This window comes from Nerophis lumbriciformis, linkage group LG02 (assembly GCF_033978685.3).
Source record: "Nerophis lumbriciformis linkage group LG02, RoL_Nlum_v2.1, whole genome shotgun sequence".
Lineage (NCBI taxonomy): Eukaryota > Metazoa > Chordata > Actinopteri > Syngnathiformes > Syngnathidae > Nerophis > Nerophis lumbriciformis.
The window spans coordinates 46305899-46377987 of NC_084549.2; the positions used below are offsets into that span (position 1 = coordinate 46305899).

The 72089-nt window shown below is 40.8% G+C and overlaps 1 long non-coding RNA gene across 1 annotated transcript; it reads right to left on the bottom strand.

Annotated features, from left to right (window-relative positions):
* Window positions 1-28481: 28481 nt before the first annotated feature.
* LOC133608442 (uncharacterized) lies at window positions 28482-38818 on the bottom strand. The gene is made up of 3 exons (XR_009815593.1): window positions 38779-38818; window positions 35829-35910; window positions 28482-29178 (listed from the first exon to the last, which is right to left on the bottom strand). It is a non-coding gene; the product is annotated as an uncharacterized lncRNA (long non-coding RNA).
* Between the last annotated feature and the right edge of the window lie 33271 nt (window positions 38819-72089).

A 72089-nucleotide genomic window follows, 5' to 3' on the forward strand; every position in this document is an offset into this window, starting at 1 on the left:
AGTTGGGGGTAATAGAAGAATCCCACAGTGCGGGGTATAGCCCCATCGTTCTGGTAGGGAAGAAGGATGGGTCTGTGCGGTTCTGTGTGGATTACCGCAAGGTAACTGAAGTGTCACGTTTTGACGCCTACCCAATGCCCCGGGTCGACGAGCTCCTAGATCGGCTGGGCACGGCATTTTCCACTCCGGTAGGTTTATACCAATTTGTAACACTTCCGTTTGGCTTGTTCGGTGCGCCCGCCACGTTTCAGCGCCTCATGGACCGGGTACTGCGCCCTCAGGCTGCATATGGATGACGTCATCATCCAGAGAAGCAGCTGTGAAGAACACATGCGGCGAGGGGGGGGGCAGTGCTCGAGTCCCTAAGGACTCGGGAGGGGGAGGGGGGGGAGGCGCGGCCGGACGGCTTCCCGGCCTGCGTCTGGCGGTGGAGATATGTGGAGGGGGGCGTGGCCTGCGGGCCTGCAGCGAGGCGGGGTGTGCCACGACCGGCCTCGAAGTCAGCGACAGGTGCGTAGATGGCCCACCTGGGCCTTGTTATCTAATCACCTGTCGCTCTGTATAAGCAGCAAACCGGGAGGAGAGACATTGTTGGAGCTTGGGGAGAGCGAGAGCACGACGAACATTCACGGAAAAGACGAATGCTGAAAAGATAAAAATGCAGACACGCAGATTTGATTACACACACACACACACACACACACACACACACACACACACACACACACACACACACACACACACACACACATTCAGACAGTAAGATACGCATTTGCAAATTATTTTGCTTCAATAATACTTCCATAAACACTGCCTTAGAGAGTGTCACCCTATGTCACCATGTGGTCCATCGCTAAAACCACTGCTGGATGCTTTAGCTACATAAATTAGGAGACAATCATCTTACTGTTGTAGCGTTGCTTTCGGGACATTAGTCACCGCACCTGTTTACTTGACGTCGTCATCATTATTCACTGCCATTGTTCTTTTGTGCACATAACAATGTTGTTCTTGTTTACCATTCATATATGCAGTTAAGAGTGAGTAATTTCGTGCGGCCCCTTTAAGTGACCGTCAAGAGCTTTACACAAAGGTAGGTGTTTGTTTGAGTCGCTTTATGCAAAAATATACTTCTGCTCTTTGTTTGAATAAACGGCGCACACGTTTGTGTGTCAAAGATATTTCAAGTTGTCTTGCTTTCGCGTTACAAGCGCAACACTGTACACAATTGTTTACCCTGAATCGTACATTTCCAGTGAACCCAGAAAAATTTTGGTAGGGATATTTTCTGTCACAGCATGCCTGTGCCCCAGTGACCAAAAGCAAGGTTCGAAGAGAAATGGTTGGATGGATGTGTAATAACTTGACCCCAACCCATCTAACACTGTTTGGATGAACTAAAACAGAGAATGTGAAGCACACCCTGTCATCCATCCGTAAAACCAGACCTCACAGAAATAATTTTTCAGCATAGATACATATATACATACATACATACATACATACATACATACATACATATATATATATATATATATATATATATATATATATATATATATATATATTTATACTGAACAAATTATAATCTGAGCACTTTTGTACTTGCTCTCATTTTTCAAGAGTTGAACTCGATGTAAAACTTTTACTATATACACAAAATGCCTATTGCTCTCAAATATTATATCAATATGAAAATTTCTTCTTTGCCAAGATAATCCATCCCACCTCAAAGGTGTGCCATATCAAGATTCTGATTAAATAGCATGATTATTGCACAGGTGTGCTGGAGAGGCTAAGACAACGACCAAACAAACCACCACTGCCGAGTATATTTCTCACAAATGCAAGATCACTTGCAAACAAGATGGACGATCTGAGGCTACAGGTAGCAACGAACACCACCGTGAGGAATAGCTGCGCGCTAATAGTCACAGAAACCTGGCTCCATTCATCCATCCCGGACCTAGCTATCGAGCTAACAGGCTACACTCTACTTAGCCTAGACAGGACAAAAGAGGCTACAGGGAAATCGCGGGGAGGAGGACTATTAATATTCACAAAGGACACATGGGGAACACACACAAGCATTGTGAGTAGCCACTGTTCCCCTAATCTAGAATATCTGACTATTAAATGTCGGCCCTTTTACCTGCCGTGGGAATACAATGCCGTGTTGCTAACCGCAGTGTACATAGCGCCAGATGCTAACGCTAGCACGGCGCTAGGTCAGCTGCATGATACAATCAACCAGCAACAAAGCATGTATCCGGAGGCTGCTCATATCATCGCAGGAGACTTTAATCATGCTAACCTGAAGGTAGTGCCCCCCAAACTACACCAGCATGTAAAATGTGCCACAACAGGCAAAAACACACTGGACAAGGTTTACTCCAATATTAAGCTGGGCTACAGAGCTAAACCTTTAGCACACATGGGCCAGTCAGACCACATATCCCTGCTACTCATCCCAGCATACACCCCCACCCGGATAAGTGCTCCCACCACAACAAAGACCATCAATACCTGGCCTGAAGGTGCCACTGAAAAGCTGCAAGACTGCTTTGACACCACTGCGTGGGAGGTCTTTGAAGACGAGGACCTGGAGAAATACGCATCAGGAGTACTGGGCTACATAAAACACTGCACAGACTCTGTTACTGTGGATAAGCGTGTCCGAGTCTATTCCAACACAAAGCCGTGGATGACGAGAGAGGTGCAGAGGCTGCTGAGGGAGAGGGATACCGCGTTCAGATCTGGCGACGGGGAGCTCTACAGCACTGCCAGAGCCAGCCTGAAGTGTGGTATCAGGGAGGCTAAGGAGGACTACAAAACGAAGATTGAGGACTTCTTCCAAAGCAACGACTCCAGGAGGGTATGGCAGGGGGTCCAGCACATGACCAACTACAGGCCCAGCAACCTCCCGGCCGGCAGGGGAAACCCCCGGCTGGCAGAGGAGCTGAACTCCTTCTACGCCCGCTTTGAGGTAAGACCATCGGAAGCAGTCACACCTCACTCAGTAGCAACACCTCACCCAACAGCCACACCTCAATCAGCAGTCACACCTCACTCGGCAGACCGCAGCAGCCTCACACTTTCAGTGACGGAGCACGAGGTCAGACGCACACTGAAAGCCGTGAACCCGAGGAAGGCTGCGGGACCGGACGGCGTCTCCGGACGGGTGCTGAGAGACTGCGCTGATCAGCTGGCTGGTGTCCTCACCGACATCTTCAACCGGTCCCTGTCCCAGGCCACCGTCCCATCCTGCCTGAAAACCTCCACCATCATCCCGGTCCCCCCCCCCCAAAAAAAACACTGTCAGCTGTCTGAACGACTACCGGCCAGTGGCACTCACTTCCATCACAATGAAGTGTTTCGAGAAACTGGTCCGGACCCACATCCTCTCATCCCTACCGACCGCATTGGACCCCCATCAGTTTGCCTACCGAGCCAACAGGTCTACGGAGGACGCCATCGCTACGGCTCTCCACTCCGCCATGTCCGTCATGGAGGGGGGGGGGGGGGGGGAGCTATGTACGGCTGCTCTTTGTAGACTTCAGCTCTGCATTTAATACCATCTTACCTGACAGACTGGTGACCAAGCTAGCAGACCTCGGAATATCCAACCCCACCTGTCTCTGGATTAAAGACTTCCTGACCGACCGGCCATCAGAGGGTGAGGATGGGTACCCACACCTCCACAGCCCTCAGCCTCAGCACCGGCTCACCTCAGGGCTGCGTGCTGAGCCCCCTGCTCTACTCACTCTACACCCACGACTTCACAGCCACCCACCCCGGCAATCACATCAAAAAGTTTGCCGATGACACAACGGTGGTGGGCTGTATCTCTGGGGTCGACGAGACGGCATACCGGGACGAGGTGGAGCAGCTGGAAGTGTTGAGCAGGGTGAACAACCTGAAGCTGAACCAGCTCAAGACCCAGGAAGTGATCTTGGACAGCAGGAGGAGAAAAACTACCATACAGCCCCTGTACATCAATGGGGGCTGTGTGGAAAGAGTCTCATCCCTACACTTCCTGGGAGTTCACCTGGAGGAGGACCTGTCCTGGAGGACCAACACCACGGCCATCGTCAAGAGGGCACAGCAGAGGCTCTACTTCTTGAGAGTACTCAGGAATCTCCACCTGAGACAGGATCTACTGGTGTCCTTCTACCGCTGTTCTGTGGAGAGCATCCTCACATACTGCATCTGCGTATGGTTCTGCAGCTGCACAGCAGCAGAGAGGAAAGCTCTCCAGAGGGTCATCAACTCGGCCCAAAAAATTCATCGGGTGCCCCCTCCCCTCCCTGGAAGAACTGTACAACTCCCGCTGCCTGAAAAAGGCAGCCAACATACTCAAGGACCCATCCCGCCCTGGCAACAGCCACTTCGATCGGCTGCCTACCGGCAGACGTTTCAGAACCATGCGAACCCGCACAAATAGACTCAAGAACAGTTTCTACCACCGGGCCATAACTGCACTAAACGCAGCTGGAATGTAAAAAAAAAAAAAATTAAAATTAAAATAAAAACTCCCTCACGTGCAACATGAGGAAGCCACCGGTCAATCACGATCCGGGACTGTGCAATCAGCGATTACACGCCAACTGGACAATATTTACCATATTTATTTACATATTTAATCCACAATAAAAGCCTGCACAGCATAGGAGGTAGGAAATACTGACTCCCACCCCTCAGCACACTGGGAACCAGCATTACTCCTCTCTAGTCAGTTTACTAGTCACTTTATACTTTTTATTGTCTCGGTTTTTTTACATTGCCTCTTAGAGTGGTCTTAGGCCATATTGTATATTGCATATTGTGTATATTGTGTTGTTTCTTCTTTATTTTAAATGCAAAGCACCTCAGGGAAGCAACCTAAATTTCGTTGGACCTGAACTTGTACATGCACAATGACAAATAAAGATCATTCATTCATTCATTAGGGACGGCGTGGCGCAGTGGAAGAGTGGCCGTGCGCAACCCGAGGGTCCCTGGTTCAATCCCCACCTAGTACCAACCTCGTCATGTCCGTTGTGTTCTGAGCAAGACACTTCACCCTTGCTCCTGATGGGTGCTGGTTAGCGCCTTGCATGTCAGCTCCCTCCATCAGTGTGTGAATGTGTGTGTGAATGGGTAAATGTGGAAGTAGTGTCAAAGCGCTTTGAGTACCTTGAAGGTAGAAAAGCGCTATACAAGTACAACCCATTTATCATTTATCATTCATTCACATCCAGCAGGTTCACCTCCATGATTGTCTGAGACTAGCCACCCGGACAGCTGCTGCAACAATTGGTTTGCATCACCAATAATATCATGGTTTGCAAATGGTGGTCACACTGACTGCTTTTCTGAACCCTCTGTACCGCATGTGTACAGAGCTATTGGAGGCAGACAGATGGAGAAGTTTGTGACAGCAATGAAACAAAAAAGGTGTTTCTGCATTTCATATATTAAGAATGTTACTCAGTTGATTAGACAAATAAATACATAATAAGTTCTCAATAGTAATTCAATTCATGGGGGTCACAGAAAATTGCTGTACCCCAGGGCGGTCCTGACTTCTCGAGAAGCACTGGACTACGGTAAAATTATATTTTATAGTTTTCAGATTTTTACACAATTATTTACTGTGATTGTAACACCATTTTTTAACAGGTTGTACTGGGGTGTGTGTTGCTTAGAAAGATGCTCCTGATACTATAACTGGCATTTAAAATCGAATACATAATTGCCGCAATTTGATGTTGTTTTTAAATGCACAAGCAAACTTTTTTCAAATGAACCCATTTGGCAACGGCTTATGGTAGAGAAATTAATATTCAATTCACGCGCACCAGCGACTGCACACTCTGGCATTGTGCTGTGTGATCCCCAATAAAGCAATACTGCACCTTTCAGAGAGGCCTGTCAGAAAGTTATATAACTTTTTTCACCAAGTAACACCACAGAAAATACTTGGCTCTCCATTTACCACCATATTCACCAACATTAAATAAAGTAGCGTAGTAGGTCTAAGTATTAATTAAAAACAAGGCAAAGGTATATTTAATATTTTTGGCCTGTGTAACATTACATACAATTTGAACAGTAAAACTGTGTTTGAATATAGGAAAATGAAACACTATAGTTTAATCAAGTGATTCTTTGGCATACCACGAGATGGAACCCCACAGTTTGAGAATCACTGCATTAGCTAACACAATGTCATTTTTTTCTCCTATTTACAAATTTATATTCTTTCCTTGCCCTCTGTATCTCAATTTAACACAGAAGCCCTTAGAGGTCAAACAGATGCCCTTGTGCCAGCTGTCCATCCTAAAGAGGATAGAGAGGTTGATAAGGGGTGAGTGAGGTTGGTTGGGATAATTAATTATACATTGGCTGTATTTTGCATAACTCTCCAGTTCTGCCCTCTTCACACCACTGTCAGGCTTTTACAGCCTCAAAAGCAAGGGTTATATCCGCTTCACGATAACATCTCCAATAACAATTAAGGAGGAGACATGCAATTCACCAAGGAGGGTGGAAAAAACTGTCAATAGCCCCTTACGAGTTTGCATATCAAACACAGACTGAAACCTCTGTTTTGTGATTACTGTGCTTTGATAATATTAAAACCTACATATGAAAGGCAACATTTCGGTCTACCCAACAAACTCAAATGACCATTAGCTATAGGACAGTATTATTTGGACAATCACATGTTAGATTGTTGATACACTGTGATTACAATTGGGGTATGCTGTCTGCTAGTGTGGTTTGTTTGGTCAAGTGTGGATGCTATCAATAAAACACAGGTACATACCAACAGTGTCAGTGTAGTGTAGTTTGGTTTACTCGAGCCTCAAAGTAGACCAGTTTTAAAACGATTGTAAAAGCGTAGGGAAATAACAAATATTTAACAGTACTGTTTAGCAAAATTGCCAAAAGTCCAGTATCGCTGGGCTATTAAAAAACATTCTTAGAATATTTTTCTGATCAGAATACTGTCCACCGCCCAATATGCGGCCTGTGGGAATGATATTGATTAATCACAGTTGATTACTTGCTAGCATAATTGAAATTAACTTAAAAAAATAATCTATTTCATATTTTGAAACAATTGCAAATTTATTTTCAGAATGTAATACACAAAATAATGTTCACTGTTTTACTTGAATGCACGTTATTTGCTCAATCGGCTTGGTAACAGTTTTATCTAAAGTCTCATTTGAGGTGTATTTTGAAGTGAAATTTCCTGCGCTGCATTTCAGGTAATAATCCGCAGTGAAGATAAAGGAATATTTTTCATACATGACTGTGGAAGCTTCTTGCTTCAGGGTTCTTCGGGTCACCAGTTACCGACAAGACAGCAGCGTGCATAGTGTGATACAAGGATTTATTTTTCAATAAATGTCCCTTTTCTTGCTTTTCAGCCATTCGGTTGTGTCTGTGTTCTCCTTCTCGCTCGAGCACATGAATGGTTTTCTCCACAGTGTCGTCCGTCTTGTTTTTGCTCTCGCTCGTTGGGGATGGCACCAACTGCCATCCCCAACAACAACCACCTTTCTCCTTACCGGCCTCTGCCTTTAACAGAGCGGCAGGTGATCAGACAAACACTCACAGCTGTGTCATCTACGCACCTGCCGCTAATCTCGAAGCCGGTCCTGACACGCCCCGCTTCTCCGCAGGCCCGCAGGCCACGCCCCCCACAATGACTAATGCGAGACGTTTTTGTGATTTAATCGCTTGCCCTACTAATAATTATACTAAACAAAAAATATAAATGCAACCCTTTTATTTTTGCTCCCATTTTTCACGAGTTGAACTCAAAGTTCTAAAATCATTACTATATACACAAAAGACCTATTCCTCTCAAATATTGTTCCCAAATCTGTCTAAATCTGTGTTAGTGAGCATTTATTCTTTGCCAAGATATTCCATCCCACCTCACAGGTGAGGCATATCAAGATGCTGATTAAACAGCATGATTATTGCACAGGTGTGCCTTAGGCTGCCCTCGATAAAAGGCCACTCTGAAATGTGCAGTTTTGTTTTATTTGGCTCTGGGGGGTCAGAAAAGCAGTTAGTATGTGGTGTGACCACCATTTGCCTCACACAGTGCAACACATTTCTTTTCCATAGAGTTGGTGAGGTTGTTGATTGTGGTCTGTGGAATGTTGGTCCACTCCTCTTCAATGACCGTGCGAAGTTGCTAGCTATTAGCAGGAACTAGAACACGCTGTCGAATACGCCGATCCACAGCATCCACATCATGCTCGATAGGTGACATGTCCGGTGAGTATGCTGGCCATGCAAGAACTGAGATGTTTTCAGCTTCCAGGAATTGTGTAAAGATCCTTGAAACCTGGGGCCGTGCATTGTCATGCTGCAACAGGAGGCGATGGTCTCAGGTGAATGGGCCTTATGATCTCGTCATGGTATCTCTGTGCATGCAAAATGCCATCAATAAAATACACTTGCGTTCGTTGTCCATAAAATACCATAATCCCACCCCCACTATGGGCCACTCAATCTAAAAAGTTGACATCAGCAAACCGCTCTCCCACACAAGCTGTCTGCCATCTGCCCTGAACAGTGAAAACCGGGATTCATACGTGACGAGAACACCTCTCCAATGTGCCAAACGCCATCTAATGTGCCCACTCAAGTCGGCTACGACGACAAACTGCAGTCAGTTCGACAAGCATGCCGATGAGCTTCCCTAAGACGGTTTCTCATAGTTTGAGCAGAAATGATTTGGTTATCCAAACCAATTGTTGCAGCAGCTGTCCGGGTGGCTGGTCTCAGATAATCATGGAAGTGCACCTGCTGGATGTGGAGGTCCTCGGCTGGTGTGATTACACGTCTTCTGTGGTTGTGAGGCCGATTGGATGTACTGCCAAATTCTCTGAAACGCTTTTGGAGACGGCTAATGGCAGAGAAATTAATATGCAATTCACACGCAACAGCAACTGCACACTCTGGCATTGTGCTGTGTGATCCCCAATAAAGCAAAAATGCACATTTCAGAGAGGCCTTTCACACCAGTGCAACAATCATGCTGTTTAATCTGCATCTTAATATTCCACGCCTGTGAGGTGGGATGGATTATCTTGGCGAAGAAGAAATGCTCACTAACACAGATTTAGGCAGATTTGTGAACAATTTTTCAGAGAAATAGGTAGTTTGTGTATATAGTAAAAGTTCTCGAGCTTTGAGTTCAACTCCTGAAAAATGGGAGCAAAAACTAAAGTGTTGCATCCATATTTTTGTTCAATAATAACTGAAATATTTGTAGTAACTTTTTTTTTAGCCTTTTAAAAGTATATAGGCAAATGCCTGATGGCCGGTTATTCCAAATTAGACAATCTGGCCCTCGCACTGTCTGCCGAGAAAAATTCTGGCCCTTGAACAATTTTAATTGAGGATCCCTGCTGAACACGGCAATGCACATATAACAGATACCAGCTAGTTTGGTTGTACAAAAGTAAGTTGCGCAATGTAAACCTCATTGCTCATGCTGCTCGACTAAATTGGACCAAACAGTGGGGATGTGTGGATGCGGGATCCAGCCCGGACAGGGTCTAGGGCACAGACCACATTTTGGGGGGGTTGTCATGTCACAAATGCTGTCCAACAAGATTGTGACTTTATCAATATGTTTTCCTACTATGCTAAGCCAGTGTAAAAGCTGAGCAAACCGGGCCAAATTCACATACCGTCCATTCATTTTCTATACCACTTGTCCTCATTATAGCCACCTTTAGCTGACTTTGGGCACAAGGAACAAACTATTCACATTTACACTTAAACCTAAACACAATGTCACCTAACATGCATGTTTTTGTGACATGGCATGAAGCTAGAGTGCTTGTAGAAAGCCCACACAAGCACGGGGACAACATGCAAACTTTAGACAGAAGTGCGAACCCTTGATGTCGATTTGAGCACAATGTTGGGTTTGTTCTGCAGCAGAGTACAGAACTGTGAATTTGACCATAATGACCATGAATATGATGATTATATCAACACCATTCACTCATTGAACACATATAACTTATTTGTACTTGTATGCCTGTGCTGTCCTGATCTGCGTGACAGTTTTTGTGTTGTTTTCCTGTCTTTATTGTTTATTCCTATCTTGTGTGCTTATTTTTGTTCCACTTACCGTATTTTCCGCACTATAAGGCGCACCGGATTATTAGCCGCACCTTCTATGAATTACATATTTCATAATTTTGTCCACCAATAAGCCGCCCCGGACTAAAAGCCGCGCCTACGCTGCGCTAAAGTGAATGTCAAAAAAACGCTGCGCTAAAGTGAATGTCAAAAAAACAGTCAGATAGTTCAGTCAAACTTTAATAATATATTGAAAACCAGCGTTCTAACAACTCTGTCCCAAAATGTACGCAAATGTGCAATCACAAACATAGTAAAATTCAAAATGGTGTAGAACAATAGCAACATAATGTTGCTCGAACGTTAATGTCACAACACACAAAATAAACATAGCGCTCACCTTCTGAAGTTATTCTTCATTCGTAAATCCTTCGAATTCTTCGTCTTCGGTGTCCGAATTGAAAAGTTGGGCGAATACGGGATCCAAAATGGCCGGTTCCGTCTCGTCGAAGTCACCGGAGTCAGTGTCACTGTTGTCCAGCAGTTCTGTGAATCCTGCCTTCCGGAAAGGTCGGACCACAGTTGTGACCGAAACTATCTGCCCAGGCATTTACGATCCACTGGCAGATGTTGGCGTATGTCGACCGGCGCTATCTGCCCGTCTTAGTGAAGGTGTGTTCGCCTTCGGAGCTGTGTGAAAAAAGCCACCCGGCCTCTTCGCGTAAACTTCCCTTAACCACTCGCTCATCTTTTCTTCATCCATCCATCCCTTCGAGTTAGCTTTTATGATGACGCCGGCTGGAAAGGTCTCTTTTGGATGGGTGGAAGTTAGCATGGCAAGCTAGAACCACAGTGAAGGATGACTTCTCATTCCCTGTGGAGCGAATATTCACCGTACGTGCTCCCGTTCCACAGTGCGGTTCAGTTGCTGTGAAATACGGTAGTAATCCGTGTGCGGATGGAGAGATTGCGTCTTTTTATGAACCGGATCGTTTTGTAGGAGCCATTTTGTGGTCTTTACAGATGTAAACAGGAAATGAAACGTACGGTGATATCCGCGCGTTTTTTCTTCTTCTTCCGGGGGCGGGTGAAGCGCTTCCTGTTCTATGGGGGCGGGTGAAGCGCTTCCTGTTCTATGGGGGCGAGTGCTTTCATTGGCGGTTGCTTGCGTAGAAGAAGAAGCGCTTCCTGTTCTACCGGGAAAAAAGATGGCGGCTGTTTACCGAAGTTGCGAGACCGAAACTTTATGAAAATGAATCGTAATAAAGCGCACCGGGTTATTAGGCGCACTGTCAGCTTTTGAGAAAAATTGTGGTTTTTAGGTGCGCCTTATAGTGCGGAAAATACGGTACTGTTTTAGTTACAGCTTTCAGTGACTTTACCACTGCTTCTGAGCACTGTTCTCCAAACCTGCTCTTGACCAGTGATCAGGGGACTCATATGCTGGGTTTATCTGTCAGTGTCCTTCCTTTTGACCCTGTCTTTTTTGTTTATTGTGACTAATTCTCATAGTTCACTTTTTTGGTGTTTTTGCACATTAAACATTCAAAAATTTAACATTTTACCTGCATGTAGCTTCTTGTCTCTGCATCCTGAGGTCACACCATGGTTGTCTGATGTATGTGTATGCATAGGGCATTCTCTGGACAATTGTAACATTAATTTGTACATTAGGATACTTTTTTTTTTTTGGTAAACTGGTGTTAAATTTCTTTGGATGACAGGTAAGTGAAAGATGCATTATCTTATTTTGTTCAGATCCAACCCAACTACCGTCATTTGTATTCATTAATACCTCTAATGAATGAAACCATTAGTTCAATCACTGGGGTGCAATTCCTCATCTTTTCTTTTAATCTTATTGGAATGGTGCACCTACTGTACAACCCAACCTTGCATCTATAGGAGTTTCATCTTATCACCACTGGGAAAACACTCTGATCCTTTTAAGCATGTATCCAGATTGACCCTATCCTTTCATCAAAAGTGATAAAAGCTTTGCCTTAACTTCTGATGCCACCTTTCCCCAAGCTTCCCACTTCTCCACTGCCTTCAGTCACCACAAGTGCTACATTTGAGTCAAGAATGCAAATGGGGCTGGAGACTCACAAAGCCTGGGGTGACCTATATTACAGCTAATGATCGGCCACAGTGTCGGAAGAGGAGCTGGAATGAAAGAGAATTTGAATGAAGTTGACCCACATACAAAGGCACGACCAGTTGGAAAGGCATGTTCTCTTCCACTAAGTAGGCCACAATGGGCTTCAGGATTATGCACAAGTTCCTCAATTCTCCTGCTGGATGAACATAGGAGGAAGTGACGGTGAGCCTGTGGCAACATAAGTTGTCCTTTGCATATCTTGCTAACAGGTTGTAAAACCCACAATGGTCTGAGCTGGGTTAATTGCGTTCAGTTGTCGTCACCAAAGTAAGCACCTGGCTGACATGTATGCTGCATTGGCGACATAAATGATCATATAACGAAGTTCATTTGAAGCTCAATTATTGTTTGCCAACATAATCATGTAAACACATCAAACAAGATTATATTTGGTAGATAAAAGCATTAAGTCCACACTTTTAAATACAAACCAGTTGAATGGTTGAAAGATTCGGTCGCTTTTTTGTTTTTAAACCTGAGAAGACTACTTAACCCCTGAGTGTCTGTCTCAGGTTTTGAGTTTAAGGCATAGTTTATTGTGGGAATTTGGTCCACAAAATTATAATATAGTGTTCATTTTTATAACACCAGCCTTTACATACTTTTGCAATAATGCCAATAGAGCTGAACTGTATTTATATATTTCAAACAATACAATGTCGCTTCTCATGCCATTAGTCAATTTTGAATGTGCACATGAAAAATGCGAAGCCTTTTTTAAACTGCTTTAGCGCTTCTAAGCAAACAGACAAGGCTCTTATTTATGGGCATTGCAAATCAGAAATGTTTTATTTCTTGAGCTCATGCGGTTAGAAGGTAGTAATTGGTTTGTGTGTTAATCCTGGGATAACAAGTGTTTTTCTAAGGAGAGTCAATGATCATCTTACAAGGTCAGTTTAGCCCTGTACGCTGCATGCATAATGGGGAACGCAAAGGCTAATGGGAGCATAATCACATCACACACACACACACACACACACACACACACACACACACACACACACACACACGTCTGTGTTTCTTACTCTTGCAACTAAAAGGTAATTTATGCACAAAACACAATGTCACCTGTCTGGTCCTGCCTCCGCACCCTACCCAAGGGCTCGATCCCCAGTCCACAGATTAAGAGACAAGAGCGCAACAAAACCAAAAGCAGTCAATGTATTTCCCAGGGAGTGAGGTTTACACACGTACTATTGCACAACCACACTCGATGCCATCCGTTACAAGACAGAAAAGTTAATACTTCAGTAGTCGTCTTTTCGACAGGAACCACGGTCGAGACAACCGTTGTGTTACTGCCATCTTTGCAATGAGCTCTTCCCCCTTTCCTTCAAAACAATGGGATCAGAGCCAAGACGTGGCGGCGAGAGCAACCACGCACTGTGACCCGTCCGATTTTTTATGACTTCATTATTTTCCCTTCCTGCCACGCTCATTTTCATTTGGCAGAGCAAGGGCATAATGACTATGCTATAAAAACGACGCTTTAACGTTTGCATACTGTTCTCATTTGGTCTGGCCCTCAACCCTTCAGCTAGCATATGGCAGGTAATCAGGTCTGCAATCAGGGCTGCACGTTGCACAGGGCCCTGCTTTCTGCACTGGGGCTATTATCCATCTGTCTCACTACAAATACACTCGCTGTCGCTTTCTCACACAGACACACACACACACACACACACACACACACACACACACACACACACACACACACACACACACACACACACACACACATATTTGTGCAAAAAGGCCAACTCACAAAAAATAGATAGATAAACTCATTGCATATAAGTACACCCCACCCATCCGACATAAGATGAGTGGGGTTATGTGTGTGTGTGTATTGAGAGTTTTGCATTCATTTATACAGGCCCTACTGTATAATCCAAAACGTTTCTGCTCGAAACGATTCTTCATTTATCATTTCAAGCAACGTTTGTACGTTGCACAGTTTAACTACAACAGTTCTTACTTACTAAACCGTCCCATGTGTGACATCTGTAGGAGCGTTGTAATGTAATGTAAATGGTAAAAGAACTCTACTTGCATAGCGCTTTACTACCTTCAAGGTACTCAAAGCCATTCACACACTGATGGCGGAAGCTGCCGTGCAAGGCGCTAACCACGAACCATCAGGAGCATGGGTGAAGTGTTTTGCCCAAGGACACAACGGACGTGACTAGGATGGCGGAAGCTGGAATCAAACTTGGAAACCTCAACTTGCTGGCACGGCTGCTCTACCACCTGAGCCACACTGTCCCCAATGTAATGAAGCTAGTGTCGTTAGTATTAGCTAATATGCTAACATGTCTACGGGTGTCTGTGTTAGTATGACTAACTTACAACTGCATTCTTTTTGTATTGTTTCAGGTTCACAAATTCCTCAGTAAATTTACCAAAACATCACCGTGGAGTTATTGAGTCTGTTTAGCTGATTGGAGAGCTAGTTTCCGCAGCTAGTGGGTCCAAGACGATGACTTCTGTTTTGTTTGATCATCCATTTTACTGTTGTGTTACAGACACCGTTTGGAAACAATTTAAGTATGTAAATAAACATTTACAAAATATTTATGTGTAAATAACTAATTTCACAACATATATATATCCGTGTCGTATAGTCCCATGTGACTAAAATATGGAAACATAAATATTTCTTCTAAAATGTAGTTGGTGAAGCTTGTATCCCGGTGCGCTCTTTAGTCCGGTAAAAAATACGGTAATCACTTGTTTCTTATCCAATTTCTGACATTTCCTTAAAGTTAAATCAAAATCCACACATAACGTTTTGAGTGATGTAGCTAACTAACAAACAAACCCCAGTAAATACATAACCTCCTGACGAAGTAATTAATCGAATAACTAAACGAAATTTCCCAGTCCATGCGTGTTTACCTTGTTCGCCGGTTGCTTCCAAACAAGCTGCAAGAATGTTCACTCTTTGCAGAATGAAAAATAATTCAATTTGTCAGCAATTCACTGTCTTTGTCTCTATGGGTGGAGCATGCACACACAGAGAAGTTCAGCCACACATTGTAAACGTAAGGTTAAACAGTACCGGTAGATATGATCTGAATCACCCCCAAAATCTAATGACCAACAAATCAGTAAATATGACAAAGTGTATTTTTTTTATCCATAATGAAACCCTGATTAGATTTTGTAATGACTGTACAGTTAAACATTTTAATCATTTTAGTAGTCAATGGGGACTTTCTTGTCCACATTATGCTACACTGCTATAAAGTTTGTAATCTGAAACGGCAAAAATATGACAATGCATCGAAATAAGTTGTATCACTAATCCTTAGGCCTACACTTTACCCGAGTACCCTAGCCCTTAACATGTACTGATGTTAGGCAATTTTTTCAAAAAAAAAAAAAAAAAGATAATAATTGGATCAAAGGTTTAAAATTAAAAGAAACATGACATGTTTGCTATTTTTATTTAAGACTGAAGTTGATTGAGAGATTTGAGCAAAAAAGTATAAAAAATATGAATCCAATATGTTTTAATAATTTAACTCCCTGAGGACTTGTTCGTCCTTTATTCACTCTATCGCTATGAAATAATTTTTTAATATAGGAAAGTAAATATAGGAAAGTATTTGAAATGAGGATATTACAATTTGAACCTGAAAAAACTCCAAAAAAGGGATGGCCTAAAATAGAGCACAAATTTACTTCAGGGGTCGAAAAAGTTCCCAAATTACTCTGAGGGTCATTCCCTGACAAGCATGTGAAAGTACCTCTGACAAATCTCTTGTTGGATCACAACCATTACAATATTAATATCCATTTTATGTTTATCATTATTTGCTTCTTAAATTGTTAATCATTACAGTTGGTTCTGCCTACCCTGACTGACATGTACATTCAGGTGTGGTCAGAAGTTTACATACGATCATCATAGACATGACTAGGGATGATGTTTGATAAGAAATTATCGAGTTCGAGCCCATTATCGAATCCTCTTATCGAACCGATTCCTTATCAATTCTCTTATCGAATCCAGATAGGTTGTTGTATATGGAAAAAAACACAATATTTGGTTTAACAAAAGCTCACTTTTATTTAATAAGAAAAAAAATGTAATAAAATAAATAAATAAATATTTACTGTTACCCCCCTAAAAAAAAATAAAAAAAAATATTGACGGTTGTTACCCAAAGTATATTAAGTGGGATTTTTCAGAAAAACAAAGATATACAGTAACACAAAAACAACCTGTCTCTGTGATCACTATAGGTGTATAAATAATAATATAGTGTTAAATAAAATGAGTCCCTTGGGCACAAAACTGAAAATAATACAGCTCTCCAAAAAGTGCACTTCTGCCGCTATTGGAACATACTAACTACACACACTATGACACTAAGAACACCACAGTCATCAATCAACAATTCTTCCCCCCTTACATGAGAGCGAAGCCTGGCAATAAGTGCATATTGCCTGTTCTGCCCTCACTATACGTGTTGAGGTTATACAGCTTGGCCGACAGCTAACAAACAATCCAAAGCAGATTAATCCATTTAGGCTATTTATTGTTGTTAATCTTGTTTTGTCTTTTCCTATCTTCACTTTTGTCTTGCACTGGAATTTTTTATTTTTTTTTAAACTGAAATACACACAATGACAAATGTATACGCTATGTGATTCAATTAACATACTGAAATGTAATACACAATATGTAAATATTAGCTTCACACAAATATACACTTCTATCATCAAACAAATACTTCTGAGTGTTGAAACTATTTTGATGGTGGAAATATACAACTGGCAGCCATTTTAAGTCCTCAAAACATCCATTGAAACAGTGCACAAAAATCGTTTTTCAATAAACATCTTCGTATCAACCTTAACCACTTTCCACCTTAATATTGAGATACATAAACAAGTTAAACAGTTTACTTACAGACTTATCTTTTCCAAGGCTTGTAAGAGCTAACACAACTTGTCTACTTCTCAATTGTCTCAACCCGGAAGTGCCCAAACTAATGATGCGTAGTATTTTCATATCGCCACAAGGTGTCAGTAAGAGTGGGCATAACATTGCAGGTCCCACAGGGCATTTCCTGTATGTGGGAAGGGATTCGTTCCCAGGGATTCGAATAAAGAACCCACTCTTTTTCTTTACTATAGTGGCCTCGATAACGGGAACTGGTTCTCAAAAAGGGATTCGAGTCCATGGAATCGGTTCTTTTCTTATCGAACAACCGGGAGAACCAATTTCAAACATCATCCCTAGACATGACGATGACATTGCTGACTAGCAATTGAGTCCCACAAAGCCCTTTAAATAACCATCTAAAATCCGCCAACAATACTATATTTACATATTGTGACCTGAATACAAACCAAATATTAGTGATATTGTTATTATAAGCATGAACGCAGGCAAACTCATTTTAGTGGCGCATTGATAAGAGAGAGGTAACTAGCCTATGCTGCAAGCTTTGAGGTGGCCGATGTTCTGTTGCTGCTGCTGCATCGCGTCTCAGCTCGTCAAAGTTATTTTAGATTATGAATCATGCCTCTCATCTTCATAATAGGAGGATTTAGACATGAATCTAGAAGTTGTTGATCTATGACATTCAATTCATACCCGGAGATGGAGACAAAGACAACAACTGCAGGCAGCAACTTTTCCTTTTAAGCTTTTGCGTAGATTATGATTAATTCTTCATCTAAACAGGAAGATATTAACATCCTATAAGTCGTCACAGCCGTGAGAGCAGACATTGTGCAGTAAGCGATTGTTGTATTATGTTTGTAGTTTGTATTTCTTCTTTAGCACTTAACAATAGAGCTACATGATGTTATAGTGTTTCACTAAAGCTGGATCTGTTTAGCACACAGCTCCTAAACCTTTTAGCTCATCCACCTTATATTCAGGCAAAAAAATATAAGGTTCTGGATCATATTTTTTTCCAAAGTAATCGTTGTTGGCTCTCACAAAGTCTGCATGATTTGCATTGTTGTTGGTGGTGATGGGATCTGTGCTTCCCACCTCTACGTCACGCGATCACGTGACTGGCTTGCTCATTATCTCTCAAAACGGCTCAGGAATCCCCCTGAGATTGATACTATTTTGATCATATCTATTTACATGCAAACGTTGTCAGTAATTTGGTGTTCTAAATCAGACATATATGATTATAGTTTCAATATTGAGGCAACTCAATTTTATGTTTTACTAGTACTTTAAAGCTCCGTTCAATGTTCTACCACTACCACCAGAAGGGCTTTTTTTTGTATATTTAATTCATGCACTCCTGTAACATGCATTTGTGTCTTTGTTGGTAGGAACACCCCCATATTAAATGTTTTAAAGATTGCTAAAAATAGATTGTTGTCTGGGCAGAAACTCAAGGTGATCCCCTTACTTCCATTAATATAGGTATACACATAGCCATGAAAACTGGATTCCCAGCTGTGTTGGGAATAAGGGGTGATTAGCAGCTTCCTATGGGTTGTATTCATTTCTCACATACAAGAAATTACATCTGCGAATGTAATCTTGCACAGATGAAGCATTTATGAATACATTCCTTTCCCCTGTATGATACCTGCACAAAGTGGATGAAAAGTATGCTTAAATCAGTTAAAACAATTGTCTAATACATCATACCAATTTCATTTTTTTAAATTTTAATGACCAATCAACATGAATCAATTTTTGTCAGACACACCAATTGTCAAGCTATGAAATGTACAGTACATCAATCCATCCATTTTCTAACGTATTCCAGCTGCACTTATGAAGAAGGAAGGGTACACCCTGGACAAGCACGGCCATCACAGATGTTTCATCTTAATTATCTTGATGGGACTGATAGATTATTGTGCGGTGTCGTTACGGACATGGAAATTAGAGTCAAAAATTATATTTTTTGTTGGTCGGCTGAAGTTCCCCAACTTCAGCCAATTCCAAAGAAATGTTTAAAGTCACTAAAAATGTGACTTTCCCAAGGGACCTAAAAAAACATACTGTACTTTTCGGACTATAAGTCACTCCGGAGTATAAATTGCACCGGCCGAAAATGCATAATAAAGAAGGAAAAAATATATATAAGTCGCACTGGAGTATAAGCCGCATTTTTGGGGGAAATTTATTTGATAAAACCCAACACCAAGAATAGACATTTGAAAGGCAATTTAAAATAAATAAAGAATAGTGAACAACAGGCTGAATAAGTGTACGTTATATGACGTATAAATAACCAACTGAGAACGTGCCTGGTATGTTAACGTAACATATTATGGTAAGAGTCATTCAAATAACTATAACATACAGAACATGCTATACGTTTACCAAACAATCTGTAACTCCTAATCGCTAAATCCGATGAAATCTTATACGTCTAGTCTCTTACGTGAATGAGCTAAATAATATTATTTGATATTTTATGGTAATGTGTTAATGATTTCACACATAAGTCGCTCCTGAGTATAAGTCGCACCCCCGGCCAAACTATGAAAAAAACTGCGACTTATAGTCCGAAAAATACGGTACTGTAGTTGTCAGTAAACATGACAGTGAAAGGAAAAAAATCAATGTGGCAATCAAAATTCTTACCTTCAACTGGTCCAGATGTGAGGGTTCAGCTTGTCTTATGGTGAGATATCTTATCTGTTTGGTATGTCTGCTGTCTCATTTTACTCCTATCCTGCCAACAAGAACCGTATACTATACCATTGCATATGTGGTTGTCTATGAACAGGCACAATGTAATGTATACACAGGTTCTTCACCTCGGCACCTGGGTTTCAGCATTTATGCATTCCTTATTTAGTGTTTGTTGAGCTCTCAGGCTCAAATCCATTATTACCTCCTGAAATGCTAACTCATTTCCTCAAATGTAATCCCTATCTTTGCTTGCGTGAGGCAGGAAAGTAAACACGGACCACTTTAGATAGGAAAGGAGGGTAGGGAGATAGTACTTCAAATTTGCAAAGGGAACTACAACATTAACCCTACAGTTAAGACGATAACAGAAAGGAACATTTGAAGGGATTTAGTCTAACATGCCCATAAGGTATAATAATAAAGTTTTCCAAATGAGGCTTTTTCCTCGCTATTCCTCATATCAGTGTATTTTTCTAACATATGATACACCATAGTGTCAACAAGGGCTGGCCCAGTATCTCATACTTGCCAACCCTCCCGAATTTTCCGGGAAACTCCCGAATTTCAGTGCCTCTCCCGAAAATCTCCTGGGACAACCATTCTCCCGAATTTCCAGCTGGACTTAAGGCACGCCCCCGCCAGGTCCGTGCAGACCTGAGTGAGGACAGCCTGTCGTCACGTCCGCTTGGCCAACCAAAAAGTAACCACAGAACACTAGTGTTCTGTGGTTACTTTTTAGTTGGCCTACGGTTTACGTTGTATTGCGCACCCTGACGGCAAGTGTGGGAGTCGGTTCTGAAGTATGAAGTAAACTGACTCCAACCCAGAATATTACACTGCCCATACCTACGCTCCTTCAAAGGCTGTGTTACTGGCTGCAAAGCATTGCACTTTCAAATACAACAATTAGTAGAGAGGAGTGTTATGTGTGTATATGTGTAAATAAATGAACACTGAAATTCAAGTATTTATTTTATTTATATGTATAATATACAATAAAATACATATATACAATATATATAGCTAGAATTCACTGAAAGTCAAGTAGTTATTATATATATATATATATATATATATATATATATATATATATATATATATATATATATATATATATATATATAAAATAATAATAAAATCTCCTGACGATTGAGGGTACCCCCCCTCATGAAACAGGCCTGTAGAGATGAAATAGTCTTGTGATTTTTTTCCCACACATACATACATACATATATATATATATATATATATATATATATATATATATATATATATATATATATAAGAAATACTTGAATTTAAGTGACTTCTAGCTATAAATATACTCCTCTCCCTTAACCTCGCCCCCTTGCCCCGCCCACCCCGACCCTGCCCACTTCAGCCCCCCCCCAAATCTCCCGATTTTGGAGGTCTCAAGGTTGGCAAGTATGCCTAGCAGCCACATTTATTATGGAAAATCGTTGACCAGTAGAGCTGTGGCAAGTCAATTAGGTATTAAACATTTTGGTGACACTTGAGTGAGTATACTCTTGATGGGCCACATGGGTGACACAATGAGACCATTTGCATGAACATGTACACCCCTTCTGGCAATTTAGAGCAATTTCTTCAGTGAAGCTAACCTCATTCTTGTGCTGTAAGAGTACCTACAGTACACTATCACAGGTAGATATTGTTAACTCCACCCTGACTCATAGTAAGATTTAATATATTCAAATAATGTACAAAGTAAAATAACTTTACAAAAAGACAAGACATAATGAAAGCATAGGATTAAACACTGTACACCAGGGATACTCAACTACATTGTTTTGGAAGCCACATTTCCAGAAAGCTAAGGACTGGGAGGCCAGGCTTCGCACTTTAATATTAGTCCATTTTTGTATATTCTGGAGAACCAGCGTCCTCTACAGCAGTGGTCCCCAACCACCGGGCCGCGGCCCAGTACCGGTCCGTGGATCGATTGGTACCGGGCCGCACAAGAAATTAAAAAATAAAAAATAAAAACAATTTTAATTTTTTTGTTTTAAATTAAATCAACATAAAAACACAAGATACACTTACAATTAGTGCACCAACCCAAAAAACCTCCCTCCCCCATTCACACTCATTCGCACAAAAGGGTTGTTTCTTTCTGTTATTAATATTCTGGTTCCTACATTATATATCAATATAGATCAATACAGTCAGCAGGGATACAGTCCGTAAGCACACATGATTGTATTTTTTTATGACAAATTTTCAAGCGTTGGCCGGTCCACAGTTACAAAAAGGTTGGGGACAAATGCTTTACAGTAAATATTTGATTTAGGTCAATTTATTTTGTCAGTGTTTTTAAGAACCCTTTGCAAAAAAAAAGTCTCACTTTTTGTTTTTAACTGAAGTTGAATAGCCCTAAATCAGTGATTCTCACACTGTGATACAGGTACCACTGGTGGTGCGTGGGCTGTATCATGTGGTATGCCAAAAAAATCACTTAATTAAAGGTTCTAGTGTAACAGTTTTATTGTTCTACATTCAAAAACAGTGTTACTATTCTAACTCTGTTACAATAATACAAAATACTTGCTAAATAAAACCTCTGCCTTGTTTTTAAAGAATACTTAGGCCTACAACTACGATTTGAGAACCACTGCCCTAAATGATGAAAAAGAGAGGAACTAAAATGGAACCTAGAGGAACACTATTAGTATAACTAAAGAAGTTGGATATATGACTACTGACTGTGTTACGTACGTAAGGAGTAGACGGCACAGACACAAGGGGGCAATGTTGTTCTATGCATTTATTATATATATTAATACATCTTTATAATAACAAACAACACTAAGAATAAACTAAGTAAATTGAGTGTGACAAGAATCCAAGAGTGTGTATGGTGTGAGACAATGTGTAGGATTTAATGAGTATGTTACCGGGAATGTTGGGCAAGAGGCGGAAGATCAGGGGAATGTCTGTGAGGCAAGAAGGAAGTCCGGGGGCAATAGCGGGGGCGAAGAACGTCCGTGTCCAAGCGGGGTTTGGCGATCGAGGAGACAGTCCGGGAATCAGAGAACCAAGAATTGACGAGACGCACAGCTCGTCGACGCGAGAACAAAGTCAGACTGCTTGGAGGACGTCAAGGAAGACACAATAAGACACGGAGGGGAAAAACAGAGAAAGAGAGAGAGAGAACAGGGTTGCATAGAGCTAAACGTGGCTAACTGTACGCGAACGGATGGTTACATTCTGGCCAAGAATGCAGGTTTGCATTGGCTTAAGAAGCCCAGCCAGATCATCACCGACAGAATTGCAAGATATGCAAGATTGCATATTGAATGCAGCTGCCGGCTGCGTGACGTGTGCAGGAGAGGAGCGGCCGTGGCCGTGGGTGAGGTGCGCTCCGCGGGGCTCCTTGAGGAATGGGCCCGCGCCGTGACAGACTGCATCTGAAGTAAACAAGCTACAGAAACACCTTCATTACCGTATTTTCCGCACTATAAGGCGCACCGGATTATTAGCCGCACCTTCTATGAATTACATATTTCATAATTTTGTCCACCAATAAGCCGCCCCGGACTAAAAGCCGCGCCTACGCTGCGCTAAAGTGAATGTCAAAAAAACGCTGCGCTAAAGTGAATGTCAAAAAAACAGTCAGATAGTTCAGTCAAACTTTAATAATATATTGAAAACCAGCGTTCTAACAACTCTGTCCCAAAATGTACGCAAATGTGCAATCACAAACATAGTAAAATTCAAAATGGTGTAGAACAATAGCAACATAATGTTGCTCGAACGTTAATGTCACAACACACAAAATAAACATAGCGCTCACCTTCTGAAGTTATTCTTCATTCGTAAATCCTTCGAATTCTTCGTCTTCGGTGTCCGAATTGAAAAGTTGGGCGAATACGGGATCCAAAATGGCCGGTTCCGTCTCGTCGAAGTCACCGGAGTCAGTGTCACTGTTGTCCAGCAGTTCTGTGAATCCTGCCTTCCGGAAAGCTCGGACCACAGTTGTGACCGAAACTATCTGCCCAGGCATTTACGATCCACTGGCAGATGTTGGCGTATGTCGACCGGCGCTATCTGCCCGTCTTAGTGAAGGTGTGTTCGCCTTCGGAGCTGTGTGAAAAAAGCCATCCGGCCTCTTCGCGTAAACTTCCCTTAACCACTCGCTCATCTTTTCTTCATCCATCCATCCCTTCGAGTTAGCTTTTATGATGACGCCGGCTGGAAAGGTCTCTTTTGGATGGGTGGAAGTTAGCATGGCAAGCTAGAACCACAGTGAAGGATGACTTCTCATTCCCTGTGGAGCGAATATTCACCGTACGTGCTCCCGTTCCACAGTGCGGTTCAGTTGCTGTGAAATACGGTAGTAATCCGTGTGCGGATGGAGAGATTGCGTCTTTTTATGAACCGGATCGTTTTGTAGGAGCCATTTTGTGGTCTTTACAGATGTAAACAGGAAATGAAACGTACGGTGATATCCGCGCGTTTTTTCTTCTTCTTCCGGGGGCGGGTGAAGCGCTTCCTGTTCTATGGGGGCGGGTGAAGCGCTTCCTGTTCTATGGGGGCGAGTGCTTTCATTGGCGGTTGCTTGCGTAGAAGAAGAAGCGCTTCCTGTTCTACCGGGAAAAAAGATGGCGGCTGTTTACAGAAGTTGCGAGACCGAAACTTTATGAAAATGAATCGTAATAAAGCGCACCGGGTTATTAGGCGCACTGTCAGCTTTTGAGAAAAATTGTGGTTTTTAGGTGCGCCTTATAGTGCGGAAAATACGGTACATAAATCATGTTACGAAAAATAACTAACTACAAAAACAGGGGACCTAAAGGGGTGCCTTGAAGACCCCCTCAGTTATGTAAATCACAGGTTTGGACCCTAGTGTTCTATGCTTGCTAGCAAAGTTAAAATGTCAAAGCAAGGATCTGCCAATGTGTTGACAGATGTCCAAGTTCCTCAAAACAACAAGACACAAGTGTTTTTAGGACTTTTTAGAAAAAATTTAAATGTCCGTCCCAAGTTGACAGGAGGTATGTTTGGAGGAGTCAAGGTTCAAGCCAAAAAAAACACTATCAATTGTCAGGTATGCTGGTGGATTTGCTACTTGTGGAACTTTTGCAATGCACAAATGGATGGAATTAAGAAGGGAGGCTTCTTCCCAAATCTTCTTCACCTTGAATATACAGAAGTCAAAATAAGCCAAAAACATGCACCTGGGGATAGGCTGATTAGCACACTAAATTGGCCCTAGTGTGTGTGAGAGTGAATGCTTGTTTGTCTATCTGTGCTGGCCCTGTGATGAGGTTGCAGCTTGACCAGGGTGAATAGAAAGAAGAAAAAAGAAGACAGAGAGGGAAATTGCAGGGACAAGAGGGGGATAAGACAGAGAAAAAACAACAACAAAAACCATAACAGAACAACATCAGCAAATACGAAATGGACAAATATGACACGAAAAATTATAGCAAATAAAGAGTTACTGAAGTAGATAGTAATAACACGGAAATGACAATGATCATTATTGCACAACAAATGCACCAATAACAATACAAATAGAAGTAACACTGTTGAATAAATAATGAATAAAAATAATGATTACTTGAATTACAAAAGACAGCACATGGGGGGGCTATATTAACCTTATAGATTGTTATTGTAAAAATAGGTTAAGCTTTAGTAGTTGCCGCGTTCCTATCCATTTCCCGTGGGAGATGGGCGAGGGGGATGACAACGTAAATATATGTTTGATGAAACGTGATTATATGCATGAGTGTATGTATGCATATGTCCATGTGTGTATGCAGTATTTATGTACGTTTGTACAGTGAATGTGTTTGTGAATGTATGTTTTGTGTATATATGTGTGAATGTACGTATATATGTATGTATGAATATAGGTGTGTATGTGCTTATGTATGTTTGCATGTGCAATGTTTTTTTGTCTCCCAGTATGTGTGGCAGCCATCCAGAAAGCCTAACCCAAAACAGAAGGTGCGGTGCCCAAGGAAGAAGGGACCGCCATCTTAAGGCAGGCAGGCCAGCCAGCGACAGGACCCCCAGAACCGGACCCACTGTGCCGCTGGGCAGGCGCGCCTGACCGAGGACAATGTACGGGAGGAGTACAGGATAACCAGCCCCCAAGCCAGCGAGAGACTACACACCGTGCGGGCAGAAAGACGGGACGGCCCGCCCCAAAGGGGCCCAGCCACTCCCCGCAGACCGCCCCGCCCCACAAGCAACCAGGCCCCCACAATCCCAACGCCCCTCAGCAGCCATGGGCGCCGCACCCCAAACATATGGCAGCAAAGACAACCGCTGCAAAAACCCAGACAGCACTAAAATCGACCAGAAAAAAAACGCCGCCGACAAAACCATGGAGACCGACCAGCGTCAGTCCACTCACCATCCCAAACGGCAACATGCAAACAAGAGACATCAACGCCACCCCCCACCAAGACACTCTACTTCCTAATCTAAACCCATACAAACACACTGCTGCCCAAACATTAAACTTATTCATCACTAAAAGACGCCTATGTCCACTCTTCATCAAAGGTTAGTCTAGCTTTTTACATTTTCCTGCACAGGTTTGGCCAAAGCAGAGTTGGCTTTTAGACTAAATATTGAGACACTGTATCATGAGACAGACCCTTCCCTTTTTAGTGTTGAACCAGCTGCAGTGTTGAACTAATTGTCTTTTGAATTTTCGTCTTTATCCCATCCTCCTTTGCATATGTCTTTCGAAAACATCCTGCCTTCATGGGGAACTTGTATGTTGCTTCATCCTGCCAGACACCGTAATGAAAAAAGACCATCAGCCAGCCCAATTCATCCCACACCATCAACCACATTATATGTGACTTGTTTAATTGCAGGCCAATCACTGACAGATCACAATTAATAAAAGCCACAGTAGGCACAAAAATAAACATGTCTAAATTGCTGCCTTAATCAAATGATGCAAACATCGGTGAGTTACAAAAGTTCACTGCTGCCACTGATAATTTCCTAATTGTATTCACTCATTCATAGCAATTTTATTAACATGGAGTGAATGTCATCTGCCCTTCCACTGTCACAGCACCAGGGATCTAATTTCATTATTTTCCACAAGATTTGCTTGACTACTGCCGCCATGCTTGTGGCGTGCCATGGCCAGATGTTTATGCTATTTAGATGAGGATGCCAAGCCTGTTGGGTAAACATAATTAAAGAAAGTTGAGACTTTTCTACAGTATATTTTGTTTTCTCCTTTTCCTTTTTTACCCTCTCTTTGTGTCTCTACCCACCTACCCCTCACTCCATATGACCCTCTCACATTGTTAACTTTATTTTCTCAGGCAATTCGAATTAACATTACAGTTACTTGTCTCTCTCCAATGCAAAAACTAATCTTTTGAAATAAATAGAGAATATAAGACTATCAATCAATCAATCAATGTTTATTTATATAGCCCTAAATCACAAGTGTCTCAAAGGGCTGCACAAGCCACAACGACATCCTCGGTACAGAGCCCACATAAGGGCAAGGAAAAACTCACCCCAGTGGGACGTCGATGTGAATGACATGAGAAACCTTGGAGAAAATGTGTCAATCGGTTAACATTTTAAAAAAAACCATTTGTTTAGTTCAATTAATGTGTAATGTATTTATCAAAATCTGTAATATTTTAACATTTGACAAAATAAGCAACATTTTTTTCAAATTAAAATTGTTTGTTTCTGTATCAAAGACTAAATAACTAGACAAATGTGAGTTTAAATAGCAAAATTCGAATCCAAGATGTTTATCTTGTCATCAGGCTGCTACATACACGTACAAATTAGTGAAAATTTTAACAAAGTTAAATTTTGATCAAGATGCTTTTCAAACTGATTATATTCCCAAAGCTTTGACTCAGATCTGGACAAAGTACAGCCCGTGGGTCACATCTGGTCCTTTGCCTGTCCCTGACAGGCCTACATTAGGTTAATCACATTTTTAAAATACAATTTAAAAAAATACATGGGGTAAATATATATAAATAACTCCATGTTTATTTTAAAACGGCAAAGCTTATTTATCTTAAATATGTATGTTTTCTATATTTACTGTACCTCTGTCGCTTATGTATGTAAATCCATGTGTACACATGAAAGAAACATTAGTTATGTCCACATGAACACAGTTAATCAGATAAAAAGCCTAACCGGAATAAAGATGCTTCATGTAAACACACCATTTGGAATATTCTGACCCGATCACACACGTTGGAAACAAAATTTAATTCCTATCGAGATGGATGGTTAATGCCGATAGTCATTTAGATTGGACTGCATGTAAACACTTTTAAAAGTTTTGGTTGAACTTATCCTTACTGTTCATGTCTGTGACCTAAGCTATACTTTGGTAATTAAGGGGTGGGCTAAATTGAATTATCTCGGAATGAAGCGATTGTCTTGCTGCTGTCTCCCCCGTTCAACATGTACAGAAGTAGCGTTATATATTGTTGAGTTTGTTGCTCTAAAATCGAGTCTAGCAAAAACAAAAGTATGGTCTGAAATGTCATGCGTCGATGTAACAATAAAAGGAGGGATCCAGCTGTCGTCTCAACAAGTTGTTTTATTCACGGCCTTACAGCTACTCCAAGTGCTAACCACTAGCCTTAAGGCACGTACACAGAATGTCGTCACATGAAGATGCGCAGCAACCCGGACATATCACAACATTGAGGACACAGAACAGGTCCATTACAAAAAGAGAGGTAAAACAAAAGTAGCAAAGAGAAGGAAACATTTATAAATAAATAACGTGACAACATTGGACAAGCAGACATGCACAGAGCCATGTTTGTTTACAGCGGAAGTCACTGCTTCTTCTTCGTCTACTACCGTTGACAGTTTGTGCTGCACATGTCAAAATAACGTATTCCAAATAAAGATGCTTCATGTAAACACGCCATTCGGAATATTTTGACCCGATCACACACGTCGGAAACAAAATTGAAGTCCACACGCATGAAAAGGCACGTCATAATCTGATAATTTTTATCAGGGTTCATGTACACAGTAACATTCTAACTCGAATTATGATCAGATTAAATAAATGTTTCCCATGTACACGTGGCTACTGACTATTATTTTTTTTTTCGTATTTTAACACTTACTGCTATTTGAAAATACTTCCAACCCTCTGTTGCATCAGCACTGGTAAGTGGTTTGGAATCAAACGGCCATGATGAGGTGCATGCAGACTCAAACATGGTTTCTTCATCTTTGTCCTCAGAAATATGAGGGGCAGTTGATGGCACTGTGAGAAAAGTGAGAATGAACATATCAAGCATATTTTACATGCATAGAGAGTAACAGTTGAGCACTTTGTACATAGATATTAGCACAGACCCTACATTTGACATAATGCAATGTCCATAAGTGACTGTATGGGCAGTAAGTGTGAATATGTAAAACAAAAGATAAAATATTTTTTTACGGACTGTATGTAAGTAGCTATGTACAGTTTGTATGAATGTACATTGTACAGTATGTATATATGAACATTTATTGTAGTATATTAAAAAAAGGGCACTCTAACATTCAGATAAGAGAATTACACTATACCTTCATCATCACTGGTGTCAGAGACAACAATTTAGGTGGGGATGGGGGCATAGGAATTTATTTTCAATTGCTCTAAAATAAATCCTAGCTTATTCTTACGTTTTGTACACTGGCTACGGGGCTAACGAAGCACAATTAAAAGCATGAAGCACATCTGTTTTGGTGTGCATGGTGGATATTTACATGAGCGTACAGAGCTACAGAGCCACAAAGTAGATGTCTTACTAATCTTTTGCTGTTTCTTCTCTCCCTTGTTCTTGTTCCTCTTCCACTTCTGGCTTCTTGAAGGGTATGTTTGTTTCATTTTTTAACCATATTTCGACGAGCAGTCAGCAAAAGAATACGTCGCGATGAGTGGCCGCTCATGTGTCAGTGTGTTGGCTGCTGGAAGGTGCCCCTCGAGGGGGATTCCAACGGTGTCATTATTCTGATATTGTCATTGTATTTTGCTGTAATAGAATCACAAAGTTGTTGTTGCTGTTAAATTTGAATATATGACTAGTCGTTGTCAGGGAACCCCCATTGAGCTGTGGGCCCTTGGCAATTGCCTAGTTTGACTGCCCGGTTGCAATAGGGCTGTGTGCAGGTTTGCCAGCTGTGCGGAACACTGCGTTATTGTTAATCCAAATATATTTACTTACTTATTTTGCTATCATCTTCGCCTTGTAATATACCTGCTTCATTATCTTCCATCTCGCTTGTATTTGTTCCAAAGTCTCTGTTTTCTTAGCTACTTTTTAGAATAAATCTATTTAATTTTTGTCTCCCATCGGTGCACTTCAAAAGGCTCAGTTATTTTATTTTGTGAAGTAAATATAGTCTCCTCTTCATTTCAAAACTTGGTGTTTCTAGATGCTCCCGACGCCATGTTTGAGGTGTTGCCTATATTTTGATTGATTGAATTCGCTACAGTGTCTTGGATATATAATCCTCCATATTGGCAGCCTCCATTCATTCATTCATTCATTCATCCACTCAATCAGCAGAGTATTAAAACAAGTTATTCCATCTGAGAAAAACAACTCATTCAAAGCTGGCTTCCTCGCTAAAAAAAACGTTGTAGGTACATGCATCTGGTAGTTTAACAATCGATTGCCCCACCTATGACATTGTGGCAAGTCAGAGTACTCCAAGGAACTTTTTAATACAGCGGGGTTATTTTATGTATTTAAGGTCCAACTAGATATTTATGCTGTAAAAATGTCTCTTCAAGCATTATTCTGGTGACAATGTGACAAGCAGACCAGCCAGCAAGCCACGACCTCAAAAATGAGGGGTGGCATGAGACCCTGAACCCGGAAAATACATTCAGACCATAGATTAATGGGCAAATATTAACACATGCTTTTAAGTTTTCATAATTTTTCAGCATGACAATTGAGGCTCTGCCAACCCTGACGGCACACCCCTATTCTATATACTGAAATAATGTTTTACCGAGCAACATCAAATTGGGGATTTAGGATAATTCTTCTCAAACTACAATAAATTTAAGATTCTGGTACAATAATTTGACATTTCCCATCTGGCAACACTTGTGTGCTTGTGAGTCTTTTACAACTGTAGCCTACCTGTGCAACTGACTCTGCCAAACACATTGACCTATTAAACCTGGAGATGTGCGTGTGTTCATATTGAGACCGCCAACAGGTAGAGCCTTGTCACATAAGCATTTCTGACCGTGTCTGTTCCATACTCAACAACATTAGAGACAAATTAATAGTGAGAGAGGCAGAGGTTATATTTAATCACACACGTCATGTTACTAATAGACTGGCTTTCACTTGTTTAAAGGGGCTGCAAATTCCTCACAGTAACATTTTTCAAAGCAACAAATATAACAAGCACACCATTGACTGGCTTATGTTACCATTAGTGATTTCACAGAACACATGTGTTAAAACGGTCTATATTTTCCACAATTAATAAGTTTGTGTGCTAAATTTTTTTGTAATGATTGGTGTTTACGGTGGTCACTCACCCTGTCTCGTTAACACGTACGCACACGGAACGCGTGCACGCATAAAATAGAAGCCCAAATGAAGCTCAAATGAAGCAACAAACTTTGCAGTCATGTTGTTATGATAGAAAATGCATTTAATGACATCTTACGCCAACTATGTAAATTGCTATCATTAGCTAACAACACCCAAAGCTGATGCGTGTGCATGTGTTACGTACGTACATTCATTCTGTGGTTAATCCATTATACAGAGCTCAATACCGGGGTAGTGCGGAATATACGTTAGGTCAGGAAAAAACACAGAGGCTATTTCATCCCTACAAGCCTGTGCAGGGAAACCTGCGAAACAGGCTTGTAGGGACATAGAGTAGTTAAGTCATTACGTCCTACAAGACACGTAAGAGAGGGGATATAATACTTAAAATACATTAGAAAGTAGCGCCCTCTAGACATCTCTGTAAGTATTGCAAACAGCCCCTTTAATTGTTGGAGTAAGTGCTACAGAAATCACAGATTGGGGAGAAACATTTTGAAATTCAAGCAAGACTAAAATCTATTAAAGAAGTTAATTTGATCTGCTGACAATAAATTGATATAAACAAGGTTTGTCTATAAAACCCTGAATAGTAAACTTGTCAAGTACAAACAATTTTACTATTCAGGCTTTTATAGACAAACCTTGTTTATATGAACAACAATAAAATCCATCCATCCATCCATTTTCTACCGCTTAATCCCCTTCGGGGTCGCGGGAGCCTATCTCAGCTACAATCGGGCGGAAGGCGGTGTACACCCTGGACAAGTCGCCACCTCATCACAGGGCCAACACAGATAGACAGACAACATTCACACTCACATTCACACACTAGGGCCAATTTAGTGTTGCCAATCAACCTATCCCCAGGTGCATGTCTTTGGAGGTGGGAGGAAGCCGGAGTACCCGGAGGGAACCCACGCAGTCACGAGGAGAACATGCAAACTCCACACAGAAAGATCCCAAGCCCGGGATTGAACCCAGGACTACTCAGGACCTTCGTATTGTGAGGCAGATGCACTAACCCCTCTCACACCGTGCTGCCCCAACATTAAAATCGTTTCTACAATTTTTTTTTTTTTATTATTGTTTTACTTATTTCAACTAATGTGTAGTCCTACTAAACTTTTTGACTCGGGGGCCACATTGGGTTAAATGAATATGGCCTGGGGCTGGGCTATATATATATATATATATATATATTTATATATATATATTCCGAGCGGGATGATGTCACGTTATCGATGGGAAAATGCATTTTTAGACAATATGATTTTCCTTGAGCGGCTAGGAGACACCGAGAGTAACAAGCGGTAGAAAATGGATTAGAAAGGACAGATTAAAAACAATTATAATGGAAAAAACAAAAAAACTATTTTTTTTTTTTTTTTTTTTTTTTTAAATTGGGACGTCCCGTGGGCCCGGATTTTGGATGCTGGCGGGCCGTAGTTTGGAGACCCCTGCTGTAGAGCTTCAGGTTGCTAGACAACCACTAAGTTAGCATTTTTAATTTAGTTTTAGTTATAGTCTTTTGATAAAAATGTATTTTAATTTTACTCATCTAAACTGATTTAGTTTTAGTCTACTTTTATCGACTAAATTCCTCAACATTCAACAGTCGACTAAAATTACAGTAAATTTTGTCGACCAAAATATTAAGTTTAAAGGATAACACATCTTTGAATTTGTCTTGATACCACTTATATTAATGTTATTAAAATTACTGTACAACATAATAAATCATCTCTGCATAATTTAATATATACAAATGCTTTTCAATAAATCTGAATATGGTGCATTGCATTATTTTAAAATCATTTCCTGTATTAATTTAACATGAAATAATGGAAATGGAACATTAACATGTATTTGACGCGCAAACTTTAATATTAAGAATGTGTCAAGAACTGCTATAATTCAGTGTTACACATACACAAAGTTGTATACATGAACTGTTGGCAATTTGGAGTGTATAACCTATCCATCCATCCATCCATTTTCTACCGCTTGTTCCTTCCGGGGTCGCGGGGGTGCTGAAGCCTATCCCAGCTTCATGCGGGCGGAAGGTGTACACCCTGGACAAGTTGCCACCTCATCACAGGGCCAACACAGATAGACAGGCATCATTCACACTCACATTCACACACTAGGGCCATTTTTTTGTATTTGCCAATCAACATATCCCCAGGTGCATGTCTTTGGAGGTGGGAGGAAGGGGGGGAGAACATGCAAACTCCGCACAGAAAGAGAAATCATATTTTTAATATTATGTTCAATTGTAACTATTTTCTGTTCCATCAGTAAAACGTAATGTGGACATTTTATCATGAAGGTGTACTATTTATTTAGGCAAAGATGACAACAAAAAATATCACTGATCCATAGTTTGTTTGAAAAAAAAGAACACTCAAAGCCAGTGTACAGTGAATGAAAATATGTGTGCATGTTTATAGTCATATGAAGAACTACTTGTATTCTATATTGTGTATAACTACACTTAGTGTGCATACAGCAAACAGTGTTATAAACTAATCTATATATTGCTCAGATGACTGTCTTTATTTGTGTGTTAGCTTGAAAAATGACAAATATGCTCTTTTGGGTTGTCAAGTTGGGGGTGGGGGCTGGAGCCTATCCCAGCTGCATTTAGGCAGAAAGCGGGCTACACCCTGGACTAGTCGCCGCCTCATCGCAAGCACTGTTCAGGTATCTTGCTGTGTGTACTACAAAAGTAGTCTGTTACTACAAAAGTAGTTTGTTTTAAAAAGTAAGTATTTTTTGGACATGTGGACATGATGTAAGCAACCCTGCTCCTGCTATGCCCATACTTGCCAACCCTCCCGAATTTTCCGGGAGACTCCCGAATTTCAGTGCCTCTCCCGAAAATCTCCCGGGACAACCATTATCCCGAATTTCTCCCGATTTCCAGCCGGACAAAAAGGCACGCCCCCTCCAGGTCCATGCGGACCTGAGTGAGGACAGCCTGTCGTCACGTCCGCTTTTCGTCTATATAAACAGCGTGCCGGCTCGGTCACGTTATAACATCTACGGCTTTTGGAGAGTGCACAACTGCACACACAACAAGAAGGAGACGAAGCAGAAGAACGAAGAAGAGACAGTCATGGCGACGACGAGTAAGAAGAAGAAGTACGCTTGCAAGTCATCAGAGAGAGTGTTGAGCATGGTTAGAAAGATAGTGACAGAGAATAGAACAAGGATGGACAATTCAACCCTAAACCCACTCCTTTCCTTTGACTGATGATAACAACCAAACCCAACCCCCCCACACACACCCCCCCTCCACACCCCGGATTGTAAATAATGTAAATAATTCAATGTGATGATCTTGTGTGATGACTGTATTGTGATGATAGTATATATCTGTATCATGAATCAATTTAAGTGGACCCTGACTTAAACAAGTTGAAAAACTTATTTGGGTGTTACCATTTAGTGGTCAATTGTACGGAATATGTACTTCACTGTGCAACCTACTAATAAAAGTCTCAATCAATCAATCAATCCTGCAAATTAAATTTCACAGATGCTGCCCATACCTACAGTATGCTCCTTCAAAGGCTGTGCTACTGGCTGCAAAGCATTGCACTTTCAAATACAACAATGAGTAGAGGAGTGTTATGTGTGTATATGTGTAAATAAATGAACACTGAAATTCAAGTATTTATATTATATATATATATATATATATATATATATATATATATATATAAGAAATACTTGAATTTCAGTGAATTCTAGTTATAAATATTCTCCTCCCCCTTAACCCCGGCCCCGCCCCCCGACTCCGCCCACCTCAACAGTGGGCGGAGTGAAACAGTATAACCAATTAAGCACGTAAATCAAGGTTCCACTCTAGTGGTACACACTCCCTGGGCTAGTGGTGGCAGACCTCTGGTCTCACTTGTGCGTCACATACTTTCGTGACCATTTGTAATTGATTACAGAATAAGTGCAAGATGCAAGATACACCTCTCTTTCACATTATTGTGTACCTCTATTTGCTATATAGCGACATATTGTATAAAGTGCATCACGGATAATTTCTGCCAAGTTTTATTCCCTGGCAAACCAGGCGCGTATGAGGTGTGTTGTCCAGTGGAGTTAAAGTTATGCTACACTGCCACACTTGCCTTATAATTGGTTTTTGAGCAAGGGCGAACAAGATGACGAACTAGAAACCCCAAAACCCGAAACCCTGTTGCATCCTCTGGTCACCTCGACCAACAGATCTCTCGAACAAATCAATTGTAAGGAGATTAGATATACAAGATTGTGGAGACAAATTGGAGGGTTAGCACAAAGATCAACAATGAGGAGGACTCACTTGTTCCGATGAGTAGAGATGACATTGACCAAACTGACGAAACATCCAAGCTATGGTCTCTCCCCTCCATTTAAGTGAAGATCTGCAAGCAATAGTGAGACAAATGCCCTATGAACTGAAGATGCATACCGGACCTCCAAATCAGAATAACCCTGAAGAGTGACATTGCCATACAAAGAACCTATGCAGCGCTCCCCAAGCCTTTGTTCAAAGACGTTAAGGCAGTGTTTTTCAACCTTTTTTGAGCCAAGGCACATTTTTTCCGTTGAAAAAAATGCGGAGGCACACCACCAGCAGAAATCATTAAAAACTAAACTCAGTTGACAGTAAAAAGTCGTTGTCGCAATTGTTGGATATGACTTTAAACCATAACCAAGCATGCATCACTATAGCTCTTGTCACCACCTGTCACATCACACCCTGACTTATTTGGACTTCTTTGCTGTTTACCTGTGTGTACTGTTTTACTTCTTGTCTTGCGCTCTTATTTTGGTGTTTTTTCTCTTTTTTTGGTATTTTCCTGTAGCAGTTTCATGTCTTCCTTTGAGCGATATTACCCGCATCTACTTTGTTTTAGCAATCAATAATATTTCAGTTGTTTTTATCCTTCTTTGTGGGTACATTGTTGATTGTCACGTCATGTTCAGATGTCTTTGCTCCACAGTAAGTCTTTGCTGTTGTCCAGCATTCTGTTTTTGTTTACTTTGTAGCCAGTTCAGTTTTAGCTTCGTTCTGCATAGCCTTCCCTAAGTTCCACTGCCTTTTTCTTAGGGGCACTCACCTTTTGTTTATTTTTGGTTAAAGTATTAGACACCTTTTTACCTGCACACTGCCTCCCGCTGTTTCTGACATCTACAAAGCAATTAGCTACTGGCTGCCACCTACTGATATGGAAGAGTATTACACGGTTACTCTGCCGAGCTCTCGACAGCACCGACACTCAACAACAACACATCATTTGCAGACTATAATCACTAGTTTGCAAAAATATTTTTAACCCAAATAGGTGAAATTAGATAATCTCCCACGGCACACCTGACGGTATCTCACGACACACTAGTGTGCCCCGGCACAGTGGTTGAAAAACACTGCATTAAGGAGTACATCCAAGACATACTTGCCAAGAAGTTTAATGTAAAATCTAAATTTCCCAAACGCTGCTCATTTTGTCTGTGCTCGCAAGAAAGATGGGCGTTTGTGCATGTCTTAATTACAGCAGGCATGCACGGTCAGGGGAGGTAGAGCCTCACTTGTCATGATAAAAAAAAACAAAAAAAAACATGAATAAATATGTAATATTTGTCCATTGGACTGTGTTATAAATGTTTTTTTTAACATTTATATGAGTACAAATTACTAACCTAATGCAAGGCTTTTGGGAATTCTACTGCTTCCTGTTTTTGCTTGTGTGCGTGGAAAGGAGGTGGCGTGGCTTACTGGCTGGACTGCTTGTCACAATGTCACCAAAATAATTTTTGCACATACATTTGTACACCATGAATTTGTAGTTTGTACACTGTGTTTAACATTTTTTTTAGGTAAGTGTGACAATATTCTTGATAATCAGACTCAGTATTAGGAAGCCTCTTTTACTAATGTGACTTCCCACACTTTGAGAAGTGGGCTAGCAGACACATGTCGACCATGTTTTATCAGTGAGGAAGCCAGCATTTGTGTCGTTTTTTTGCAAGATCCATGTTTTTAATGTTCTGCATTTCTGCCCCTTATGGCTGCATGGTAAGTAGCATAATACCATTCCATTTTTAAATAAATGTGTTCTAAAGTTTGAAAATCAGTGTGTATTTTTAAAAATTGTCACTACCAACACATATTCTCTTCAATTGTGTACACTTTTTCAGCTTTTTATGCAACTATGTTTTTATGAGTGTACAATGTGCTTGCTAGCATTATTTTGTTTTGGTCAAAATTAGCTAGAATTGTCACTACCGAAAAAGTCACACTCGAAACATATGATAACGTTTAAGTGGCATGTTCATTTTGGTAGTGACAAAATGAAATGGAAAGTAGTAGTTCTAACTGATCGTTCAAACAAATGTAAATACAACTGTTAGTGTCAGAGTGTGTTGGTGACGAACCCCAAGATGCAGAGATGGCGGCAGGCATTGAGCAAGAAAACATGATTTGATGTTCAAAATAAAGCAAAAACACAAATTAGGAACAGGCAAAATGGAAACAGGAACCAGAAAACAGAAAAACTGGAAATAGCAAACGGTAGTGATGGGTCCGGCAACACCGATGCATCGGGGCATGCGTCGACCTCATATAGCAAAACCCTGTGTCGGTGCGCGTACCGCTTTTAGAAAGTCACGTGACCGATCATGAGCTGTTTTGGTCACGTGACCGATACGCGAACTGTGTCGCACTGACGCCTCCTCTGTGCCCTGTGAGCGGGTCTTTTCTACAGCCGGAGAAATAATAACTAAGAAGAGAAAGCGTCTAAAATTGAATACGTTGGAAAAACGGATTTTTTTAAAATAAAAATGTGTAAAAAAAATAAAATAATTTCCCAGTCCACAAGCATCCTCATTCACAACACGTTCTCTTAGATTTCCATGTTATGATACATGTTCACATTATTTATTGACTGTATCTAAAAAAGATAAAAAAAGATATTTTTATTTAAATGAAGTTATGAAATAATCCTAAATTAAATACAATGACTTGGTTTATATTATTGTATATACTAGGTCATAAAATCAGTGTCAGTTGAGTCGGTCCATAGGTTGCCTGTAGAGATTTTTAATGTCCAGCAGATGTCAGTATTTAGTGACACAGTATCGACACAGTATCAATACAGTTTTGCAATGTGTCGAAACGCTTCATGACGCCTCATCAACCCATCACTAGCAAACGGCTAACAGGATCTGGCTAACAGGAAAACAAGAAGCTTGGAGAAACCAACTGTAAATAGCTATAAGGAACAGCTTACCGCTATGACGACAGCGACAAGGACAGGTAGGAATGACAATAATCCAGCAGTGACTGGAGGGCAGGGCAGGTATAAATAGCAGCTGGCTGATTGACACCAGGTGTGGCCAGGTGCCAATCAACCACAGCTGAGGGGACAGCACTCAGAGAGACAAACAGGAAACTGAACCAAAATAAGAGTACTGACAGGAAATAAAACAAACACAGAGGAAAAACTAAAACTTAACCAAACTTTCAGGGACAAGCCTGACAGTTAGTGTGTGCTTGTACTGACACCTGTACTATAAAAATACCAATGGCTGAAGGAAGAACTGGAGAAAATGTGGGATGAGAGGGCAGCATTGATTCCAGTATTGATCAGGGTAGTGTGGGCTGGAACCCCCAAACCAGGTGGATGTCTCCAGTAGATACTAGGAACAAAATCTGTAATTTCCGTACAAAGGAGTACAATACTGGGAACAACTATGATCCTGCGCAAAACCTTCATACTGGTTGAGGCGGGAAAAACATAAATCTATGTACATATAGGATCCCAAGAAATTATTATATCATGTACTTTACATATTGATTTCAGCAGTTCAATTCAGACCAATTGAAGACGCGGGACATTTTTGCAGTTCATTTGCTGATTGGAGCAAGACCCCATAGCTCACAATATTGAACTTTTTGTAAATTTTTCCAATTTCATGCGTCACTGAACTTGGGGTTTTTATTTGCTGAAAGCCATAATCATCAAAATGATTAAGACATTAAGAAATACAATCTTGAAATATTCTACTCTGTGTGTATTGTAGTTATTCTATACAAAATAGGTTTCATATTTTGAATTGAACTAGTGAAATTAATTAGCTTTGCAAACATATTATTGAGATGCACCTGTATTGTGCACACATCCACGAAGCGCTCAGCCATGAACACCACACGAACTAGTGTTGAACTTTATTAAACTAAAAGTATGCAGAAATGACACAGACAGAAGAGAAAATGCACCACAAGCCATGTCTCTCTGCTCCTGCCTCTCCCTGTGCGTTGAACTTATTACGCTAAACAATCAATCAATCAATCAATCAATGTTTATTTATATAGCCCTAAATCACAAGTGTCTCAAAGGGCTGCACAAGCCACAACGACATCCTCGGTACAGAGCCCACATAAGGGCAAGGAAAAACTCACCCCAGTGGGACGTCGATGTGAATGACTATGAGAAACCTTGGAGAGGACCGCATATGTGGGTAACCCCCCCCTCTAGGGGAGACCGAATGGAATGGATGTCGAGTGGGTCTGACATAATATTGTGAGAGTCCAGTCCATAGTGGATCCAACATAATAGTAAGAGTCCAGTCCATAGTGGGGCCAGCAGGAGACCATCCCGAGCGGAGACGGGTCAGCAGTGCAGAGATGTTTCCAACCGATGCACAGGCGAGCGGTCGACCCAGGGTCCCAACTCTAGACAGCCAGCACTTCATCCATGGCCACCGGATCTGTGTGTCTCCCCCTCCACAAGGGAGACGGGGGAGCAGAGGAGAAAGGAAAAGAAACGGCAGATCAACTGGTCTAAAAAAGGGGGGCTATTTAAAGGCTAGAGTATACAAATGAGTTTTAAGATGGGACTTAAATGCTTCTACTGAGGTAGCATCTCTAACTGTTACCGGGAGGGCATTCCATAGTACTGGAGCCCAAATAGAAAACGCTCTATAGCCCGCAGACTTTTTTTGGGCTCTGGGAATCACTAATAAGCCGGAGTTCTTTGACAACAACAACAGCCTGTTTCTAAGATGACTCGTCTTTTTTTTAGACCGTTCCCTAAGCAAAAACAATATTTAGGTCAATGCGGTAATGATTTTCCCTATTTTACTAAAGAGCAACTATCAATTGCAAATTTCACTGTGTCCCCAAACAAACACCATAAAATCACTGATATTTTGAAGAAACGCTTTAAATCAGGCACTTAGGCTGCAACTATCTCAAAAAAGACCTGTGCAATTTGAGAAAACCCTTAAGTATTAACTACATTTAATGTACACCATTCAGATGTATTTTTATATGAAAAGCCTTCAATTTAACAACATCAAGTTGAAGCATTTGATTAGTTCAAATGATAAAAAACACCCGATTCTCAGTGTGCATATCAGCCACACACAGCTGATTTGACGGCTGAAATATGCCGTGCAGCTCCAACCATGCAGCCACTATATAAGTATGCAGCAAGCAGCACATTTGATACCCTTTAGTGCACACGAACTGAGTAGCTGTCAAAAATATAACAGGCAACTAGACTAATTATGCAGATTTATGCAAAACATTAACAAGAAGAATTAAAGGCACAAATGAGGTGGCTACACTTGAATTGTTAAGATTATGAATAATTACCATACATCTTTTTACTCTTAATATAACTTGTTTTTGATAAACAAAGCCTTAATTATCTGAATACTTTGGAGGATTCCGGTGACCTTCATTAATCTTAGACAACAAGTCTCTGGTGAGACTTGAGATGAGGCCCATGTGCTCCGAGGAACAAGTACAGCCCACATACACACGCTGACATGCATGGGGTAAATGTCTTAACATTGCACCAACGTTAAAGTATAGTAACGTTGCTGAAATTTCACTCACAAGTGAAAGAGTGATTTAAAATGTATTCACAGTAAACGTTTTGAGCTATTTTTTAAGAGGTGTCTCTTGCGTACTGAAAAAAAAAAAGGAATAAGGGATACAAGTCTCAAACCATGTGTTCTTTAATGACTCACACTATAATGAGTTGAAAATATTTTACATCATACTTTGTCAATAACATAGCATACCAATTTTATTTATAAAGTGACAACTTTCACAAACTAAATGATCAGTTTGTCAACCTATTTCTTTTAGGTCATAGTCTTATGTGTTTTAGAAATGTGGCACATGTTTTGCTACCATGACATCACTGAATTGTAATTTTATCTCTGGAGTTTCTGGCTGTTCCAGGGTACGCTTTATTGTGGCCACTAATTAATTGAAGGCTTACAACTTGTTGGATGTTTCTTTTATAAATTTTTTCATAGATTTATTATTAATGGACTGGTGATTATTGTGTATGTTTTATCTGTTTTTGATCACATCAGGTAACACAGTTATAGCAAAATGAAAAGCAATGTAATTTGTTAATTATATATATATATATATATATATATATATATATATATATATATATATATATATATATATATGTGGTTCAAAGTGAGGTTGGAAATAAAGTTTTATTCCCAGAACTTTGTCCCTATATATATTGAACAATATCAGAAGTACACATTTCTAGAAAAAGAGGAGTCAACTTTAATGTTCTATTTTCAGAATATTTTGGAATGTTTTTCCTCTCCCCAAGTTTGTCACTACCGAAACACGGCATTCAATTAAGAATAAAAAATATTATGTTAACCTGTTAAAATAATGCTTATTTCCTTTGCGTGAATATTATTTAGAAAAATAATTATTGAGGTTTTTTTGACAATAAAATCCATAAATGTTTTTTTTTTTTTTTTTTTTACAAATGTTTTTACTTTAATATGCACCATTCTTCAAAATCGATACGCAATCTCCATCCATCCATCCATCTTCTTCCGCTTATCCGAGGTCGGGTCGCGGGGGCAGCAGCCTAAGCAGGGAAGCCCAGACTTCCCTCTCCCCAGCCACTTCGTCCAGCTCCTCCCGGGGGATACCGAGGCGTTCCCAGGCCAGCCGGGAGACATAGTCTTCCCAACGTGTCCTGGGTCTTCCTCGTGGCCTCCTACCGGTCGGACGTGACCTAAACAACTCCCTAGGGAGGCGCTCGGGTGGCATCCTGACTAGATGCCCGAACCACCTCATCTGGCTCCTCTCGATGTGGAGGAGCAGCGGCTTTACTTTGAGCTCTCCCCGGATGACAGAGCTTCTCGCCCTATCTCTAAGGGTGGTGGGCTCTCCTATTTCTGGGGCTGAGGTTGCTGAGGTAGTTAAAAAGCTCCTCGGTGGCAAGGCCCCGGGGGTGGATGAGTTCCGCCCGGAGTTCCTTAAGGCTCTGGATGCTGTGGGGCTGTCTTGGTTGACAAGACTCTGCAGCATCGCGTGGACATCGGGGGCAGTACCTTTGGATTGGCAGACCGGGGTGGTGGTTCCTCTCTTTAAAAAGGGGAACCGGAGGGTGTGTTCTAACTATCGTGGGATCACACTCCTCAGCCTTCCCGGTAAGGTCTATTCAGGTGTACTGGAGAGGAGGCTACGCCGGATAGTCGAACCTCGGATTCAGGAGGAACAGTGTGGTTTTCGTCCTGGTCGTGGAACTGTGGACCAGCTCTATACTCTCGGCAGGGTCCTTGAGGGTTCATGGGAGTTTGCCCAACCAGTCTACATGTGCTTTGTGGACTTGGAGAAGGCATTCGACCGTGTCCCTCGGGAAGTCCTGTGGGGAGTGCTCAGAGAATATGGGGTTTCGGACTGTCTGATTGTGGCGGTCCGCTCCCTGTATGATCAGTGTCAGAGCTTGGTTCGCATTGCCGGCAGTAAGTCGGACACGTTTCCGGTGAGGGTTGGACTCCGCCAAGGCTGCCCTTTGTCACCGATTCTGTTCATAACTTTTATGGACAGAATTTCTAGGCGCAGTCAAGGCGTTGAGGGGATTCGGTTTGGTGGCTGCAGGATTAGGTCTCTGCTTTTTGCAGATGATGTGGTCCTGATGGCTTCATCTAGCCAGGATCTTCAGCTCTCACTGGATCGGTTCGCAGCTGAGTGTGAAGCGACTGGGATGAGAATCAGCACCTCCAAGTCCGAGTCCATGGTTCTCGCCCGGAAAAGGGTGGAGTGTCATCTCCGGGCTGGGGAGGAGATCTTGCCCCAAGTGGAGGAGTTCAAGTACCTCGGAGTCTTGTTCACGAGTGAGGGAAGAGTGGATCGTGAGATCGACAGGCGGATCGGTGCGGCGTCTTCAGTAATGCGGACGCTGTATCGATCCGTTGTGGTGAAGAAGGAGCTGAGCCGGAAGGCAAAGCTCTCAATTTACCGGTCGATCTACGTTCCCATCCTCACCTATGGTCATGAGCTTTGGGTTATGACCGAAAGGACAAGATCACGGGTACAAGCGGCCGAAATGAGTTTCCTCCGCCGGGTGGCGGGGCTCTCCCTTAGATACGCAATATTTCTTTCTAAAATGCACAACACTGATCAGATTTATTTCAGTGTTAATGATTTATAAAATGTAACATACAATTAATCTATCGATATGATAATATTTCAGTTGATAACTCAATATATTTTCTTTTTTTGTAAACACCCAGTGTTTTGGTAGTGACTGCTCATGTTTTGGTAGTGACCACTGATTTGTTTGCAAGGCTGTGTCATATTGTCTTAACCTTATTGCTTAACATTAAGTCATAACAGGCTTGATGTTGGAAATATTACGAACATGTATGTTTTGTGGTCAATACAATGTTGAACCTTGTTCATTTACAGAGTCCAGTCAACTTTCTTTGTTTTCACTTATTTGAACTGGCATGTAAGTGACATCGAGGCCACATTGGTTCCTGTGCGTGTTTACACTGCAGTCTGACAAAGATCACATTTTATTTATAATCTGAACAGTCAGCTGGAAAAAATCCGATTTGGGCCACTTTGGCCAGCAGTGTAAACGTAGTCTTTCCCCTCCAAGTCTAGGGTTAGCTTTCCTTTGCTCCCTCGCCGATAAATCGTTGATGATTCTCAACTCTCCTCCTTCCGTTCTTTTTTTCATTCTTTCGCGTTCCTTCTTCAAATATTCTTGGTGTTTAACTGGATTAGCCTTCAGTCTTTCTCCATATTCTCTCAACCTTCCTTTGTCACTTTTTTATTTTGGTTTAAGCATGTTGGTGTCTTGATTCTTTCTCCCTGAACTCTGCAATTACAGATAGAAACTAGCAGCACATTAAAAACAAGCTTATTTGCTTGAAATAGATTATTAAAATGATGATTTTTAAGGACAATCACTTATATTAAGACTTTAAGAACACAAATATTTCAAAATGATACTTTTAAACTACTTTCCATTTCATTTTGTCACTACTGAGATGATCATGTCCCCACCGAAACATTATCATATGTTTCGGGTGTGACAATTCCAGCTAACTTTGCGCATAACTAAATAATGCTAGCAAAAACATATTTGAAGAGTTATACACTCAAAAAATCATAATATGTTGCATAAAAGCTAAAAAAAGTTTACATAATTAAAGATAATGTGTTCGGTATAGTCACCATTTTTAAAGACACACACTGATTTTCAGACTTTGGAACACATTTATTTAAAAACTATAGGATTAAGTGACTTACCATGCAGTAATGCAATGCAATGTCACTTCCTAGTCAAAAATACGGGGGCGTGGCTTAAATCTAGAATTGGCCACACCTCTAAAACTCTAAAAATCTGTCTTTCAACCTATGTTTAAAGTTAATCATAAATATATTTTAAATTACATAATTGAAACAAATGTTTTAAGTGGTATTTTCATAAATAGAGATTTAGGGGTCAAGAATAGGGACAGCTACTTCTCAATAGAAAGTACCCTATAAATGATGATTTTGTATTTATTTATCTTATCACTATCTCAATAAATGCCCTGCGTTTAAACAGATCATGATATAATCTCTGTAAAAATCCACATCTAAATACTACATTTTTTTACTTACTTTTTGTGGTTAAGGAACAGCACTTTGAATTAATTCCGCATATTCATCCATCCATTTTTTACCGCTTGTCCCTTTCGGTGTTGCGGGAGGTGCAAGAGCCTATCTCAGCTGGATTCGGGTGGTAGGTGAGGCATACCCTGAACAAGTCGCCACCTCATCGCAGGGCCAACACAGGTAGACAGACAAAGAGTTGGAATAGGGGGTTAAATCACAAAAATGATTCCCGAGCGCGGCCACCGCTGCTGCTCACTGCCCCCCTCACCTTTCAGGGGGTGGAACAAGGGGATGGATCAAATGCAGAGGATAATTTCACCACACCTAGTGTGTGTGTGACTATCAGTGGTACTTTAACTTTAACATTGACACTCACATTTACACACTAGGGCCAATTTAGTGTTGCCAATCAACCTATCCCCAGGTGCATGTCTTTGGAGGTGGGAGGAAGCCGGAGTACCCGGAGGGAATCCACGCAGTCACAGGGAGAACATGCAAACTCTTTGTGCACTTTTGCTTGTTTTGTCACCATAGCAACCCATTAGTTTTCACCTGTCATGTCACGCACCTGTTTCACGTTTTGAGTCACGCACCTGTGTTCACTGATCATGTCACTGCTATTTAAGCCTGTCTGTTTCTGTTGTTCGTCCTGGTGACATTATCCTTTCATACCATGCTACTTCTGAAACCCCTGCTACCTCTGTTTGTCTTTATGCTTCCATAGTTCCATGCCAAGTAAGTTTTTGTTTATTGTTCATAGATTCTGCCTTTGTGCAAGTTTTGTTTCATTAGTCTAGTTTGTTCTCCGCCATTGTGAGCGCCTTTTGTTTGCTTCCTTTTTTGTAATCTGTTAGTGTTTAAAATAAAAGATGTACTTACATTCACGCCTTGCCCGCGCCAACTTTCCTTTGCATTCCGGGAAAACAAACCCCAAGGTCCACGTATTGACACTGTGTGTGTGTAAATATACATATACATTTATTTATATATATATATATATATATCTATATACAAAACCCAAAATCAGTGAAGTTGGCACGTTGTGTAATTCATAAATAAAAACAGAATACAATGATTTGCAAATCATTATATTCAATTGAATAAACTGCAAAGACAAGATATTTAATGTTCGAACTGAGAATAACTTTTTTTTTTTTGTTTACAAATAATCATTAACTTAGAATTTGTTGGCAGCAACACATTACTAAAAAGTTGGCACAGGGAAATTTTTACCACTGTGTTACATGGCCTTTCCTTTTAACAACACTCAGTTAACGTTTGGAAACCGAGAAGACCAATTTTTGAAGCTTTTCAGGTGGTATTCTTTCCCATTCTTGCTTGATGTACAGTTTAAGTTGTTCAACAGTCCGGGGTCTCGATTGTCGTATTTTACGCTTCATAATGCACCACACATTTTCAATGGGAGACAGGTCTGGACTACAGGCAGGCCAGTCTAGTACCTGCACTCTTTTACTATGACGCCACACTGTTGTAACACATGGCTTGGCATTGTCTTGCTGACATAAGCAGGGGCGTCCATGATAACGTTGCTTGGATGGCAACATATGTTGCTCCAAAACCTGTATGTACCTTTCAGCATTAATGGTGCCTTCTCAGATGTGTCAGTTATGCATGCCTTGGGCACAAATACATGCCCATACCATCACAGATGCTGGCTTTTCAACTTTGCGCCTATAACAATCCGATGGTTCTTTTCCTCTTAGTTCCGGAGGACACAACATCCACAGTTTCCAAAAACAATTTCAAATGTGGACCACAGAACACTTTTACACTTTGCATCAGTCCATCTTAGATGAGCTCGGGCTTTTTTTGAAACATGTTGCAGGTATCAAATTCCAAATGAGCTAATATTTGCAAAAAATAACAAAGTTTTACATTTTAAACGTTAAGTATCTTGTCTTTGCAGTCTATTCAATTTAATATACCGGTAAGTTGAAAAGGATTTGCAAATCATTGTATTCTGTTTTTATTTATTATTTACACAGTGTGCCAACTTCACTAGTTTTGGGGTTTGTAAATAAATGTGTGTGCGTGTGTGCGTGCGTGTGCATGTGTGTGTGTGTGTGTGTGTGTGTGTGTGTGTGTGTGTGTGTGTGTGTGTGTGTGTGTGTGTACACACCGTATATATGTGAATATATGTGTGTATCAGTGACGTGCGGTGAGGTTCATGGCTGGTGAGGCACTGACTTCATCACAGTCAGATTTACAAACATATGAACCCTAAAGAGTATCTTATTCACCATTTGATTGGCAGCAGTTAACGGGTTATGTTTAAAAGCTCATACCAGCATTCTTCCCTGCTTGGCACTCAGCATCAAGGGTTGGAATTGGGGGTTAAATCACCAAAAATGATTCCCGGGTGCGGCGCGGCTGCTGCCCACTGCTCCCCTCACCTCCCAGGGGGTGAGCAAGGGAATGGGTCAAATGCAGAGGACAAATTTCACCACACAGTGTGTGTGACAATCATTGGTACTTTAACTTAACTTTAACTTTACACATACAAACTGTAGCACACAAAAAAGTACATTTAATAAAAAAAAATGTTATTATGGTCTTACCTTTACTTATAAATGAAGTCCATGCGCCGCTCCTACTGAACAAAAGCATCGATAACTTGTTTATAGAAGTCTTCCTTATCTTTCTTCAGTTTTAAAAGTCTCTCTGTCTCGATGGAGATCTTCCTTTAAGTATTACCTTTTGCTTCGATTGAAAGTCCAGTTTAGAAAACTGTTTTATTTTAGATATGTAATCCTCCATGTTAATAGTCCAGGCAAGAGGGAAAAATAAACAATCGCTGCTAACTGTTGCTGCTTGTTGTCACTTCTTCTGCAGCCGAGTAGTCGCAGAAATGCTCCCTGGGATCACTACCGCCCTCTACCACCAGGAGGTGGGATTACTGCGAGCCTCACACAGTGCGTCTTCGCAGCCGTTTTATGATTGCTCAGCACAATAAATATGTTACACACATACAGTTGTTGACAAAATACACTGTACATTATATACCTCAGCTAACTAAACTATGGAAATGTATAATATAATTCATATAGCAATACGGTCTCACTGCACAGCAGGCCAGCAGTTAGACGAGTCATTGCGCAATCCATGGTGAGGCTCACTCAGTAACGTGCCTCAACTGGCTGGTGACTCACCGCAAGTCTCTTCTCAGTATTTGAACGGCAAATGTGAAAATTCAGCGATTTTGAATAAAAAATAATCTAAAACTGGTGAAGTTAAATGGAAAATAACTCTATAGTATAATCACTGGATACATATAACAATTGAATTATTTGTTTTTCTTTTTACATTTTTTTTCTTTCCATGATGGCACGTGAAGCCCCGCCTCCCCTGCCTCCCCTGACTGCACGTCATTGGTGTGTATACATATGTATATATACACGTGTCTGTGTGTATACTGCTCAGTGGCCTTGTGGTTAGAGTGTCCGCCCTGATATCGGTAGGTCATGAGTTCAAACCCTGGCCGAGTAATACCAAAGACTATAAAAATGGGGCCGATTACCTCCCTGCTTGGCACTCAGCATCAAGGTTGGAATTGGGGGTTGAATCACCAAAAATTATACCCAGGCATGGCCACCGCTGCTGCTCACTGCTCCCCTCACCTCCCAGGGGGTGAACAAGGGGATGGGTCAAATGCAGAGGTTAATTTCACCACACCTCGTGTGTGTGTGACAATCATTGGTACATTAACTTTACATTTATACTATATGTATATACTGTATGTGTATATATTCCCAACAACCCCCGACTTCTGATTTAGCAACCCAGAAATCACAGCAGGAAAATATTTCTGAATATATCAGGTTGCTAACGTCAACCTTTCAGGAGCCTGAAAGAACAAGTGCCACCTCCTGTCTCTAGAGGAGGCTGGGTCTCGAGGAAACAACACCGCCATAACTGGAACCAACCACACAGGTTAAGCCCATTCCAGGTAGCACAGTCCAGTAATTACAGCCTAAAAGTTTGGCGAACAGCAGCAGAACAAAGCAACTGGTGCCACAAAACTCAGATGTACTGAGAGACCTCAAAGAGAAATTAAAAGCGATTTAGAGAATGAGGTACGAAAAGATGATGGATGTGAGGATGTGAAGTGGGAGATTGAGAATGGAACTAAACGTGTGTGTGAATCGCCTGATAAGACGAGTGAATGTGACAGGGTCACATTCAATCTTTATTTAAATATCATATCAGTTATTTATGTTTACAAACCCTTTTATTTGCACATCTTTTTGTTTAATTGCATACAAAATACACAAACTTATCTCCATATATGTATTGCTCCAATGTCGTAAGTAAAAAAAGAGTAACTATTGACCCAGAAATCATTTTTAAAATGTGAACTGCCCTATAGAAAACATCAATTTAGGATTGTTGTCCCAGTTTATATAAAAAGGGACAACCAGTATAAACGAAGGGAAAATAAATAAATGGTCACTATTTAGCAGGTATTTAAGACAGAAATATTTACCAGTTGTATTTCTACATTTTTCTCCTCTGTGGATCAATAAGGAGTCAGTTCATTATTTCCAACATCAATACACATTCACAGCCTCTTACAGTCGGCTCCCCTCCAACTGCCTTTCATCCTGGCCACACTGGAGTCTGTGCATGCTGGAGGTAGAAGCTGCCCTCTCCAGGATCAACCGCCTCACCTTTCTAAGCTGCAGCCTCAGCTGTGTGGAGCGAAGTAGTGTGAGGGGAAAAAAATGACATCTCACAAGTGGTTTGGGGCGATGTCTGCTCTGTTAGTGAGTTGGCTGCTGGAACTTTGGAAAAGCTTTTCTTACTTCTTGCTGGGCGGAAGGATGCTAAATGTTGGTCGATCTTTGCATTTCCTGCCTGAGAGTTTCACCAAGGAGGTCGTTCATTGCGGGAGCGAGCCTTGTTGAAATGTCTGTGGAAGTGTTGCAGCCGTGCCCTCCCTACCAATTTCCTGCAGCCATGACCCCTGCTCCTCCCCACCTCCTAACCCAGGTTTGAAATGTGATAAATAACAGCCTAAAACATAGCTCTCTAGGGCGAACCCAACCTTAATCTTAGCACCCTGACCTCACCCACTGGGCTCAGAATGGCGTGGTTTGTCGAGACAGTGTTTCAGGGAGGAAGAAGACTTGGCACACAGCTATGGGATTGTGGTCCGATACTGACAGCAAATCATGCCCTGGACAGATGAACAGTGCTGTGGTCCTTTTTTTTCTCTCACATAACCTTTTCTTTTTTTTTAAAAAGAACAGCAAGTATTAGCAAACAAGCTGACACATCTACCACTAAATTGCCCTGCCCAGTACCGGCAGCTTGGTCTTGAAGCTGTTGATTTTATTTGTTTTGTTTTTTTACATAGAAGTGGCCCACGCGCGAGTATTCTTATCGCGGTTTGTCGACATACAATTCAAGCAATCCAACCAACCAACGAAGGTAACGTACTGACCAATTACAGGTTGTGAAGGCGGGTCACTGAGTCATACTCATGGGAGGGTACACTGTTAGTACTTGATGTTCGTGGTCACAGTTGCTCAGAGAGTTAGCTGTGGTGTTTGGGATGGACATCCGTCATTTTTTCCCAAAAAATATGTGAACATGAAGTGACGACGCGAACGGAAGTGAGGAGTAAGCAGTGCCATTCACTTGCACTCGAAACGTAAACTCTGAAGTCAACAGTAACACTTGAGTAAACATTCATACTGTTTGAATGTTTACTTCATTCATACTGTTTGAATGTTTACTTCAGTGTTCAGGTTGACATCAGCGCTTCTGTTTCCAGTAGAAGTGAAGTTGTATGGTGCTATTTTGTTTGTTTGTTTTTTGGGATTTGGGGATGAACTGTCCCTTTTTAGTAAGGGGGACATTATTTATCTGCACTGTAGGGGTGGTCACAGAGCCATTGTTCAACCTAAAGCAAATAAATTATAGGTAAAAAATTTGCCCCCCTGAAAATTTTTTATACCGCCCCTTAAAGGGGTCACACTATGACTTTTTGTTGACATCTAAAACACTTCCTTGTGGTCTACATAACACATAATGGTGTTTTTTGGATCCAAAATTTGCATGGATTTTGTTTCACAAACCTATTTTGAAGCTACTTTTTGCTCCATTTTTAAAATGGTTCTTTCTGAGAGGCACCTTCACCATGCACCTTCATGCTGATTGAGCCTTCGTCCCCGCGCCGCATTTATGCTGCACTATTGACATTGGTGACCGCCACAAACTATATGTTATAAACAGAATCTCACCACAACACAAATCCCAAATGATAAAGCGAGATCAGCGGGTCATCTTATTTTGTTGTCGGCTCAAGGACGCAAAGATGTGTAAGGACGGCAAAATGGAACTAAGCTTTGCTGCAGAACAGGTCTCGTACTACACGCTGGCTAAGGTTAAACGTTTACCGAGTCTGTCACTTTATAAGGCTAGATCCTAAACAAAATGGTTTCCTATTCTATATCATGCAAATAACTTCGCTGCACAGCTGCTTTGAGTTGTAAACAAAAGAGGCTAAAGGCTATGAGCTACGCAACAAGCTGCTTCGCTAATATAACAATTGATTTTATTACTAACTGGTCCATTGCCAAATACAGACTGGGTTACTGATCCAATTAAAAGTAGTGAGGTGAATTGTGTTATGTACATTGTTCCTCTACGATTGTTAACTAGCATGCATTTGTATTTGGTCACAGAATCTTTTAGGGGATTATTCTATAAAGGAAATATGCCCTTAAATAGCTTCAGGTGCAGATAGATGTCCATAATAGCTCATCCAGAGAGTGGTGGCTGTTGCCCCCAGAACAATTGGAATCCTAGAGGAATGCAGGCTTGGATTTTAGGAGTGATCATGAAAACATTAGTGACATCTGGTAGGATACCCCACAGGCAGGAGTAGGGATCAGGTGTCAGAGGTCACCTGACTCAAACTGAGCATAGGGATACGGCTAGGAAATAGATTGACTGGCCAAACAACAAACTGGGCTATGGCCAGACTGGCCGGCCTCAAGGCTAGAATTACAAAGAGTAAGGGTCTTTGTGCAAAAGGTATTTAAGGACAGTGGTCCGAGAGGACATCGGGGGAGTAATCAGGCCCACACGCTTCCTCCTGGAAGCTGCAGTTCCAGTCTGAGGCTCGCTGAAACAAATAAAGCTTTTTGTTCAACGATTCCTCATTGGCGTCTTCTTGGTTCATCACACAGTCACTCTGTTCTGGGAGAGTGACCCGATCAGAAATATACCACTGTAGTTTTTAGGAAAATTATTCTTCATTTTGCTGCAGGAAGGTGACACTGTTATCTTACATTAAAAGGCTAAGCTCGCTACACAACATATCAAGCTTACATTGCTAACCTATCATTCACACATTTCTAACCTACTGTTATTGCTTACTATTTAATAGTCTCCTCCATTGCCATACATAGTTGTCACCGAGCCAGCTATTTGAAGTAGTTTATTAAAAAATCAATCTTCATACTGGCACAGCGTTGTGAAGGAGGACTCTTCCAAGTGCTTTGCTTTTCACAAACTCGGAGTGATTTCTTCACAGTTGAAGGCACATTGCCACGAATCATAAAAGTTAAAAGTAAGGCATTTCTTACTTCAGATAAGGCTGAAAGTTTGTGTAGTGACTTGCACTAGTTAAAGCAACCAAACAACAGAGCATTTTCCTTCATTGAGTTTCACCAAGGACATGTTTTGGACTACAGATGCTCGTGCATAAATTAAAAATGGCGGACTCGCGCTAAGATATTTGGGTACATGTCTACCGTATATGGATAATCCGCTTACTCGGGAAAAACATCACAGTTGGGGGTTTCAAGGTTTCTTGTTGTTCCCATTGGGTTGAGTTTTTTCTTGCCCTGATGTGGGATGTCATTGTGGCTTGTGCAGCCCTTTGAGACACTTGTGGTTAAGGGCTATATAAATAAACGTTGATTGATTGATTGATTGATTGATTGATTGATTTGAATGAAATGGCTAGTTTGGCAGAAGTTTGAAGGAAGGCAAGAGTATTTTATTAATATCGCTGCAATGCGTCAACGGATTAATTTCAAATGTTTAGGACTTATGCAGATCCCAAATACACATAAGCAGATACCACAAGGTTTGAAAAGTTTGTTTTGCATAATAGGGCCGGTCCCTTTAAATGTTTTTCTGCAGTCGGGTCTGCCCCTGCCTCTTGCATGTGTTATCTCGATTTGGGATTAATGGCTCCTTCAAGAGAGCTGGATCTTGAGGAGCTGTTCCTGTAAAACACCTGTCCAAAAGACTGACAAATTGCTATATTTTGTTATACAACTCAAACATGGAGGTAGCAATCATTTGTAGATTCAAGATTTCAGGATTCTTTATTATCATTATGCAAACATAACTGAATTTTCAGTGAAGCTCTTAATATAAGGAAATGTTAAGCAGTTATAAGATCAATCAATCAATCAATGTTTATTTATATAGCCCTAAATCACAAGTGTCTCAAAGGGCTGCACAAGCCACAACGACATCCTCGGTATAGCCCACATAAGGGCAAGGAAAAACTCACCCCAGTGGGACGTCGATGTGAATGACTATGAGAAACCTTGGAGAGGACCGCATATGTGGGTAACCCCCCCCCCTCTAGGGAGACCGAATGCAATGGATGTCGAGTGGGTCTAACATAATATTGTGAGAGTCCAGTCCATAGTGGATCCAGCATAACAGTAAGAGTCCAGTCCACAGTGGGGTCAGCAGGAAACCATCCCGAGCGGAGACGGGTCAGCAGCGCAGAGATGTTCCCAACCAATATACAGGCGAGCGGTCCACCCCGGGTCCCGACCCCGGACAGCCAGCACCCCATCCATGGCCACCGGATCTGTGTGTCTTCCCCTCCACAAGGGATAGGGGGGAGCAGAGGAGAAAAGAAAAGAAACGGCAGATCAACTGGTCTAAAAAAGGGGGGCTATTCAAAGGCTAGAGTATACAAATGAGTTTTGAGATGGGACTTAAATGTTTCTACTGAGGTAGCATCTCTAACTGTTACCGGGAGGGCATTCCATAGTGCTGGAGCCCGAATAGAAAACGCTCTATAGCCCGCAGACTTTTTTTGGGCTCTGGGAATCACTAATAAGCCGGAGTTCTTTGAACGCAGATTTCTTGCCGGGACATATGGTACAATACAATCGGTAAGATAGGCTGGAGCTAGACCATGTAGTATTTTATACGTAAGTAGTAAAACCTTAAAGTCGCATCTTAAGTGCACAGGAAGCCAGTGCAGGTGAGCCAGTATAGGCGTAATATGATCAAACTTTCTTGTTCTTGTCAAAAGTCTAGCAGCCGCATTTTGTACCAACTGTAATCTTTTAATGCTAGACATAGGGAGACCCGAAAATAATACGTTACAGTAATCGAGACGAGACGTAACGAACGCATGAATAATGATCTCAGCGTCACTAGTGGACAAAATGGAACGAATTTTAGCGATATTATGGAGATGAAAGAAGGCCGTTTTAGTAACACTCTTAATGTCTGACTCAAAGGAGAGAGTTGGGTCGAAGATAATACCCAGATTCTTTACTGAGTCGCTTTGTGTAATTGTTTGGTTGTCAAATGTTAAGGTGGTATTATAAAATAAATGTCGGTGTTTAGCAGGACCGATAATCAGCATTTCCGTTTTCTTAGTGTTGAGTTGCAAGAAGTTAGCCGACATCCATTGTTTAATTTCATTAAGACACGCCTCCAGCTGACTACAATCCGGCGTGTTGGTCAGCTTTAGGGGCATGTAGAGTTGGGTGTCATCAGCATAGCAATGAAAGCTAACACCGTATTTGCGTATGATGTCGCCTAGCGGCAGCATGTAAATACTAAAGAGTGCAGGGCCAAGAACCGAACCTTGGGGGACTCCGCACGTTACCTTAACATAGTCCGAGGTCACATTGTTATGGGAGACGCACTGCATCCTGTCAGTAAGATAAGAGTTAAACCACGACAAGGCTAAGTCTGACATACCAATACGTGTTTTGATACGCTCTAATAAAATATTATGATCGACGATATCGAAAGCAGCGCTAAGATCAAGAAGCAGCAACATAGATAACGCATCAGAATCCATCGTTAGCAGTAGATCATTAGTCATTTTTGCGAGGGCTGTCTCCGTAGAGTGATTTGCCCTGAAACCGGATTGAAAAGGTTCACAGAGATTGTTAGACATTAAGTGTTCATTTAGCTGCTGTGCGACAATTTTTTCGAGGATTTTCGAGATAAACGGAAGGTGGGACACCGGCCGGTAGTTTACCATGAGGTCAGGATCGAGGTTAGGTCTTTTGAGCAAAGGATGAATAACCGCTTTTTTGAATGCTAGTGGAACAGTGCCAGAGGAAAGTGATAAGTTTATAATATTTAGCACTGATGGACCTAATAATACAAAAAGCTCCTTAATAAGTTTCCCAGGAAATGGGTCAAGTAAACATGTTGTTTGTTTTGTCCCATTGACACATCTTAACAATTCCTCTAATGTTATTTCATCAAAGAGAGAGAAACTATTTTGGAGGGCGGTATCCTTCGTAGATACAGTCGTATCTGTGTTAATAGAACCCAGTTGTAGCTGCGATGCATTGTCTTTAATCTCCTTTCTAATGAGTTCAATTTTCTTATTAAAGAAATTCATAAAATCATCTGCTGAGTGGGTGGAGCTACTGGGAGGAGTCCCTTGTTGGGTTAGCGATGCTACTGTACTAAACAAAAATTTCGGATCATTTTTGTTGAGGTGGATGAGATTTGAGTAATATTTAGCTTTAGCTAGGGTAAGCATGTGTATCACTCCATGCTTGATGGAAAACCTCAAGTTTAGTAGCGCGCCATTTGCGTTCCAGCTTTCTACATGATAATTTATGGGCTCTAGTTTCTTCTGTAAACCATGGGGTGCGCTTTTTAGGGGCTCTTTTAAGCTTTAGCGGTGCTATACTATCAATGGTGTCGCGCAGGGCGTCGTTAAAGTTGTTAGTGAGATTATCAATAGAGCCGACATAATTTGGGAATGGTGCCATTACCGAAGGCAGTAGGCCAGCAAGAGTCATCGTTGTGGCAGCATTAATGTTGCGGCTGCTATAGTAGTTATTATTATTAGTTTGTTGACAATGAGTCAGAACTTCGAATTTTATAAGGTAATGATCGGACATTACTTTAGTATACGGGAGTATCGTAACTTTGGAGGTGGTGACACCCCTGACCAGCACTAGATCTATCGTATTTCCGTTGCGATGCGTAGGTTCATTTATTATTTGTGTAAGACCACAGCTATCAATTATAGTCTGGAGCGCCATGCACTGAGGGTCCGATGGGGTATTCATATGGATATTAAAGTCCCCCATTATGATTATATTGTCGGCGTGCGTCACTAAATCAGCAACGAACTCTGAAAATTCACTGATGAAGTCCGAATTGGGTCCTGGGGGGCGGTAGATAACAGCCAGGTGGAGAGGCAGCGGTGTGACAAACCTCATAGTAAGCATCTCAAACGAGTTATATTTATTATTTAGGTTCGGGGTAAGATTAAAGTTTTTATTGTGGATGAGTGCAACTCCCCCACCCCTTTTAATGGAACGGGCAATATGCGCTCCCGCATAGCCAGGAGGAGACGCCTCATCCAGCGCAAAGAAATCGTCTGGTTTGAGACAGGTCTCGGCGAGACCAATAATGTCAAGATTATTGTCTCTAATGACCTCATTAACTAATAACGTTTTGGAAGATAATGATCTTATGTTTAAGAAGCCCATATTATAGGTAGTGGGCTGTTTTGAGGAGTTTTTGTTGAAATTATCCGTAGTAGCAATATTAATAATGTTGTGTTTATTATGTGTAGTGCAATTTAAATAATTTCGACCATATTTAGGAATTGATATGACGGGAATTTTCCGATTGTTTGCTTGATGTTGTGATAAACCGAACGCATCATAACTTGCCACCTCAGTAGAGTGCATGTCGACTTCTGACACAGAAAAAACATTTTTTGAGTTGTGTATTGTTCTAAAATAGTTGCTATGTGTGCAGGTATTATCCAGCCTGGCGCTGGCTAGTTCTATTTTAACTAACTTCTCACCCGGACTAGCGCTTCTTTGAGGATTAGCCTTTCGCTTTGTTGTTAGCCCCGCTCGGCATCCCCGCTTCTGCTTCCGCTCACACCGCTTACGTGTCTTCCGTTGACGGTCCTCGCTGGCACTTAACTCCGCTGCTTTCGAGGCCGCTGGATGTAGCCAGCGAAGAATCCCCATGCTAGCGAGGAGGTCGAAAGTACCCGCATCTTTCAGCCTATAACGGCCCGATCTATCCACATCCAGAATCGTCTGTCGGTCGTATCTGATCACGAAGTGTCCACGCTGTGAGCCAGCCATGAAATAGACAGAATTGACAGGTATTTTTGCCAAATCGCTCTACACTTCCAAGAGCGTCTGCAAGCCGCTGCCATCAGGGCGCCGCCATCTTGTCAAGATAAGATTTATTTAGAGCTAAATATCTAACCAATACTTCTACTGGTGATATTAATTCTTAAATATTATAATTTATTTTGGCTTGTGATTTAATTGTATTCAAATCCATTAGGTGGGATCCACATGCTTTGACAATGAGATCACAATTTTTTTTTGCTATCACTATTTTACTTTATCTTAAAAGTATGCACACTACATGTACAGTCTAAGCAAATGGAAGTTTTCCACCAACATTGTAACAATACACAAACAAACATACAAATGAGAATCAAATGTTTATGTTTATAATACAAATAAATACTGTGACGATCTGTCACTTCATGTCTGGTTATGTTTCCGTAGTTGGTGTTTATTTCCTGTCAGCGCTCTTATTTTTGTACCACTTCCTGCATGTCTCCCTAAACGCTTGTTTCCTTCACCTGTCCCTGACTGGCAGCCTGGCACACCTGGTTGCAATTGCCAATCAGGCTGCTATTTATGCCTGCCTCACCTGTTCGTCAGCACTCAAGGATTAATTATGTTGAGGACCTTTTGCGGCATGCATGACTGCTCTTCCTATTTTGAGTACAATACAAGACTTACGCACATCGTCCTCCTGTCTCATGCATTTTGGGGTCACATCTACCGTAGCCATGCGAGTTCCTCACAAAATACAACTACAATATAAAGGTGTGCATGATAAAAATATAAACGCTAAACCGTGCTACCCTATCTGCTAAACAATCCGGTACTTTTTTTTTTAGGAGCTAATATTTCCTCCTTGGTACAGTAGTAACACTGACATGTACTGTAGGCATACGAACAACCCTCAATTGGCAATTGATTGCCATTGTTCACTTAAAAGAGTCATTTAAAAAAGGTGAAACCTTTGTCTCATCACTGGTGGTATCACACATTACCTTTGGTACATTTACCTTCACGTTATATGCGAATAGAAGTTATACAGTATATGTACCGTATATTAATGCCATGTGTACACAATGCAACTAATTTTCAGTCAGTCTTTTCTAAATCGACCAGTTCCCACTTCTACTAATTACTTCAATATTTAGGCCTTTATTATTGTTATTATTTTACCACTATTTACTCTAGCACAGTGGTTCTTAATCTTGTTGGAGGTACCGAACCCCACCGGTTTCATACGCGCATTCACCGAACCCTTCTTTAGTGAAAAATAAAATGTTGTTTTTTTACAAATTCAAGACAAAGTTATATGTTTTTTTACTGGTGCACAAAATGAACCGTGCATGAACATCACCTTGTTCAAAGAACAAAACCAACACAGTGCATGAACTCACAACTAATTACACAGCTGCAAATCAGATGGAAAATTAGAGGGAACATTGTTTGGGGGTATCCATAATATGCCGATAGGGAGAAGTTTTTATTTTCACGATGAGTTGGGTGTGTCTTGACCTCCAAAGCAGAGGCTCTGCCTGAGGCCGACTCACCGAACCCCTAGGGTTCGATCGAACCCAGGTTAAGAACCACTGCTCTAGCACATGTAGTGGAACCTCAATTTACAAACACCTCAATTGTACGAACTTTTCGATTTACAAACAGCATGCCGAATAAAAAATATGCTTTGGTATACAAACCTTGTCCCAGTGTACGAATGCTTCATCCACCCATTGTCTGCCTGCTGGATCTCCGGTGCTCATTCAGTCATCACAGTGCTGCTGTTACCTGCTATGCTATTTTGTGATTTTTAGCCTTTTTACATGTTTATAGATTTGTTTGCTCAATGAGTCCAAAGTAAGCAATGGACAAGTGATGTGTGGTTTGAAACATCAGGAAGTATCCAGCATTGTCGACATTGCCTCCTCCCTAAGCAGGCAAAGACGATTAACCAACGAGGCCGAGTGGACTCTATTTTTAATTTCAAATCATTGTAGCGACTTGGTTGTTAAAGTTAAGATGTTTTGTGATTTCAAACTGTGAGTGCACCACAGGGCTAGTGACAGTGTGTGTGCGTGTTTGTCGGCCACTGCAAATGAGGACAGTTCAGCTAGTTGTTGTGTTGACTTTGGTATCAAACAGAAAATGAATCCATCACTCCTCTGTTATTTGTTTGATTATAGTACTACTGTATATCGCTTTATATCGTGTTCAAAATGTACAAACCTTTACTAAAATATGGACTTTTTTCAAGGCTCGAACCCATTATTCATATTTGCATTGTTTCTTATGGGGAAATTTGCTTCAATATACAAACTTTTCTATTCATGAACCTTACATAAATCGAGTTTTATATTTATTTTCAGATCTCACCAGCTCATGTCCGTACGTGAGAAGCTGGGTGTGTTTTACTCACGCACTCTTTCAGAATTGCACTTACATTTTCTTATCAGGACCTTATTAAAGATTTTTGGGGGGAAATTCTTATGTAATCAGGTGAATTGGATTGAATGTTTGGTTTAGATCAGTGGTTCTTAACCTGGGTTCAATCGAACCCTAGGGGTTCGGTGAGTCGGCCTCAGGGGTTCGGTGGAGCCTGCGCCGCAGAGGTCAAGACACACCCGACTCATCGTGTAAATAAAAACGTCTCCCTATCGGCGTATAATGGATACCCCCAAACAATGTTCCCTCTAATTTTCCATCTGATTTGCAGGTGTGTAATTTGTTGTGAGTTCATGCACTGTGTTGGTTTTGTTCTTTGAACAAGGTGATGTTAATGCAAGGTTCATTTTGTGCACCAGTAAAAAAACATATAACTTTGTCTTGAATTTGAAAAAATATTAACTATATTTCACTGAAGAAGGGTTCGGGAATGCGCGTAAGAAAGTGGTGGGGTTTGGTACCTCCACCAAGGTTAAGAACCACTGGTTTAGATGGATAGAGAACAAGCTAACAACAATATGAAACAGAATACAGTACAACACCACTTTGCATAAGTACCACCCCAGAAAACACTTGGCTCTCCAAGTACCACCACAATGACCAACATTAAAATACAGTAGCGTGGTAGGCCTAAATATTCATTAAGAACAAGGCAGAGGTTTTATTTAACAAGTATATTTAATGTTTTTGTCCAGTGTAATATTACAATTTGAACAGTAAGATCGTGTCTGAATATTTAAGTGATTATTTGGCGTACCACTAGATAGAGCCCAAGTGCCACAGTTTGAGAATCACTGATGTAGTCCATTTCTATACCACATCAATGTTACTTAAATGTTTTCTTTTTAATTTCTCTTTTGAGAATCAATTATGTTGTACATATAGCTTGTGTGCTGAGATCTTTTGATGCCGGGGTGCCCTCTCCACTACAGTACAGTGTAAATCTGTGAAACCAGCAAGGTGGAGCTGAAACATGCTGTTCAAACTCCAGCCTCACTCCTTCTTTAATTGGACTTAAATTAAGTGGTGTTGTATTTTTAGGCCCCTGCCCTTTCCTGCAAGTACCTGCTCCGATGTGAACTCTTGAAAGAAATTGGCAGTGCTGCCATTTGGGCTTGTGTGTTTGTGTCTGGCTCTGAGCTCCCTTGTGGCCCCCCAAGTGCCCAAACACACAACATGATTCTGTCCTCTCCTCCAGGCAAACAGATGTCCCCCTAAGCTACCATGTACAAGATCACACACATGCACAGGCAAACTCACACACAGACATGCCCACGCACACACACACCAATATGTCCATGACAACAACAGTTCACACAAAATAAATCTTTATTAGAAAGAAAGTGTTCATCCTTCTTCAATTTCAGCACTGCCAGATTTTTCAACAGTTTACAAAACAGCACATTTTTTCAAGAAATGGTTTGAAAAAGCATTGATCATCTTTGACCATAAGGATTTTCTGCAACCTAAACATACATTTATTAAAGCATTAATATTTACTCGCCTTTTTCTATCTCACAAACATACCCAAAATTAAAATCACACTTACTTTGCTGCCCAGCCCCTCTACTTGTAAAATTGCCATTACCACCTGATTTCTATGTGTGTTTGTGTGTGTATAAAAAGAGTGAGAGCGAATTTGGCAAAGGCTGACTAATGTGTTCCACAACCTAAAGCCACTGCAGGGCCACAAATTGATCATGTGAAATAGAAGTAACTCCCGGTGCTTTTTAAAGGGGAACATTATCACCAGAACTATGTAAGCGTCAATATATACCTTGATGTTGCAGAAAAAAGACCATATATTTTTTTAACCGATTTTCGAACTCTAAATGGGTGGATTTTGGCGAATTAAACGACTTTCTATTATTCGCTCTCGGAGCGATGACGTCACAACGTGACGTCACATCGGGAAGCAAACCGCCATTTTCTCAAACACAGAGTCAAATCAGCTCTGTTATTTTCCGTTTTTTTTTTACTGTTTTCCGTACCTTGGAGACATCATGCCTCGTCGGTGTGTTGTCGGAGGGTGTAACAACACGAACAGGGACGGATTCAAGTTGCACCAGTGGCCCAAAGTTGCGAAAGTGGCAGGAAATTGGACGTTTGTGCACACTTTACCGACGAAAGCTATGCTACGACAGAGATGGCAAGAATGTGTGGATATCCTGCGACACTCAAAGCAGATGCATTTCCAACTGGACTGGACAGATCAGCTTTCAGGAAAAGAGAGCGGATGAGGGTATGTCTACAGAATATAGTAATTGATGAAAACTGGGCTGTCTGCACTCTCAAAGTGCATATTGTTGTCAAATGTATTTCATATGCTGTAAACCTAGTTCATAGTTGTTAGTTTCCTTTAATGCCAAACAAACACATACCAATCGTTGGTTAGAAGGCGGTCGCCGAATTCGTCCTCGCTTTCTCCCGTGTCGCTGACTGTCGTGTCGTTTTCGTCGGTTTCGCTTGCATACGGTTCAAACCGATATGGCTCAATAGCTTCAGTTTCTTCTTCAATTTCGTTTTCGCTACCTGCCTCCACACTACAACCATCCGTTTCAATACATTCGTAATCTGTTGAATCGCTTAAGCCGCTGAAATCCGAGTCTGAATCCGAGCTAATGTCGCTATACCTTGCTGTTCTAACCGCCATGTTTGTTTGTATTGGCATCACTGTGTGACGTCACAAGAAAATGGACGGGTGTATATAACGATGGTTAAAATCAGGCACTTTGAAGCTTTTTTTAGGGATATTGCGTGGTGAGTAAAATTTTGAAAAAAACTTTGAAAAATAAAATAAGCCACTGGGAACTGATTTTTAATGGTTTTAACCTTCTGAAATTGTGATAATGTTCCCCTTTAAAAAGGGACCAGCTGATACAGGATAACGATGGAGATTTCAGTTTGATTATGGTAGCCCACCCCATTAAATATTCCATTCCCCTTTATCGCCATTCTGGCTTCATGAGGAGGGGGAAAAAAAGACAAATCATATTTGATGCCGAGGCCCATCGCACAATCTGTGAAAAAAGAAAAAAGAATACAGACTGTATAGGAATGGGGCAGTGGATCTTCCGAGGGTGATGACGCTTTATACCTTTTCATTGAATTTGATAAAAATGGTACTTGATCTAATCAACAGGGCAGTAACCAGGATTTGGAAAAAAAAGATCAACATTTGGTGTTTCGAGGGAAACATTCCCATAAAAGACAAGAAGCAGTCCCCATCTACAAAAACTAAAATAAATGACATGAATGTACACCATCACATATTTATATTCATATGGTGTGTGTGTGTGGGAAAAAATATATAAAAGTTTGGATTATTATTTTATCATTTTTTTTGCCCATTTTGTGTATTTCTTGTTTATTTACTTATTTCGGAGTGTGTACAATATGTCACTCTGTGCTACATTAGTGTGGACTTGTGTCATTCTGCACCAGCCAACAGAGGACTCATTCTGTACAAGCCAAGTGGGGACTTTCCCGCCAATGCAAAACAATAAAAACATTTCTTACATTTTTAAGCCCATATAAAGCGAAGTTTGTTGCGAACATTCTAGATCAGTGGTTCTTAACCTTGTTGGAGGTACCGAACCCCACCAGTTTCATATATGCATTCACCGAACCCTTCTTTAGTGAAAAAAAAAAAAATAATTAAATTCAAGGCAAAGTTATATGTTTTTTACTGGTGCACAAAATGAACCGTGCATGAACATCCCCTTGTTCAAAGCACAAAACCAACACAATGCATGAACTCACAACAAATTACACACCTGCAAATCAGTGGACTTCTGCTGTTGTCTTTGAGAGACCAGTTCAGATATACTTGGCTTCACCTTGGCAAGTGCCACTCTCATGTCATTTTAAATAATAAATGATAAAATAAAATAATGTATTTATTTTCACAGCAAAGTATGTTCCTTTTCTTCGTTTTCCACCCAGACAAACAATACTAGTACACAGCTCATGAAAAATAATATTTTTTGTTATTGTCATTGTAAGTGGGCCAAAACACTTATATAATAAAATAATCTCATGGAAATGACAGCTGTCATTTGATTATAATAATAAAACATTTAATTTGTTATTTAGTCAGGTTTGGGACAGGTGTGCTCACATGTGCTCCACTGAATGCTCAAGGAGTTTTTGCGTTTGCTCACATATATGGAAAATTAGAGGGAACATTGTTTCCGCCGAACCCCTGAAGCCGACTCACCGAACCCCTAGGGTTCGATCGAACCCAGGTTAAGAACCACTGTTCTAGATCATATTAGTGACAGCAGCCATTTTACCCCTGAATTGCATGTAGAACATGGTTTTTTGCTCAAATATGGCCATCATATTTATTGTTATTATTATAGAGAGGTCAAATAGGTAAATCATCTATATTAGAAAGAAAAAATAACAGCCATGAAACACTCATTTGTTGAAAGAAAGTGTGTAGTTCCTGTCTTATTTCCCACAGAGAAGCAATCATTTGGTAAATATCTCCAACTTTGTGAACAAAATAATCACCCGACTACAAAGCTGCATTATACCGACAACGTATCAATCAATGTCTTCATCCATCCATCCATTTTCTACCGCTTGTCCCTCTCGGGATCGCGGGGCTGCTGGAGCCTATCTCAGCTGCACTGGGCGGAAGGCGGTGTACACCTTGGACAAGACGCCACCTCACCGCAGGGCCAACACAACATTCACACTCACATTCACACACGAAGGCCAATATAGTGTTGCCAATCAACCTATCCCCAGGTGCATGTCTTTGGAGAAGCCAGAGTACCCAGAGGGAACCCACGCAGTCACGGCTAGAGCATGCAAACTCCACACAGAAAGACCCCAAGCCCGAGGATCGAATCCAGGACCTTCGTATTGTGAGGAATACACGCTAACCCCTGTACCACCAGTGAAACCAATATCAATGACGTCAATATAATACAAAAGCGAGTTATAAGACGCTATTAAACATTTATGAATGAACTCCTTCTTGTTGACAGGTTCGACTTTAGATGGTCTCGCCAAAGGTCGTAACGTTATTAAAAACACCGCTATACTTTCACACGTGCCTAAAGTTGGCATTCAATGTTTTGAAAGAGGCACACTTCTCGAACAAGCAGTAAGTAGAAATGATGATTGATAAGAAATTATCGAGTTCGAGCCTATTATCGAATCCTCTTATCGAACCGATTCCTTATCGATTCTCTTATCGAGTCCAGATAGGTTGTTGTATATGGAAAAAAAAACACAATATTTGGTTTAACAAAAGCTCACTTTTATTATACAAGAAAAAAAAAAATTGACTGTTACCCCCTAAAAAAAAAAAAAAAAAAAAAAAAAAAAATATTGACTGTTGTTAGTATATTAAGTGGGATTTTTCAGAAAAACAAATATATACAGTAACACAAAAACAACCTGTCTCTGTGATCACTATAGGTGTATAAATAATAATATAGTTTTAAATAAAATCAGTCCCTTTGGCACAAAACTGAAAATAATACAGCTCTCCAAAAAGTGCACTTCTGCAGCTATTTGACATAACTGTTTGTTATGATGCTTTGACATTTTTGCACTTTATTTCTTTATTGAAAGAAAATTCTATTAAAAGCAAAGTTGTTTGCAAATGTGGTTACAATGCTAAAAAATGAAAAGTTCAAGCTAAAAAAATGTGTACACTTTATTAAGTTAACATTATTTCTTTATAGGGGGAAAGATGTGATGTTATGAGCTAGGGCATATAACAACGACACTACCCAGCATGCAACGGGAGTGACGAGCATGCGCGGTAGCCCCGAAAAGTGTTGTTGCATGTCGCTACCCGGCAGCTAAGAATGAGGTTATGAGCACACTGTGAAAGTAAACGTCAAGAACTCAGCCAACACGCCTTGTCTGCATTATTTGTAATTAGACAGACAACACATATACAGTGTGATTTTGTTTTGTTGACAAGGAAAGAAAAACAAAAGTTAAAAAAGGGAGATCATGTCATATATGTTGTATATATATGTATGTGCTGCAACGTTACGACAGCTGCCGTAAAGGAGGTGCGTTGCTAGCCTGGTTGCTATGTTTCCGGTTGGTCGTAAAAGTGTTCGTCATGTGTTTGTATCCTGCTCAAATCTCTCAGGAAAGTTATTCATTGGACTTTTGTTTTGAACTTTATTACACTTTGGAGCGCTTTTTCCGGTCCATTTTTTTCCTGCTCTCCCTATCTGCGCCTAATGACTGAGCTACGTGACGTCATTTCTTGTGATGTCTCAAAGGGCATTTCTGGTCGGAACGGGATTCGTTCCCAGGGATTCGAATAAAGAACCAACTCTTTTTCTTTACTATAGTGGTCTCGATAACGGGTACCGGTTCTCAAAAAGGGATTCGAGTCCGAGGACTCGGTTCTTTTCTTATCGAACAACCGGGAGTATCATCCCTAGCAGTAATCAATTAGCTGGACCAGTTATTGCGTACACAGTTGATAAGGAAATAAATATTTGATAATTTGAAAATTGCAGGTATTAATACAAATAGTGTTATATGGTGATATCTGTTTCCCAGCCTATTAAAGATAAATTGATAGTAATTTTTAATAATTTGTTATTGTGGTCACTATGTGTACATAAATGAATATCATTAATCATTAATAACAAATATTATAAAAAGGAAACTGAGCAAATGTGTTATTTTAGAAGTTTGTATCAAACTGGTAACCCTCGGTATTCGTCGGCCATGAAGGGTTGTAAAAGGTTGGTGAGCCCTGCTCTAACTTGTTTATAGTGTGAATCATTAATAATAACTGAGATTTATATAGCGCTTTTCTAAGTACCCAAAGTCGCTTTACATGTGGAACCCATCATTCATTCACACCTGGTGGTGGTAAGCTACTTTCATAGCCACAGCTGCCCTGGGGTAGACTGACAGAAGCGTGGCTGCAATTTGCGCCAACGGCCCCTCCGACCACCACCTATCATTCATCATTCAGTTCACCGGTGTGAGTGGCACCGGGGGCAAAAGGGTGAAGTGTCCCGCCCAAGGACACAACGGCAGCGATTTTTGGATGGTAAGAGGCGGGGAGCGAACCTGCAACCCTCAGGTTTCTGGCACGGCTGCTCTACCCACTACGCCATGCCGCCCCTAAATCATTGTTTGTATGTACTGCATTGTCGGGATTAACAGCATTTAAAATAGCGGGGTTAGTTAAGCTAAATAATAACTTCTTACTCTTGTTTAACTAATTTTAGATTCTGATTTACATTTCGACAGTCACATCAAATCAGTAACAAAATCGGCCTACTATCACTTCAAAAATGTAACAAGACTTAGAGGGCTCATGTCAGCTCAAGACTTAGAAAAACTTGTACATGCCTTTATTACCAGTAGGCTAGACTATTGTAAAGGTCTCCTTGCAGGTCTTCCCAAAAAAACTGTCGGGCAGCTACAGCTTGTTCAGAACGCTGCGGCTGGAGTTCTAACAAAGACCAAAAAATGTGAGCACATTACACCAATTCTTAAATCCTTACATTGGCTCCCTGTACATCAGAGAATTGATTTCAAAATCCTCCTGCTCACATATAAATCACTACATGGTCTAGGGCCGAAGTATATCACTGATATGCTCCCACTATATAAGCCCTCTAGATCACTAAGATCTTCTGAGACCAATCTGTTAGCGGTTCCCAGAGTAAACTCAAATCAAGGGAGAGCATTATTCAGTCACTATGCAACAAATAGCTGGAATAAACTTCCTGAAGATGTCAGACTTTCCCCAACTCTGACTACTTTTAAAACTAGACTGAAAACTTTTATATTCACCTTAGCTTTCAGCTAAATCTTTTAATCTTTTAATCTTTTAACTTTTAACGTCCGCACTGTTTTTATTTTTATTGTCTGCATTTTCATTTTGCTTTTATTTTCTTTCGTTTCACTTTGTTGTCTGTGAAGCACTTTGAGTCTGCCTTGTGTATGAAAAGCGCTATACAAATAAAGTTGCCTTGCCTTGCCTTGCCTAACTAGTATTTAAAATGTTACGTCGTTACTGTTAGCTATAGTGATATGTGGCGCAGGACAGATGCTACAAGTAAAAGGAGATATGTTTTCTGATTGTCCTTATTTGGTGAAGGGGACACACTCAGTAATGATTGGCTAAAGGTACAGTACAACTTAAAGGTAAGCCAATCAGTGCCAGAGTTCAGGTAGGTGCAGGTGCATACAGCCACACAAAGGAACTAGATGGCGAAACAACAATGGCAAGTCCGGAGCAGTCTGTTGAGGAAATAAACTTCAATGTCATTCATTTCAAAGGTAAGAACATATATGTAAAGTGCACATCGTGGCCCATGGTAAAGAAGGCGGTAGAAGGTTGAATACGGCCTAAAGCAGGGGTCAACAACGCGGTGCCCGCGGGCACCAGGTCGCCCGTAAGGACCAGATGAGTCGCCCGCTGGCCTGTTCTAAAAATAGCTCAAATAGCAGCACTTACCAGTGAGCTGCCTCTATTTTTTAAATTGTTTTTATTTACTAGCAAGCTGGTCTCGCTTTGCTCGACATTTTTAGTTCTAAGAGAGACAAAACTCAAATAGAATTTGAAAATCCAAGAAAATATTTTAAAGACTTGGTCTTCACTTGTTTAAATAAATTCATTTATTGTTTTACTTTGCTTCTTATAACTTTCAGAAAGACAATTTTAGAGAAAAAATACAACCTTAAAAATGATTTTAGGATTTTTAAACACATATACCTTTTTACCTTTTAAATTCCTTCCTCTTCTTTCCTGACAATTTAAATCAATGTTCAAGTAAATGTATTTATTTTTATTGTAAAGAATAATAAATACATTTTAATTTAATTCTTCATTTTAGCTTGTGTTTTTTCGACGAAGAATATTTGTGAAATATTTCTTCAAACTTATTATGATTAAAATTCAAAAAAATTATTCTGGCAAATCTAGAAAATCTGTAGAATCAAATTTAAATCTTATTTCAAAGTCTTTTGAATTACTTTTAAAATGTTTGTTCTGGAAAATCTAGAAGAAATAATGATTTGTCTTTGTTAGAAATATAGCTTGGTCCAATTTGTTATATATTCTAACAAAGTGCAGATTAGATTTTAACCTATTTAAAACATGTCATCAAAATTCTAAAATTAATCTTAATCAGGAAAAATTACTAATGATGTTCCATAAATTATTTTTTAAATTTTTTCCAAAAGATTCAAATTAGCTAGTTTTTCCTCTTCTTTTTTTCGGTTGAATTTTTAATTTTAAAGAGTCGAATTTGAAGATAAACTATGTTTCAAAATTACATTTTCATTTTTTTCGTGTTTTCTCCTATTTTAAACCGTTCAATTAAGTGTTTTTTTCATCATTTATTCTCTACAAAAAACCTTCCGTAAAAGGAAAAAAAATGTACGACGAAATGATAACAACATAGAGTTAAAGGTAAATTGAGCAAATTGGCTATTTCTGGCAATTTATTTAAGTGTGTATCAAACTGGTAGCCCTTAGCATCAGGCCCGGCCCTAACCAATCTGGCGCCCTAGGCAAGATTTTAGGTGGCGCCCCCCCACATCGGCAGTGAAGTGTATATACTCACAAGAACCCGAATAGCTTTGTCTTTGACCTTTTTTTTTACTTACAACTATACCTAATATATAAAGGGGTGGAAAAGTGACTATTACCTGCAGGGCAAACATTAGCTAACCAGAAGGCAATAATGTAAACAAAAAACACCTGCTTAAAAGATCTAATACAAATGTCCCTGAGGAATGTAAGGTGGGAGTACTGTAATTACCTAACGTTACATTATTATTTTCCATAACAATTTAGCCCCCTCCACAATATTAACCCGACGTTAAAACAGAACTAGCTATTTATTGATTAGCAATTGCCGAATCATGTAACATTAGCTTAATGCTAAAAAGCCAGGTTACTATCACATTCTCTAACAGACAAATAATTTCATGTAGGCTAACGTTACCTACCTGCTACCTCTGTCTTTTCTCGTTTCTCCTCTTCTTTTCTCTTTTTTCTTCCCTGGGCACCTGACAGTTTTGGCCGTTTTGACATCTTGTGTTGATTTTTTGATGTGGTGACGTCCAAAAAGAGTCATGATACGGGAAGGGAGGGAGCGCACCGTGCGGGGGGAGGAGGGGGGGGGGGGGGGCGTAATGTTGTAACAAATAATATTTCTATTAAATAGGCTTTACTTTGCATTTTAATTAACGTGAGATTATTTTTTTGTATTTAGAAATAATAGTAACAACTTTTTTTTTTTTTTTTTTTCTCCAACATTTGTGGCACTGGCATGGCGCCCCCTGATGGACGGCGCCCTTAGCATTTGCCTATACGGCCTATGCCACGGGCCGGCCCTGCTTAGCATTAATCAGTACCCAAGAACTAGCTCTTGGTTTCAAAAAGGTTGGTGACCCCTGGCCTAAAGTATGTCTACCAGTTGTGGTTGAAGGTCCAATGAAAAATAAGTTCAATGAAAGTAGCGTGCTACAAGGAGTGACAGGTATCGCCACATGCTTTAAAGTGAAGCGGTGAAATAAAAAGAGCAGATGTTTGTATAATTCCATAAGACTAACAAAGTTGTTAGAAAAGTGCACACGAAGGCTATAGCATTTAAAGAAGCACACAAAATAGAAAAATAGCACTGTGCTGGCGACGAAAAAGCACCTGTGAACCAACAGGAAGAGACGTCACTAAACAACAGGGATAGTGAAAAACACAAACAGTTGTCAAACAAATGTGTTCTGTCATACCACCAATGGTAACAGAACTTAGCCAAAGATGTTGTTATATTTTTTGCTTTGGAAAATGTAACCGTGAGCAAGTTGCAAACAGTCCCTTTAGAGAGGCAACGTCTGGTATTTGCCAATGAACACCTGAATGATGATGTCAGTGGTGTGTCCAGACTTTCTTTTCCAGGGGTGGCACCTAGTTCTGCAGGTTTGGCACCCATAAAACAGTGCAGGAGCAGTTGTAGCTACCATAGTATTTTACCATGGTTACCACCTCCAAGTACGGAGTGAATCTTCTTGTAAGACAATTGCTGACATTAAACAATATTGCAAAGCACTGAGCTATTACAGTACGCAGACAATTTGCAACAGTTGACGCAAAATACAAATACCGTTTACTACAATGTACTGCAAAGTGAACTGGACTGTGTATCCAGTTTTGTTGACAGAAGATGGTGTGTTTTAAATAATAAACATACCGTATTTTCCGGACCATAGGGCGCACCGGATTACAAAGCGCACTGCCGATGAGCGGGTCTATTCAGGTTTATTTTCATACAAAATGTGCACCGGAATATAAGGCGCATTAAAGTGGTCATATTATTATTTATTTTTTCTGAATTGAAAACACTCCCTTGTGGTCTACATAACATGTAATGGTGGTTCTTTGGTCAAAATGTTGCATACATTATGTTTTACAGACCATCTTCAAGCCGCTTTCTGCCATTTTGTGGGCGGTCTTATTTACGTGGCTCAACTTCGGCAGCGTTTTCTCCCCGTCATCTTTGTTGTAGCGCTGTAGCGTGCAAAAGATGGAGCTAACTGTTTTAATGACATTCAGACTTTACTTAAATCAATAACAGAGCAGCATCTCCACAGCCGTGGCTCACTAATGCAACAACAACGCCGGAAATGTGTCCCGTGAAAAACGGTCCGACCGGAACTCTCTAATGACTAAAGCTCCTTGGGTGAATAATATAAACTCACTACACCTGTATGTTTTAGCACTTTCATGGAGAGTTTACTGACAAACATAAGTAAGAACTTTACACTATTTTATATTAGAAATGGCAACAGCGGAGGATGAATGCCCCATAAC